Here is a 72,089-nt window from a genome sequence, read left to right as displayed (position 1 = left end):
GTGTTCTTAGGTGATTTACCTTTGACACAATGGGCCTGATCACGACTTTGGCGGTAATGCCGGTGGTATTTCTGCCGGCAGTATTAGCCCTACCGCCGAACTTCCCTGGTGCTAATAGTGCCGGATCACGAGTTCGGCGGTAATGTTAATCCCCATTCCCCATTGAGCCCATTCGGGAATGCCCCATTCTCCATTGGGCTCAATGGGGAATTTTCGTGCTCTTACCGCCGGCGGGAGCACACATTTTCAGCGGATTTCCCCCAGCTCAGAGCTGGGGCGAAATCCGCCAAAGTCCTGATTTGGCGGACCCTTAAATCCGGCGGTAATAGCGCTACCGCCGGATTTAAGGGTTACCGCCAAAGTCGTGATCACGCCCTATGTCTGACTGAAGACATGAAGTTGTTTACTTGAACTGTTGCTGAAACTGGTCTAGGGAAACTAAAGCAGCATTTGGTGTAGTATTTCCCTTTTTTTTATATTTGCGATGACAATATTTCCCACATTTGTGTCTTTGAAATTATAAAATTTGTGCAAGAAGGTCACTATGTGTTTGCGAAGTGATTTATCAAGTGACATATTTTTGGATCAACTGCAAAACAGTAGCATCATTGTCCTGACCAAATTTAGGAGCATCTTTAATCCATAATAGCATGTCGATGTGTGGTGCTCCTCTGGCTTGGTATTCTTTTCTCCAAAAGAAGTGTTGAAGTCCGAGGGGAGGAACAGTCTTATTACAAATAAAGTATAGCATGGCAATAAAGCGATGATGGAAATATCTTGATATATTGACAGGATTTAGAGAGCAGAGTTCTCAAGGTGTTTTTATATCTGTTTGTTTTGTTTTTGTTTGTTATGCATAGGAAATAGTGTAAATCTTGCCATGCATATTCTGCACAACTTAATGTAACAAACCAAATGGGTGGGCCAAGGTTTCTTATCATACAGCGTACATCTCTGTGACGCCAGAACCAGTATTCTTTTGTACCACGCATGTTTGCTAAAAGATTTGTAATACTTGATTGTAAAACGTCATCTTTTTCCTGCACTTTTTGTAATAATTGCGTAGCTGACATATTTTGAAAATGGGTACCTGATTTTGATGTGTGTGCAACTCATTAGCAAAGAGTTGCTAGTTCACTTTCAAAGAGAAGGTGGAATATCTATTTCACGTTTTTTGTCTGAATCTGGGGCCGTCAGAATACATTCGTAGAGAGTGATATTCTGATGCTGCTATTTGTGTGGGTCTATCATGGTACCTTCCTCCTTTTCCAGTAGGAAAGATTAGAGGAAAGGTCTGTGCTTCTATACTTTTTTCCCATATGCTGATTGGAGATCCTTTGGCTTGTCGCATTTGGTACATTTCCAGTTCATCATCTGTAGTGTCTTTAGAGTGTAAAGGATGAATTGTATAATGGTCTAAAATATTGGATTCTATAGCAGGATGTAGAAGTTCAAATTGACCAGTTTCTGGTGACTCTTCAAAGGTTTCTCTCAGGTGTTCTTTAATATTAATTTATTTGTTGTATTCATTGTATTTTTTTAGATATTGCAGGGCTTGTCTAACTCTATGTAAGTCTATGAGTTGATGCCAATTAATTTTGTCTTTTGTAGGTATGCCATTTACTAAGACTGATCTATTGGCCGTTGGACTCCTAGAGTGTACATTTTTCTTTGAGATCTAATGGTAAATAGAGTATTTTTCCACAAATGACTTTCACTAATTCAGAGGGAGGTAATTTTGCTGTTTTTGGTTGGAGCCTTATTATTGCTTGAAATGGGTACACTGTTTGAATTATGATGCTCTCATATAGATTTAGTTGTTGCAGGGGTTTTGGTAGTGGGAATAATTTCAAGTTATTTGTGATAGCATGTGAAGGTGTTTGGTTGTTGTCAAGTTTTGCAATGCAGTAATTGCAAAGTATTAAGGGGTCAGTAATGTCGTATTTGTTTTCTGCTATAAGGTAGAGAGCTAATTGGAACCATTTGGAATCTTCATTGTCTTCTATTTTGTACGTTATGTCTACAGTTTTTGTGGTACTTTTATAAGAAGTCCTGCGGCAACACTCACACACACACATGGTTTGGTACTTCAGCGGAGGTACTTTTAAACTTTAGTATTTCTTTTTTGCATGTGTTTAATAGAAGGTTGCTATTTGTACAGTAGTTGCTAGTTTGTTGTACATCTATTGCATTTTGTAAGTGGCTTTCAATTCCAAAATATTTTCTCTGGATATGCTCTATTATTTTGAGTAGTTGTTTTGCTGTACCATGTAGAAGATTGTTATTTAAATTGGCTAGTGCTAAAGCAGGACTTTTAGCATAGTAGAGTTTTTGGAACAGATTTCTTATAGTTAAATGATGTGTTGATATCATTTTGATATGATGGGAGGTGTTTTTGCAAATGGGTCCTGAAATGCAGGCTAATGAATGTCCTTGTCATCCTGTGTATTTGCGCACTGGACAGGCATCCATATTTTGTAGTAGTTTCATTTTAGTTTGTCTTTGCTTTTTACATACGGATTGAGGAACTGGCATAAAGATTTGAAATATTTTGTGGCAATGTTACAAATTGATGTGCACGGCCATTTGTAGACTTGATGTTTTGGTTCAGTAGAATGGGGAGGTGATACTGAGTTTTCTGGGGATATTTTGTGAGTAGCGTTTCTTGTTCCATAACGGTGTTATTAAGTTTTTCATAATCTCGTCCACTGCTATGTATGGCAATTGGGTTTGTTTGCTTTGTTTATATGCTTCTTCATTAAAATATTAAAATATGGTTCTGTGGTCGTGGTGTGACTCCATTCACCTCCACAGATGTTTAAGAAGCTATTCTTGTTGATATTCCATTTATTGAGAAGTCTTTTTTGTAGTTTAGTAGTTAGTTTTGTTAGTGGTTTCATTCTGTTTAAAACTAAAATAAATAACTTCCATTTGAGGAGGATTGCACCGTCTATGAGAGCTACTAGGATTAATTTTCTATGGTAGGTTTTAAGTGTTGTGCATGATTTCTCTCCTTTTTTAAAAGGTTTGTGAAAGACTCTGTGGCGGAACATTTTTCGAAATATTTTTTTTTGGTATGCTTACTTGCCACTACATCAAGATTTATAGGTGCAGCGTTAGCAGTAGTGGTAGCTGAAGTCTTGTTAATTACTTTCTGTTTCGTTTTACATTTTGATAGAGGAGGGAAAGTTTCTTTACTGGAAGCTTGTTTTGTTTCGCTTAATGACTGTATTAGGTGTTTTGTTTGAACTTTTTGTACAAAATCTTCTAGATTTGCTCTACTTATGCGTTCTTTTCCATGGAGTTGCTTTTAGGTAGGCATTCTTTGCGGTCTCTTGAAGAAAAAAAAGAAAGTGTGCGTTAGGTTTTTGTGCAGTGTATGCGTGCTTTTAGCATGAGTGTCTGAGTATGATGGTAAGGATGATTGTGGAGGTGTGTGATTGTGCAATGGGCAGCTTCATCAAGTTGGTAATACTATTCTTGTATTTGTGTGTTACTATACTGGGCTTCAGATGACAATATAAAGTATGGAACTGGGAAGGGGAAGCACTAATACTGCATCTAATGGTAACGCGGCGGGGCAAGGGCGCGGTGTTTGGCGCCGTTCTGGTCCCGGAGGGACTTTCTGTTGTGGCCACGCCCCCTGGACATATCCCGCTGCCGCCAGCCCCGCAGCGATGAAGCCCGCGGCGAGGGCAAGGGCGCAGTGTTTGGCGCCGCAGGTGTTCGGCGGCCTCGGAGAGAGGCACTCTCTGTGAGGGCTGAGTGGGCTGTCGGTCGGGGCACCAAGAAAAGTAAGTGTCGGCAAGTGTTACACACCCTTTTGACTGTCTGTGATTGTCTCCTACATGGTGTAGAGCTCGAGAAGTTTGCTGGGGTCCACACTGAGCTAATCAGCCCAGCTTCCTCAGGACAGTTGCGGGGGGCCTCCGCTATGTCCCTTTTAAAATCCTTGAGGTCCTTTAAGGGCCGTGCCGTACCAAGGAAACCGGCCAGGAAACCAGACAGCTTTTTGCCATCCACCCCGCCCCCACCCCTGAACTGTTCCGAGTCCGAGTGCGAGTCCGCCACCAACCCTTCCAAACATACTCCAGCGCGAAAGTTCCTGGCTGTCAAAAGAAGATGTCAACAGGGAGTAACAGCCAAAGCAAAGACCCTCACATCTTCATGCCCTGACATTGACCTGGCCCACCGAGGGCCCATCCACACCGCGGAAGGTATGAAAGCATCCACCCCAGGATCACAATGTGGGGGGGGGGCTGCAGCAATCTTGCTAGCCTCCCAGCACTGAGCTGAAATGTCAGCCCCCCCAAGTCTGGAATACAAAACCATTGCCTGCAAGGATACTTTGCTTGCCGAAACTGGGAATCCAGATGCTTTGCTGCTGGCTAATGCTCCTGGGACTTGTATAGAGGGGGCTCATGATGTGTTAGTTCTTCCACCAGCATCCCTGGCACTTGTTGTACCAGTTATCACTGCAACGCTCACCTGATTCCCGTAGAGGCGCCGGTCTTGACTGGGCGTATACTGTATCTTCAAAGGTGATGTGTAACACACGGCTGGCTCTTTGGGTTGGACCTCTGTGCACTGTATGTCTGGCTCGAAGGGTAAGATGTCTGCAGATAGAAAATGTGGGATTAATGAACTGGGTTATTGAATGTCTCTCTCTTCTTCCCTTTCTCTTCTCCTGTAGAACCCCAAAGGTTAACGCTCTCACCTTAGGTAAGTGAACGCTGTGCTCTCCATCTGCCTCGAGGCAGGGTGCTGTAACCAGTTTCTTCACTGGATAAGGGGAGCAGGCCTCTTGACTTCAGAGGACTGCTGTCCGTCGTTTACTGCACGAACAGTAAGTTTCGAGTAATTCTAATGTCTTTAAAGTCTTTAGTAATGATGTCTCTTGTTTTGCAGGGTTCCGGCGATGGCGGATGGCGGGCTGAAGTGAGTTGAAGATGGAGCCCGTGTGATGAATAGAAGCGCCTGGAAGCACGTAAGTAAGCGCTTGTTGCCTGCTTCACGATGCGCTCTAACTGTCTTTTTATTTTGCAGGGACAAGTCCGGGGCGGCTGCAGGGTGCCGGAATACCCACTGGGTTAGATGTGGAAAGGAGTAATGGCACGTGAGTATTAAAGTTCCCCAATGTCTTTAAACGCACCTTGTTTTGTCTTTCAGATGCGGGATGCAGCGCCGAAGGCCTCCGGAGCGCACAAAGAGTTGGTAAGCTTTTGTCTTTCAGATGCCGGAATGCAGCGCGAGGCGTTGGTGACAGCCGATGGACCAGGTAAGTGAAGAGCGGTCACTGAAGACCGTAATGCTAACCTGTTCTTTCTTGTCTTTATAGGTGTTGCTGAAAACTGGATTCGGAATGGTAAGCCTTTTTCCTTAGGCCCAGGATCAGATGCAGAAGACACGATGAGCGTTCTGCTGCTGAGGATGCAGAATAACGCAAAGCAAGATTCATCCATCGGGTGTGGTTTAAATAGCCTCCTGTAGTGCTTAGGTGTCTCCTTCCACAGCCACGCCTAGGTAAGAAAAGAGTTCCTGCTTTCCAGAAGAGTTCCAGTGTTCTGAATCTAGGGAGTGGCTCCTGCCCCACCCAACAGGAAAAGTAGTTCCAAACAGAAGAGGATCAGAGACTCAACTGGCAGGCAAGTAAGCAGCATGGTCTGCTGCAGGTAAGTCCACCCAAGCATTATGAGCCCGGCGCTTCCAGCGCTGGGACTGGGCATATTTATGAGCCTGGTGCCACTGGCGCCAGGACTGGGTCCAAAAGGTCCCAATTGGGACTGGTTGGCACTCGGAACCTGGGTTATGGATCTGCTTCCAAGGGAGTTGGGAAAACCCTGACCTTTTGGAAGCAGAGATCATGACAATCACCCCGCACCCTGCAAGTCCACGCTTTCCCCTTGATCTCCCGTCCATCTTGGGATCTATTCTTGACTGTCCCCCCCGAATCACTGTTGCTGCTACCCTGGATCCAATGAACATAGAAACTGTCAGAGCAACCGAAGATAATCACCCTCCCAGTTCCATCTGCAGCTCCTGGAGTGAGAACCAACCTGCATTGACCCTAGGGTCCAGTTCCTCTCTTAATTTACCACCATTTGGAGCGCTCAAGTCCATCACCCACGGCAGTCATCCCTCCTATGCCCCAACACCCAAGGAGTTGCATACTGTCGGAAGTTGCCCTTGCGCACAGATGCTCTCCGAACTAGCTGTCATTAAAAATCTACTTTTGGTACTGATCGATGCCCAGGGGAGGAGTGGGGAGAGGAACGGTGGAGTGGTCTCGCTGGGGGAGTCTTCCAGCATGCCTCTTGCTGGTAAGGGACACAACCCTCCACAGCAACCTCTGAACACTGTATCCTGCGAAGGGTCTGTTCTTGCTCTAACGAGCCTCATTCCGGATGTGCAGTTGACGCACTCTAATGCTGCTTGAGGTCACCCCCCTGGGTGTACCAGGCCAAGTTTGCCAGTGGAGGATCCCCCTAGCTCCTTGAGAACAAATCCCTTTGGGGAGGGAGATACAGGAGCTCATGGAATCTGTTCAAGGGTGCGCAGCCCCAAGAGTCATGTATCTGGGGGGAAAAGAACTGCTACTGTTTTTCTGCATGGGGTACCTAAACTGCTTTTGGGCAGGAGAGAACCAAGGGATGCCCTCTCTAACAAATGCCTGCATTGGCTTCATACAGCTGGGAATTGTCCCTTTGTGGTCAGGGAAGCTATGGTGGGGTGTGTTAGATTGGTTGGCGAGGGTATGAACTCGTCCGACTCTGTTAAACTGGTCTTTAGGAATGTTCAAATGGCCAGGGAAGTTTTGAGAAGCTCTGAGGGCTATGTGCTATCCGGGAGCAGCTGCTTCACCTGGAACTATCACCCATAGTAATGTCCTGTCCGGAGCAAACTGTACACCTCTGGTAAAAAGGCCCGCAGGGGGATGTAAGCGAGTGCCTTGAGTGGGCAATTAGTCTTGTGTCTCTTTGGACTAGTAAAGGGACATTATGGGATGTAAGGGGGGCCTATGGTTGACCCTTTTCTCCCTCCTAGAACCTCTGATTTAACACATTTGTATATGGAGCACAGATGGTAATTTTTATGTGTTGTGATTTTGTATTTCTTGTGTTTGATGGATTTTCTTGGAAATCCGAATAAACTTGTTTGACTTGGTAACGGGTTAATACACTTGTTTGTTCTACAATACTAAAATGCTAGTGTGTTTGAGTAACAGAACATTATGTTAGTATTGTACTTACTTTTTTGTATGGAAAGAGTAGGGTTCTTCTAAGTCCTTGTTCATACTTCAGGTGCTGCTGCTTTTCAGGAGAGTGGTCTTCACTGCAATTGTCAAAGAAAGAAGTTAGTGAATATGTGTGTTTATAGCACTTTTGTTAATGTAGACATTGAGCCTCATTACGAGTCACCCGGTATGGAAATAATGGTGGCGTTAACCCCGCCACCACCGTTGTTTCCATACCAGGTGATCTCGAGTCCTGCAGGCAAAGGTGTCATTCCCACCAGGTCTGACCTGGCGGGTTTAACACCACCCGCCTGCAGGCGGACATGGAAACACCGGAGCCATCACGATATGGTGCCAGTGTTTCCACTTCCCCATTCCCATTGAGTATGGGACTCAATGGGAATAGGGATTTACTGAATTCTGCCTCCGGAATTCCCAGGTCACCGGGGTCGTAATGCCTCGGTAATTCCGGGAATCATGGAGGCGGAATGGTAATACGAATCCGGCTGTAACCTGCCGGAATTACAGGAACGGTTACCGCCGGACTTGTAATGAGGCCCATTGTTATTTTTGTTTTCATAATTATACTGTTATTTCTCCCATCTTATAATATGAAATAATACTTTTTAGATAGGTGCGTATGTGTAAACACAAATTTGGAGAGCAGAAAGGTTTGCAATTGATACTTCATCGTAGCAGATGGGAGAAATGACAGTAAGTTCATTTTACAGTTTTTACAGGGTAAGTGGCAGTTACTCTGTTTATATTTTTATTTATTTTATTTTACATTTTTAAAGTGCTCACCGAGCCCGCGGGCATCGAGGCGCTGTTACAGGAATTGTTTGTTTTTTAGTTGCATAATTATTTTATCTTAGTTGCGTATTTATAACGCGCTTAAACACCCAGAGGTTTCTATGTGAAGACCCGAGGATCGAACCTGTGTTGCTTTGTGTCGTCTTGCTTCCAAGGTGCGCACCTTGCCGCTGAGCTATGCTCCCGGGATGTATTGTATTCCTAGAAGAGCTGTACATGTACTGTGTAGAAAATATTCATACCTGTAGTCTGTGTTCATGCATGTGCATGAATCTGGAAATAGAAGTCTTGGGGAGTTTTATTGTAGTTGTTGCTGTAGGTCCTTTGCAGTCACAGCCAAATTGTACTGAGAGTGATCAATCTTACATCTAAAGTGCTGATCTGTGATGATAGAGGTAGATTTACAGTTCTTGGATGTAATTGGTGGGTGATTGTGTGACTGCTTAACAATAGCCAATGAGGGAATGGTGCAGAGAGTGAAGTGGAAAGGGTAGAAGGGCTGCCTTAGTGTTACGCACTCTGCGGTCGACTCAGTTGTCCGTGGACCTGGCGTGCCACATCCGCAGTTTCTCAGCAAATCCAGCAAGGAAAAGGGACTGTAGGGATCAGCCAATCAGATGTTGAGGTTGTGGTTTGTGTTGAATGAGGCTGTGCGTAGTGAAGATGACAGAGGTGGAGAAAGTCAGGGTGTTGGTGCTTGGAGATATGTTTGTTGATAGTTAGGAGCAGTACGCTAAATGTAGGAATTTGGCAAAGAATTTTGATGTAAAAGGAGTGGAGGTGGTGTGGAGTACTGTGCCTGGTTTTCATTTGCAAGCAATTTTGGAAGTTTGTCAGGATATGGCTAGGTTCAATAGTCCAGATGTAGTTGTCCTGCACTGTGGTGCTGTGCATTTGGGCTATGTCAGTGCCCCTAGTTTGTTGCAAGATCTGCAAAACTTGGTTCAGGCAATCATGAAAGTCCTTCCATATGCCAAGGTTATTTTTTCTGTTTTGTACGTAGGGCAGTATGGACAATAGTTTTGTTTTTTGTCCTCAGCAAAATATTGATAGGTGTGCAATCAACTGAGGCATGTTTGCTTTCATGCTTAGAGCTGATATGTTCTTTTGTAATAATGAGAACATTGATTTTGATAATGTTGTTTATTTTAAAGAAGATGGCATTTCTTTATCTTTTATGGGAAATGCCTGGTGTTTTGGAACATAAGGGTTGCTTTGGAGATGCTAATGTGAAGATTTTTGGAGGAAAATAAGAAAAAAACAAATAAAAATACAAAATAGAAGGTATTTTTGAAGCATCTGCAAAAAAAACAAAAAAAGAGGTTCTTTTCAGAGCCAACATCAAAGGGGAAATGGGGACACTATTTAAATTTTCATTCCGCATGTTCAGATTTTCGATCTGTCCGCGGACACTGCGGTTGTCCACAGACAGCGCGTATTACATACAGGGATTTTGGGGTTGAGAGGCATGCAAATGAGAATGAACAGAGCAAGGGATTGGTTAAGAAGGTTTACTGGGTGTGTTCTTGTCATGACCGCAGCCTCCAAGGAGTCAGGTTTAGCCCAACTGCCTCGGAAGCTGGGTCACAACTTCATTTCCAGGCACCCATCGGCTCCCATAGGGGCCTTATGGACCTTGTCCTGGCGCCAGCGGCGCCAGGCTCATAAGGGGACCCAGTCCCGGCACAGGACGTGCCGGGCTCATGATGTAAGGAATGGTGCTTGGGTGGACCTACCTGCTGCAGACCATGCTGCTCACTCACCTGCAGGATGAAATCCTCATCCATCCATGGCTGGAACTACTTTACCTTCTGGGTGTGGCCAGCACCACTCCCTGGGACTGGATACTGGAACTATTCTGGAAGCTGGGACTTCTTACCTGGGCGAGGCTGCTGTGGAAGGAGACACCTAAGCACTCCAGTAAGCTATTTAAACCACGCCCGATCAGAGCAATGTGCTTCGCGTTATTCTGCAATAGCAGCAGGACGCTCACCGTGTCAGCTCCAGAGAATCTTCAACTTCTGCATCTGGGGAAGAGAAATCCGCAATCTTAACTTCCGAAATACCATCTTCGTCTCCAGCAGCATCTGAAAAGGGAAAAGAACACCAGGTTAGCACGAGATAAAAACCAGCGCAGCACTTACCCAGTCCATCGGTGCATCTCAAGCCACGGGCTGCAGCTTTCCATTGTTCCGGCACCCTGTGGAAGCAAAGACATTGGTTAGTAAACCTCCGTGAAACTTTCCTTACCTGCGCTGCATTCTTCTCGCCTCCGCCGACGCTGCTACTCGCATCTGCAAAACAAAAGGACATCATTAAGAAATACAAAACTCCATCTATACGCACGTGTTTTGGGCAGCGCTCACCTTTCTCACTCCTCGGTGCATTCCTCGACATCCATTTTTCTACCCAGCTGCTTCTGCGACCTGAAAAAGGAAAAGAGACATTAAGAAGTGCTTTTAACTTTGAATTGACATTTTCTACTTACTTGCCTGCAATACCTTCGCCATTCCATCGCTCTCCGGATCTCCATATTCAAGCAACCGCCGTTCGTGCTGCTAACAACGGCCTAGCTCCAAATCTTCATCCTCTGCAACCAAGAGGCTGGAAAATTAACCAGTGAAGTAACTGGCTTCGGCGCCCCTGCACAGACGCAGGATGGAGAGCTACGCTTTCACCTACATAAGGTGAGCACATTTAGCCTACGAACTACTTGGGAGTACCAGGAAGGGGAGGCAGCTTACCCAGTCAGGCTCATATATCCATATTAACCCCTTGCTCTCATAATTGCAGACACCTCACCCTTCAGATCAAGATCTCAGTGAGGAAAGGGCCTTTCCAGGGTGGCATTCGAGGCCTGCGCGTGACCCTAGAAGACTCCGAGAACCCCCAGCCCAGACCTGCGCCTCCGAGGGATTCAGGTGAAGCCTACCGCGAAGCCTACCGCAATTTTCCCACCCAGGCGCAATGGAAACCTCGGACACAGATCAACTGGCTCAATTGCTTGGGGAACTAAGGGCAGAAGTACACGCATCTCGCCAAGAAACAAACGCTTTACGAAGGGAGTTGATCATTGCCAAGGAACGGACGGATGATCTGGCCAGACAGTTGCTACAGGCTCAAGCGGGACAGACGCCACTGCCTCCCTATGGAGGGGGCGGCACTGCTACAACCTAAAGTAATCCGGTGCAAATTAATCTGCCAGGGAATGTGCCTCTGGCCCCGCCCGAACGTTTTTCCGGTGATCCAAAGCGATATGCAGTATTCATCAATCAATGCCGCTTGCACTTTCTGTGTAGACCCGCCGCATTCCCAACGGACCAAGCCAAGGTAGCGTTTGTACTTTCCTATCTTAGCGGTAGTGCTGCAGATTGGTCCATTCCTCTCGTGACACAGGATGACACGCTCCTCTATAACTTTCAAGACTTTCAGACCAGTATGGAAAAGTTGTTCGCAAGACATTCACAGGGGCAGGCCTTGGACAATGAACTCCTGTCACTCAGACAAGGTAATCAGGATCTCCTGGCTTACATAGCGTCCTTTAATAGACTGGTGGTTGAGACCAGGTGGCCTGAAGATAAGAGAATCACGCTCTTCTACAGAGGTCTACGTGGGGAACTTAAAGATGTTTTAGCACAGGTGGTTAATCCGCCGCAAGACTGTTCAGATTATATCGACCTAGTAGTCCAATTAGATCATTGGCTACCGAACAGGAAGACCGATCGATCCAGATTTGAAACCCGGGTACTTTCAAGACCTCAGAGCTCCGCTAAAGGGAATGACTCCGTGGAACCAATGCAAATAGGAGTAGTAAAAGGACCATTAACTCAGAAAGAACCGGAAAGAAGAAGGCAATTACAGCTGTGCCTATACTGTGGGAATTCTGGACATTTCCTTCGTGATTGCTCAGTGAAACCGGTCAAGAAGACCGTAGGAGTTTCTGATAAAAATGCTGAGAAACTGGAATCGGGAAACGACCTCGCCCGACAAGCGTAGAAGTCCGCTTGCCGAGCGTTAAAACCAGTTCCTTGACCTCGCATTTGGTAATGCCTATGGTCCTCATAAGTCCCAATAGACCAGATCGCATGCATGCTATCAAGGTATACATTGATAGTGGAGCAATTGTTAATTATGTGGACCAAGACTTGGCTATCAGGATGGATCTTCCCCTACGTCCCAAGATGGTAAAGGACGTAATCACTACAGTGGATGGTACTGAAATAGCTTCCGGACCAGTTTCTCATACCACCATGGAGGTAACGTTGTTATGTCAAGACGGACATCGGGAGAAGATCGTGTTTGATGTAATCAAGGCCCCGCAGTTTCAGGTGATTCTGGGAATGCCTTGGTTGGAAAAGCACAATCCTCAGATAGACTGGCGAGCCAAGGTAATTCGGTTTCCAGAATGTGCTTCAACCTGTTATCGTCAGCCCGAAATCAAGCTAGCAGCCATCACTTCCGAGGACCCCCGATTACCTCTGGAATACCAAGAGTTCAGCGACGTCTTTCAGAAAGATCAAGCCAACACCCTGCCTCCGCATCGGTCATACGACTGCCAGATAGACCTAATACCTGGGTCCACCCCTCCGTGCAGTAGAATATATGCCCTCACTGAACCAGAAAACCTCCATCTCAGGCAATACTTGGACCAGTACTTGGCTAACGGATTCATCCACCCCTCGAAATCCCCGGCTTCCTCAGCTTTGTTCTTCGTCCCGAAAAAGGAAGGTGACCTAAGAACTTGTATCGATTATCGCGCCCTGAACCAGATTACAGTCAAAAACCGATACCCGTTGCCCTTGATTCCTGAATTATTGGACCAGGTAAAAGGCGCCTGCATATACACAAAGTTAGACCTCAGAGGAGCTTACCATTTGGTACGCATTAAGGAGGGCGACGAATGGAAGATGGCCTTTCGCACTAAATATGGATTATTTGAGTATCAAGTAATGCCCTTCGGACTATGTAACGCACCGGCCGCTTTCCAGTTTTTCATGAATGATGACCTCAGAAAACTTATTGATGTGTGCGTAGTCGTTTATATTGACGACATCCTGGTATACTCAGCCTCAGAAACTGATCATCGTAGACACGTCACAGCGGTTTTACAGAGACTTCGCCAACACCGCTTGTTTGCTAAACTGGAGAAGTGCACCTTTCACGCAAAGGAAGTGGAATTTTTAGGGTTCATCTTGTCACCCAACGGAGTTCACATAGCATCCACTTTTCTTGAGTCCATCACCAAATGGCCTTCCCCAACTTCCGTGAAAGGTGTACAGAGCATGCTGGGCTTCGCTAATTTTTACCGAAGGTTCATTCCTGAATTCTCTCGGGTAGTCCAACCTATCACGGTTCTTCTGAAAAAGAATAAAAAATTCGAGTGGACTCCAGAAGCCGAACAAGCCTTCCAAGAATTAAAAGCCAAATTTATCTCTGCTCCAGTCTTAAGGCATCCCCGTCCAGAACTTCCCTACATCGTCGAGACAGACGCTTCCAGTCTTGCAATGGGGGCGGTGCTGTCACAAAGAGACCCCGAAATGCACCAGTTACACCCTGTAGCCTTTTGGTCTCGCAAATTTTCGGCTCCTGAGATCAATTACACAATTACGGACAAAGAACTCTTGGCAATTAAGTCCGCCTTTAAGGCCTGGCGGCATTATCTTTTGGGAGCCCGGCACACAGTAACTGTAATCACGGATCACCGTAACCTCCAGTACCTGAAGTCAGCTAAAGCTCAATCTTCGAGGCAACTACGCTGGGCTTTATTCTTCGCAGAATTCAATTTTGTAATCACATATCGACCAGGCGTTAGGAACGGAAAAGCAGACGCCCTTTCCCGGATAGGGGTAGACTAATTTACAGCTAATCCGGAGCCGGTGCCAATAATTCCTGAACAAAAGATACTAGGAGCAATCAACACACTATCCTTCGAAGAGATTAAAGCAAGGGCCAATCAACTCATAACTCCCGAAGATTCATCGAATTGGCAATTGAAAGGAAAGGATTTTACAATAGATCAGAACCTATTGTATTTCCAAGGAAGACTATTCTTACCCTGCGTTGACTTACAAAAACAGGTCATCACCTGCTACCATGATTCTCTAATGGAAGGACATCCTGGAGTTGCCAAAACCTCAGAGAAAATTAAAAGGCATTTTTGGTGGCCATCTTGGAGGAAAGATGTTAAAAAGTTTGTGGCTTCTTGTGGTATCTGCGCACAAAACAAGAGTCAGAAGGAAAAACCAGCAGGATTACTACGTCCAATAGACATTCCACCAGGCCCTTGGCACACGCTCTCGATGGATTTTATCACGGATTTACCCCCTTGCTCCGGATACAACACAATTCTAGTGATCGTGGACCTTTTTTCAAAAATGGCTCATTTTATCCCACTGAAGGGTTTACCTACATCTTCCATTCTAGCCCGAGAATTTCTTGAAAACATTGTCCGGTTGCACGGTTTCCCTTCAGTACTAATCTCTGACCGAGGGAGCCAATTTATTTCCCATTTTTGGCGGAGTTGTTGTCGTTTAGCACAAATTGATGTACGACTTTCCACCAGCCATCACCCTCAAACCGACGGGCAGACTGAGAGAACTAACCAAACTTTAGAACAATATCTGCGCTGCATGTTGCATCAATCCGAGGGTACTTGGAAGGATGTCCTTTGGATTGCTGAATACGCTTACAATAATTCAATCCATTCTGGGACGGGAAAAACCCCTTTTTTCCTGCTGTATGGAAGTCATCCTCGAACCTCAAATCTGGACCCACCTCAAGCTCTTGGAACACCTGCTGTTGACCATCTGCATTCGACGATAACTCAAGCATTTAAAGAAGCCACAGCTCATCTTCAACGAGCTAAAGAATCATACAAAAAAGGAGCAGACCAACATCGAAAAGAGGCTCCTCAATATCAAAAAGGAGATCAAGTCTGGCTGTCCACTAAACATTTATCTTTAAAAGGGCCACGCACCTTCAACCCAAGATATTTAGGACCCTACTCGATCACGGCCGTGATTAACTCAGTGGCTGTCAAACTAGAATTACCTACTCGAATGAAGATACATCCTGTCTTCCATGTTTCTCTCCTGAAATCTATGCAACCCGGAACCCGTTTGACTAAACCTCCTGAGCCAATCCAAGTTGACGGAGAATCCGAATTTGAAATTCGAGACATCTTGGACTCCAAAATTTCCAAATCAAAACTATACTACTTGATTGATTGGAAGGGGTATGGACCCCAGGAGAGATCTTGGGAACCCTCAGAATATGTACATGCACCTCGTCTAGTCCAAAAATGTCATGGGCTTTTCCCAACAAGCCAAAACCTCCGGAAAAGACCAGCTTGGGAGGGGCCTTGAGGGGCGGTGCTGTCATGACCGCAGCCTCCAAGGAGTCAGGTTTAGCCCAACTGCCTCGGAAGCTGGGTCACAACTTAATTTCCAGGCACCCATCGGCTCCCATAAGGGCCTTATGGACCTTGTCCTGGCGCCAGTGGCGCCAGGCTCATAAGGGGACCCAGTCCCGGCACAGGACGTGCCGGGCTCATGATGTAAGGAATGGTGCTTGGGTGGACCTACCTGCTGCAGACCATGCTGCTCACTCACCTGCAGGATGAAATCCTCATCCATCCATGGCTGGAACTACTTTACCTTCTGGGTGTGGCCAGCACCACTCCCTGGGACTGGATACTGGAACTATTCTGGAAGCTGGGACTTCTTACCTGGGCGAGGCTGCTGTGGAAGGAGACACCTAAGCACTGCAGTAAGCTATTTAAACCACGCCCGATCAGAGCAACGTGCTTCGCGTTATTCTGCAATAGCAGCAGGACGCTCACCGTGTCAGCTCCAGAGAATCTTCAACTTCTGCATCTGGGGAAGAGAAATCCGCAATCTTACATCTATACGCACGTGTTTTGGGCAGCGCTCATCTTTCTCACTCCTCGGTGCATTCCTCGACATCCATTTTTCTACCCAGCTGCTTCTGCGACCTGAAAAAGGAAAAGAGACATTAAGAAGTGCTTTTAACTTCGAATTGACATTTTCTACTTACTTGCCTGCAATACCTTCGCCATTCCATCGCTCACCGGATCTCCATATTCAAGCAACCGCCGTTCGTGCTGCTAACAACGGCCTAGCTCCAAATCTTCATCCTCTGCAACCAAGAGGCTGGACAATTAACCAGTGAAGTAACTGGCTTCGGCGCCCCTGCACAGACGCAGGATGGAGAGCTCCGCTTTCACCTACATAAGGTGAGCACATTTAGCCTACGAACTACTTGGGAGTACCAGGAAGGGGAGGCACTTACCCAGTCAGGCTTATATATCCATATTAACCCCTTGCTCTCATAATTGCAGACACCTCACCCTTCAGATCAAGATCTCAGTGAGGAAAGGGCCTTTCCAGGGTGGCATTCGAGGCCTGCGCGTGACCCTAGAAGACTCCGAGAACCCCCAGCCCAGACCTACGCCTCCGAGGGATTCAGGTGAGCGTTACAGTTCTGTAAGGAGAATGTTTGTCAGTAGGTATTTTTCCTGAGAGAAGAGCAGATAGCTATGGCTGTGTGTTTTAGAAAGCAGATTGTCTGGATTTTGGGAGATTCTTGGATAAATTGGTTGGCGGTGCATACAGATCACTGTGGTGTGGCTGCACATCTTGGATTCTCTCATGTTGAAGTGCACTGGCATGGTGTGCGTAGAATGAAGTGGCTGGATTTGGTACCTCTCAGTGCTTCTTTGGTGACACAGCGTCATCCAGACATAATTATTATTCATCGTGGAGGGAAGAGTTTAGGACATGTCTGGAATCTCTTTGCAATGAAAGAAGGACTTGTGAAAGTCATGGACACGTATCCAAACTCCAGAGTAATTTGTTCCCGTATTGTGCAGAGACAAATGTGGTTGCGTTCTTTTTCATTTGGTCCACAAATGGAGAAAGCAAGGCCTAATTTTAACAAGTCTGTTTGTGCCTTTTTGAGAGATGTTGGTTACGTCCTCTTCTCAGAATGAAAACATTGTTTTGTTGCAGACACATTTTTCGCAGAGATGGAGTACATCTTACTTATGCCAGCAATCAGATTTTTCTACGAAATATACAAAATGCATTGTGTTTTTGGGAATTACAGCAATCCATTTTGCAGTAGGTGTTGACCATTTGAAGTTTTTGAAACACAAGAAAACACCACAAAAAGGCTCTTTTCAGAGCCACCACTCCCCCCTATAGAAAGGTGCAATGGTTCTGATAGGGCAGCACTCCCAAAAAATACATGTCCGCGGACTTCTAAAAAATTCAAAGGGCGATGCTGTATTTATTTGTCACTTTTATTTTTAAACTGTGAAAGGCGGCTCTGAAAAGAGCCTTTGTTTTTTGTTGTTTTATATTTTTTTAAACATGACACACAAGGAAAGGATGGGAAAGGAGGGTAAGAAAGGGACACCAACCACGGGGATAAGAAAAGACAGGTGGAGAGAGGAAGCTGTAGGGTGGGCCTTATTGAGGTAGGTCGCAGACCTTCTGATGTTCCTTGACCGCAGTCTCGAAAGCACTCCGAAGGTTCACCCCCCCTGCAGAGTGCTGCATCGCAGTACATACACAATATTGTGACCTTTGAAAGGTAAGGGTCAACAGCATCATGGATGGCCTGTGAGGCAGCTGGAGGGATGCGCTGTCCCACAGGAGTGTCTTTTGTGGTGACAGGAGTGGAAACAGAGGATGCTGCAGAGGAACTCAACCTACTACGTTTATCACAAGCGAATAGCCCCATTGTGGAACGACTTTAGGTGTCGCTTCATTGATGTAGTACCATAGCTATACAAACCAGGCTTGCCACGACTGAGCACCATGCGGCACTGAGTGCAGATCACCTTGCTCGCATCAGCTTTTGACTTTCCATCAACGGTGGTAAATAACCGCCACACACAAGACTCACGATGAGTGCTAGTAGTAGAGACTTCCACTACCTCATCTTCTTCATCCCTCTCCTCTGCATCCTCACGGCTGTTCCCCTCTGCAAGCCATTGGGGACATGGTGGAGGGGGTGGGGGTGCTGATGCCGAGGCAGTAGCAGCAGAAGCAATTTGGGATGCCATCTGGAAGGTTAATAACCAGGAACCAAGAATAAGAACCTGCACAATTGTCCTGTTGTAAATCTAAAAGCAGAATGATGATCGGCTCTGGGGTGTGGCCTTTCATAGGGGTGCTGGGGCATGCTTCGTGGACACCCACACCATCCCTGAACACTTAGAACACCAAGAAAGGGCTCCAAAAGTTCCAAAAAGTATGTAGATCGGCTGGGACATTGTCTGGGACATGTGCAATGGTGACCTTTTACTGTAGAATACTTTGGAGTGCCCAAAAAAGCAGTTTTTAAATGTTCGGGGGCCCGGACAGTGTCTGCAAATCAGGACACACGCTCAGCGTGGGTGCTGTCACATGATGACGTTGCGGACATGTTCATGAATGGGACGGCTGTCTGCAGGACACCAAATGCGAAGGTACAGTTGTGCGCTTGGGTGCGGGTGTTCTACAGACAGTGTTCGGGTCCCCGAACTAAATAAAAATGCAACACACATGTGGCAGACAGTTACGGACATGCGCAATGTTAGTCAGACCCAAGGGTGTGGTGCGCATGTGCACAGGTGTTCTATGAACAGTGTTGAAGTCCCTGAATATAATAAATGTGAGTCAAAACTTTGCGGACAGGCGGATGGGATATGTGCTCTACGGATATATTCATTCTGGTTGCGGACATTAGGAACAGGGGGGTTGTTCTTAGAACACCCCCATTTTGGGTGATTGCAAACAGGCAGACATCTTGTGTGTTCTAAGGACACCTCCATTTTAATTACGGACAGTACAAACAGGTATATTGTCCATAGGACACCCCCATTTTGGTTAATTGCGGACAGGCAGAAATCTTGTGTGTTGTAAGGACATCTCCATTTTAATTACGAACAGAACAAACAGGTATAGTGTCCTTAGGACACCCCCATTTTGGTTAAGTGCAGACATAACAGACACCTGTGCTGTCCATGAACACCCTAACTGCCTTTAAAAAATAAATAAGACACAGGCATATACTAAGAACACACTTAAAATGTTATTATTGTTTAACAGTATAAAAATTACGAAAGAGAGGGGGAAGCAGAAACTGAAACAAATACAGGGGAATTAGGGGTATGGACATGATGTATGGAAGGGGAAGAAGGGATGGAAGTCTCATTGTAACGTTTTTCTTGCTGGGTAGGGTTTGGGGATAGTTGGCAGGGACATGGAGAGGGGGAACAGGTACATGTGGGACAGTGATATTTAATCTTTTCTTTAATGTGGTCCTCAACAAGCTGTTTTAGAAGATTTAAACTTTTCATTAACATATCCATTTTTAGTTCCATTCGTTTCAGAGGATCTTCTAATGTCTCTCTTGGTATATTACAATTGTCTGTATGATCTGTTACAAAAAATATATATGTCAACTACACATAAAGTAATGGTTACTAATTGGCTTATATAGAGAAATGTTGTGTCTACCATTAGTATCACTGTCTTTACTCATTTCATCTCATGGGAAATTTTCTTCCAGCCATTCCAAAGTACTGGACATTTCTGTGTAAAAAAAAAAAAAAAAAAGTATATATTAGTTTTAGTGTACGTAATATTGAAAATGTATAAATATATGGAATAAATATTGTGTACTTACTAGTTTCTTACAAACTTTTGTTGTTACTGCTGTGTAGGTATGCTCTTGCTTTTTGCTGCACAGTTTCTGTGAGGTAATCCTGTTGGCGGCATATCTATTTTGTTTTGGTATATTCCATTATATTGGAAACACTATTTCAGTGGATGGTTGGTGTCTTACATATACAGTTTCCACTTCTTTTTTATTATTAAATGTAATGTATTTATGTGGTGCTTTTTGGACATGTTTGGTGTTTTTATTGTATGATACCATAATGTAAGATACCCCCTGAGTTTTTGGATAGTGTTGATGGTGACCGCATCCGTCCGCGGACATGCGTATGGTCCATGGACATCAAAATCAGTAGTGGGGCAGGGGGTTCAGTATTTTTCTATGTTATATGTATGTAAGCTAAGGGAGTCTTAGTAAACATTTATAACATTTACATTATCTATATCTTTTTTTTTTTTTATTTGTTTTTGGTTTATGAAAAAACCTTTACAAAAGAAGAGTATTAAAAATTCAGATTTCGTACAAGAAGCAGTTTTTCCTGCATATTTAAGAATACAGAAAGTGAAAGAATAAAACAAAAGGGTGAAATAACAAGGTAAAATAAAGGCTCAGAAACCAGGGATTTAACTAAGCAGACTGATCCCCTTAACTGGAGGGTTCAATAACTTGGCTAGTCTGTTGATGGTTCCTTAAGATAGTTAGCTTCTCCAAGATTTTTACAATCTCAGCAGTTAGCATGACTTCTTGGCCAGAGATCAGTCTGTCCCAAAATGCATCCTGAACTAGGCTCTCCTCTCTGGTTACAAATCTCCCCAGTGATGATACCTTGTTCGCCCATGTGCCTTCGCACTCCAGCAGCAGGTGTTTGAGGGATTGTAATTTCGGAGAGGCACAGATCTTGCAAAGGCTTATTGCCTTCTCGCCCTGGTTTCTTTGGTCCAGTATTTCACCCGTGTGGGCTATATTCAGTCTGAGCCTGAGAAAGTTGTTTCTGATTCTTTGGTCCGGGAATTTTTCCAGGTAGTGCGGGATGGTGCCAAGCTTTCTGTCCGCTGTCAGGAATAGGTTTGGAGGGTTAAGCATTCTGATTCCCTTGATCGTTTTGTTCCAGTCCTCCGTTTCTAATGTTTTTTTAACTTTCTTACGATTTTGTATGAGAGTTTCTCTTGTTAATTCCAGCCTATATAAAATGCAGCCAATCTTTTCTTCCAAGCCGAGGAGTTTTTGTGATTTAGACCTTTTTAGATGTTGGTTTACATCGAAGAAAAGAGTGGATACACTGGCTGTAATTATGTTACGATAGAGGGACAGTAACGTCCACTCTGTGCGGCACCTCAAAGAGGTCAGACCCAACTCAAATCTCAGACTAGCGAGAGGAGTGCACAAAGGGAGATGAAGAGAAGATTTCCACAAAGAGCCCTCAATTTTACTCCAGTCGTAGTTCCACAAAAGAGGCTTTGCCTCAAGGCCATAAAGAAGGACCGGGACAACTTTACCTATATAGAACTTCTTGAGTGGAATTATAGAGAATTTGCAGAATCTGCCATTCAGATTTTTCATTTGTGCAATAATTTTTGATTTCTTCCCAAGAATGGAGTGTATCACCTTGTTTGAGGTTGGATGAGCAAGGATTTCATATCCCAGGTATGTTAACTCGTCCACCCGTGGAATTGCTTTACTGTCCAAAACCCAGTTTCTTGAGGTCAACTTTTTTTTTTGCATGTTTGAAAATGAGGACCTTAGATTTAGATGGGTTAATTATGAGGCCGTTCTGTTTAGCATAATCATTAAGTTTGGATAAGAGTTGTTGCAACCCTATCGCTGAGCCATCCAGTAGCACCAGGTCATCCGCATAGGCTAACCAATGGAGTGTTCTTCCATTGATTCTCGGGCAGATTAATGATGCAGAGGCTAAGAAATCTCCAATGTCTGAAAGAAACAGATTTAAAGAATAATGGTGCACCCAAGCAACCTTGTCGTACTCCCTTCAGAACTTGGTTTGTTTCAGATAGATTGCCTGGTTCATCCAATCTCACTCTGATGGTAATATTCTTGTCAAATTCTATGAGCATTGCAAGAAGGGGTGCCGGAATCCCCCAATTATTTAGTTTCTGCCAAAGGAGGGATCTGTCTACGAGGTCGAACGCTTTTGATAAATCGACCCATGCCCCGTATAGTGGAGAACCTTCTTTCTCATTTGCACTTTCGCTCAACAGGTTCAGGACAAGTCCATTAAGACTGGTAGAAAGGCCTTTCCTGAAACCTGTCTGCTGAGGGGGAAGGATGCGTCTAGAGTCCACCCATAAAGTAAGTTCTTTCAATATTAATCTCATAAAGATTTTGCTATCTATGTCCAAAAGGGAAATGGGTCGATAACACGCTGGGTTTCGCCTGTCACCCCCTTAAAAAATGGAATAATAAGTGCGCTCTTCCATGATGGTGGGAAGACTTTATTCTTTAAAATTTCTTGAAATAAATGGAAGAGTAATTTAGCCCATAACTTTGGTTGGTTTTTAAGCATTATCTATATCTATATTCAGTGAAAAAAACGTTGTTAAAGGGATGTTATGGTTAAGTTGCGCTACTACAAACCTATGAAATTCAATGAAAAAAACTTTGTTAAAGAGACGTTATGGTTAAGTTGCGCTACTAAAAACCTATGAAATTCGGTGAAAAAATGTTGTTAAAGGGACGTTATGGTTAAGTTGCACTACTAAAAATCTATGAAATTCAGTAATTAAACTTTGTTAAAGGGACGTTATGGTTCCAAGTAGAACCGAAAAACCCCAGATATTCGCCAGTTATGGTAAGCTAAGCAACCATAACTCACGCCACCACCGTGCACTGCTAAGACTAACACCCAGGCCATCAAAGATGACATCACAAATATCATTGATGACATCACTGATGACATCACATGTGTATTTACTTTTCATGAAAGGTCTGTACAAGGGGTTCTTATTGTAATGTTGATATAAAAGTGTCAAGGGTCATTGGAATAAATATGAGGTACGTAATGCATTAAGCAATGCAGTGTTACAAATAGCATTCTATTATGAAGTTCTTTAGTATACTAAGATACTGTATTGCTCGCCCAGAGTGCATGGACAGTCAGTAATCACCAATGCAATTGCAGAGCCAATAATTTAAATGTATGTAGACGACGCAACGACTTACAACCACAAGCACGCTTAGAAAATAATGAGCACTTATATGGCTATTTATTCAAAGCTTGGAAGCAACAAGTGATAACACAGAAATAAATCACAGAAAAAACAGAGAATTCAAAAGAAAATACATCACCGTGGGCGTAACTGAATCCCTCATCTCGCCAGAAGCGGCTGGAAGACCTCGATCACAGCCAGGCCAAGAGCACAACAGCCCACATGTATGCCAGACGGAAGCGCCCACCCTCCGACTGAGGTCTTTGTACTTGTCCAGTCTGACCGTTGAGGGGTTCCGCATATATGCACTCCTCAAAAAGGGGTGGTCATTTCTCGAACCTTCTGGCAAATGCACTTGTGCATTGATGGGCAACCGTTGGTTGCCAGCTGGGTAAACCGACAGTAACCTCAAGGAGCAAAGCGCTTCCCTCCTCTAAAAACAAGCGCCACGGAAAACAGTCCCATATCTCGTAACAAAACATAACAAAGCCAGCTTTCCCAGCAGAAGGTCCTTGACTGCATACCAGGTTTGGAAAGCATGTTTTCTTCAGCAAAGTAAATCCAGCTCTCAGCAAAATGAGTACAGCATTTCACTGCGGCATGAAGTAAATATCCATCATGGCTCTGAGTGCTCCCAGAATACACTGCGCACCAGCGCCATGTTTTAGCTCAAGCATAACAGATACTCATGTAGAACATAGGCACTGTGTGGAGCATACATGATGGAGGTGCAATATTAATAATCTTGCCATGTTGAATAGTAAAATGATAAATGCTTTCTTATTAGAGCTTTGCATACTGTGAAACATTCAATAAGTAGCTAATAAAACCCAGTTACTAAATAATTGCAATATTGCAAACAAAACAGAAACAGAACACAACACATAGCAATATGGGCATATACAGGGAAAGTGAAGTAACCAAAAAAACAGCAGTATTACCCGACAATCTTCATAACCTAACTGATTACCTTCATGCACAGAAATGATTGCTCTGCTTCAAAGCTACTACTTCCCTATGTATAACTGTCACATTTTGTGACAGGCCCTAAGGAAAGTAGTCTAAGTGCAATGTGTACAAATATGAGCATATGCAGGGAAAGTACAGTAATAAAAAAACAGCAGACCTATAAAAAAAAGTGTTGATAACCTTACTAATCATCTTCATACATAGAAAGCATTGCTGCCTTCCAAGTCTGTTTTCCCCCTTGTATATGTTTCATATGCTGTGAGTAGACCCTAAGTGAATTACTGTAAGAACATATTTGAAGCATAGGTCTACAAATATAGTACTTTTTGAATGTTTAGTTGCTGACTGTTACTGGCCTAGATAGATCAGTAAAGCAAAAAAAGAGTGAGCCAGACATGTGATGTCCTCAGTGATGTCATCAATGATGTCCTGGGTGTTAGTCTTAGCAGTGCACGGTGGTGGCGCGAGTTATGGTTGCTTAGCTTACCATAACTGGCAAATTTTCTGGGGTTTTTCAGTTTTACTTGGAACCATAACGTCCATTTAACAAGGTTTTTTTAACTGAATTTCAAAGGTTTTTAGTAATGCAACTTAACCATAACGTCCCTTTAACAAAGTTTTTGTTCACTGAATATATATATAGTTGCATATTACATGGGATTCTGGACCCAGTAATGAGTGATCATTTTCTTTGTGAACAATCTTTGGCAGCTGCTGCATCCGCCATCGATAAGGCTGCAAGCATAGTGATGGATGCTCCATGGCGTTGTTTGTTGAGCATGCATTGTTTGCAATCTTGGAGAAACTGAAAGGAACGTTGTCTTCTCAAAGGGCTTCTGCCTATGAGGTAGTCATATCAAATACGGCAATTAAAATAGTTTGGTGCAAATTAGTGAATCCTGCCATGTTTGTAGCTGAACCACTGGCAGAGGATGATTATGCGCATGATTGTTCGAACTATGAAGAGTTCTATGATGAAATCCCTAGGATAAGAGAAAATGCTTTGGCAGGGGGAGAAATTGTTTTTATTGACGGTTCTTCAAGGATTGATCAAAATTATGGGCAGAGATATACAGGTGCCGCTGTGGTAAAACACACAGCCAATGGGGAGTTTCAAACATTGGTAAGTGCACAACTGCCATCTCACTATTCAGCTCCGGCTGCAGAGTTAGTGGCACTGATAGTCACACTCAAGAATCATGCAGACCAGGAAGTAATGGTCTACAGTGACTCTGCCTATGTGACGTTGACTGTACACACAGGATTAACATGTTGGAAAAGGAGGGGCTACCTCCGAGCGGATGGCACTCCAGTACAGCATGCTGCTTTGTTAGACAGGCTTATCAAGGCACTACAACTCCCAGTAGCCATCGCAGTCGTTAAATGCACAGCTCACACTAAAAAGACAGAATTTATCTCACGTGGAAATCAAGCAGCAGATGATGAAGCCAAACACGCTGCATGTTCAGAAAATATCATGTTATTTGATACAATAATGTAAATGAAATATTGGTGGTGATGATGAGTGTGTCTGAATCCTAATAGAGGTTGAGTGAGAAGCACCTCAAGATGAGAAGGATCTATGGACGCAAAGAGGGTGTTCTTTAAACCCCTCTGAAGCATTGTGGTGGCAAGGCAGTACTGGTAAACCAGTAATGCCCGTAGCCTTATTAAAGGTGGTGCTGGAACAGCTACACTACCCTGCGCACACAACTAGGAAAAACCTTGCTGTAACTCTTGCAGAAGATTGGTTTGTACCAAATTTGTTAGAACACGTTGCATTCTATTTAGTGAATTGAATCGTTTGTCAAAAATTCACTGCTGGGCACACACTGCACACAGTTAGAGGAGTTATCCCGAGACCTAATGGCCCCTTTCAGCATTTGCATATCGACTATGTTGATATGCTGCAAGTATGTAATGGGTATAGATAAATGATTGTAGTAGTCTGTCCCTTTTCACAATGGATTGAAGCTGGTCCATATACACACCCATATTCCACCTGTGCAGCAAAATTCTTAGTGCAAGAAGTATTTCCTTGATGGGGAATATGTGAAGTATTAAGATCATATAAGGGTCCTTATTTTATTAATCACATTTTTGAACAGATTAGCTTGTTGCTTGGTATAAAGCACATGTTTTCTTTGGCTTATCATCCACAAGGAAATGGAATCTGTGAGAGGCTCAACGGCTTGCTTAAATAAAGAATAGCCAGGTTGAAGCTTACCTTGAAGAAAGGGTGGTTGCATTGCCTACCACTGGCATTATTTGTATTGACGAACCAACCGGGTTCGGACCACCATCTTACCCCCCATGAAATAGTGACGGGAAGGTGAATGAGGACACCCCTCACACCTCCATCCAGAGTTAGAAGTGATGCCCATTCAATGTCAGAACTGTTAGGAATGGGGCCACGTGACTATCTTACTTGTATGACCTCAAGTATATCTGTCATTTCAGATCAGCATACGCGGAAAGGGTGTGGGTCAGTACAGAACGCAGAAGGAGATGCTTCAACCAGTGGATTTCAAGAAATATGTGTTCCTAAAGTGTTCCCTGGAGATGCAATCCTAATCCGCAACCATATGAGAAAGAAGTGGGACGAGCCCCACTTCAACAGTCCTTATATCGTGGAAGACGTCATGCGGCTGCAGTGAGAGTGCAGGGCAGACGTGCTTGAACTTTTCTGGGAGACGTAAAGATCGATGCTGGAGAGACCCCTTCACCCCAGCACCCTTTGGAAGCAAGCATCAGGGAAGAACCTCAGAGCAGACTAGGTCTATGACGAGGAAGAAGGACGCAGAAGCTATTAAGTAAAGACAAAGGGCCTAATTACGAGGTGGGCGGTAAGGGATTACCGGCACAGGTAAGGGTACCGGTAATCCCTTACCGCCCTACTACGAGTTCCCTTTGCGAGTCCTTCCTTAACGCCTGGTTTTACCAGGAGTTAAGGACGGGACCCGAAAAGGGATACCAGGGTGAATAACGGTACCGCAATTTGCAGTACCGTTATTGCTGCCTTCCCCCTTCCCATTGAGCCCTATGGGGGCTCAAATGGGAATGGCTCTGGTGAATGGGGAATTACCGGTCCCGTCGACCTCGGAATGGACTGGTAATTGCTCCATCCACCAGACCGTAGTCGGAACAATTTTGGAGGCAGCCATGGCGCTAATAGCACCATGGCTACCTCTAACCTTGTAATGAGGCCCAAAGAGTTCATTGGACTGTGGCGTATTTTAAACACTCTTTTCAGTCATTTGGGAACGAGTCAAGGGAAGATATATATTCTTGAGCCACAGGAATTTGTGACATTGGACTGAGGCATGCTTAAGCCTTGATAAGAAGAAAAATATGCCAGATCGTGATTTTGTTTTTGACAATTGGAAAAGGGTACAGTACCCTGATTAATTTCTCACTGAGTTCCTATTTGGATTTGCTCATGGTGGTACCCAATGAAAACCTTTCACGAACATATTTGAAGTTTTTCTTTGTGTTACGTGCATATCCTGCAATTGTGGGGAAAACTACTAGCGTTCACGTTTTCCTGCAAAATCCTAAGAATTATCCAATCGTAAGGAGATTGCACACAGTGATTATTGGGCAAGTTCTGCAGCTTCCTGAGTACAGTGGGGAAAGTGCAAATGCCCCTATCAGCTGAAAACACACACAGACTGGTCAGTCTAGTTTTTTACTGGGTGTTGAAAGGTGAACCTACACAGTTAATGCATGCAAATACATCTAGTCCACTGACAAGTGTTTCTGTGATTGGTCCAGTTAGAAGAAACTATGCTGACATACTTTATGAAATATTGGTGGAAGGTCACAAGAGAAAAATAAGATCTAAGAGAGATACTAGGGAGAATGACTGAGTTAAATGATTACCTGGATAGTACAGCTAATCGTAAACAATTCCTACAGTATGTTTTGTTTAGATTTAAATGTTCAGTCGTTTTTGTCATGTTTGCATATACAAGGGGGAATCCCTTTGCAAATATTGTGTACTCTCCATTACCCTTTTAGGAAATATTAGAGAGTGTTTGCCTGCCTTATATTGCGTTTAGTGTCTTCATGAACCTCCTCAACCTTCGGGGCCATGGATCTCAGGAAGAGCGTGAAATTCCAGAGGGAGCCTGGCATAGAAGCAATTCCAGTAGTCCAGCTGGGATCATTTGTAGGCGTTTCCGATGAAGTAAGACGAACAACATGGTGAGTGACATGTGGCTTAAAAGTCACCACCAAAAAAACCTCATAGATCAGAGACCACAGGTTTGGGTATGGGTCCATTCCTAAGTCAGATAAGTTTGTGAATTGTAAAAACTCCACTTGTTGATTTATGTTGGCAACGGGTATCAGTCCGTTTATTTTATATGTAATGCAAGAAAAAAGCCAAAAAGAGCATACCGAGCTGAAAAATCTAACCCTTGAGTGAATACTGCAATCCTATTTTATAGTTTCTAAATAGACTAATAAACACGGAATAGTTTATTGCATGATTATGATTGGTTATTTATAAACACGTTGACCCTGTGCAGCAGCAAGAATGTCTAGCCTCACAACCTTGCACTTCTTTCTTATCAGGGCAGAGAACAGTCCCCCCACTTACACATTCTCGCTTATTTCGGTCACTTGTACCATCCTTAGCTTACACATCCTGGGTCTATCTAGTCATATGCTGTAGAGGATTGTGTACGCTGCATCTTGGTGATGTCTTATGAGCACCATTGCTTTCAAATTGCAATGTCTTATAGGCCCTCCACTTTCCAGTGTAAACAAAGGTGGCTACCCTTGCATTGAGATAGAAATGGCTGTTCATATGACATTCTGCCTCCACACATTGGACACATCCCTATACACCTAAGGGGATGTCTGGCGACGATGTGAGAAGTGCTACCTGAAGGATGTAATTGGGGGGATACCCCAGAGACCATCCTCATACACCAGTTCTTTGTGCTTTAAGTCACCCAGGGAAAACGCTGCTAAAACCCACAAACCTAGCCAGACACCACCGAAGGAAAGTGAGCCCTTTTCCCAAAACCCTCGTCATATTTCTACCACTGGAATTTATCGTATGCACAATTTCTTTACTTTCAGAAACCTGCTATGAAACTGATGCTGTTGCCCCACTCTTCAGCATTTCCAAACACAAGCCAAGTACTCTTCTCAGTGCCCAGTTCATGGTGCGGGAACACGTGCGCACACATTACTATAGAACCAGTGTCTCCAGTTCAAGGTCCTCGGGAGACACAGCACTACGCACCAGATCTGTAATGCTGCTACTTGATTTCCACATGGTGGTTGGGCCCTTTAAGCTTTCAGGCAGCCACTGCTTCAGCAACAATTAGGCCTAATTACCAGCAATGGTATAATGAACCGCCGAGGCTCACAATACTTAGTGGAAGAGAGAACATATGTGAACAAACAAAGCTGTTCAATCAATCCAAACAACTAAGGAGTAAGGCGAGACGAACCAATGAAAACGTTTAATAGTAATTCAAATTACTCAAGAGTACTGTACAAACTTCATGGTTTCAGCAGTGTGAAGAGACCTGTCTACAGATTCAGAGCCAGACCACGGAGAGTAGGAGCATAATTTGAATATCCGACTCACGGGGAGACGGGGAGTGTTGTTACTAGGCTTATCCAATACAGATCCATATGCCACTTATGCCTGTGGCTGCAAGAAAAATGTGGGTAAAGCCAGGGAGCATAAGAAGAAACTACAAATATGAGAAGGGGAAAAAAAGGTCGAGAAGGCCAACACCCAGCTGGATGATGTTAAATTCTCAGCTTGGTAAAATCCCAAGGACGTGGGAGAAAATACTTGCTGGTAGGAGCATGATGAAAGCTATTGGTTTTGGCCCAGGGGTGTGTAAGGTGGCTAGATGGCAAGAACGTCTATGCTTGACAAATACCTAAAGAAAGGGGAAAGAATTAATTAGAGGATAGAGAGCTTCAGGAAGCGAACAGGTCCGTGTCTCCCTAGTACTTAATGGGCAAGAAATCAGCATGGTGCTATATCTTTCGAACTGAATGGCCACAAAGTGAGGGGAGCACTTTAACCCTAGAACTGAGGATTGCCAGAAGGGGGCACAATGCTACCTTCCTAGGCCTGAATGGCCAATACGGGAGCAGGGAATGTTAAGGATGGCTAGTTAGGGAAACCTAGGTGAAGACACATATCCCAATAGCTAGAAAATAGAGGCTTCAAAGACTGTCGAGTCTTGTTGGCACTAGTACGTAGAGAATCTTGAGATCCTGTGTCTGAAAGACAGAGCAATGATGTGAACTGGTTCCATAAAAGACATCAGAGAGAAAGCACGTGACTTAAGCCCTCCATTCCTCTTTTGAAAGCACTGTTTCAGATCTTAATAGAACTTTTACAAGACTGCACGGTTTGTTGAGCGCAGAACGCCACCTTCTTGACAATTTATAGCACATCGAGAGTAGGGGACTAGGGAGTTTGAATGTAGATGCAGTAAGTGGATGATGGTTACTGATTCCCCAATAAGATCTAAATGTGGTGAGGTGAGGGAAGTTAATGTGGAAACATTACATGTTTCAGAAAGTTGCTCTATTTGCAGCTAATTGGCAAGAGGTGTTGTTCACCCTTGGACATATTACACAGATACATCTTCTGAAACCAGAGTTGCTTGAAGCATCATAAGAGGATTCTCACAGTCCTCATTGGCCTAATCTCTTCAGCTTTGTTCACAACCTCAGAAAGTCAACGTCACACCTTAGGTGAAGTGGGACGGTGTGCCACAGAGAAGAACCTTGCATGCAGATGGATGTACTACCAAACATTCTTTGGATGATCTAACAGGTAATACTATTTAGTCATACAGTTCTCACTGGGAATACTGGGGCTGCTGCGCTAGCTGATCATAACCGAATCTGGTGTTACTGTGCTACCTTGGCATAATGGCATATGGCATAATGCTATCTGGACACATTGTGGCCACTGGTCATAATGAATTCAGACACCACTGCTCTAATTGGTCAAAATGGAAACGGGCCTAAGTATACAAATAGAAATAATTGAATCTAGCACTTCTGTGCTAATTCAAATGAAATTAATTTTTCAATGGTGTACTAACTAAACATAATAAATCTAGCATGTCTGTAACATTTGGGCATTTTGGAACCCATTATTAATTGTAAGGGTGTGGAAGGAGGATATTGACACACAGGTGGCATGCTTTTGGATAAAAACATTTATGTATCACCAAAAAGAAGAAATTCTACTTATTCCTAACTCTAATAGGGGTTTCCCTGCCTCAACTAAATAATAAGGAACTGTCAGAGTGTCCGTAACTAAAAAGTCCACTGTCCTGTGTCAAACCCTACTTCTATCCCTTACACATATAACCAAACTAAACTGGACTCATCCCTTCTCGAAGAATGATTCCTTTCTACTGGATGGGTATAGTTCCCAAAGTAGGTGAATATCTCCATTCCCTGGGCCTTTCTCTGGCTTTTCTTGTCAGTTCAACAAAGGTGTGGGAATGTCTCTCTTCATCTCGTCTTTCTCAAACCTTTCTTGGCAGTTCAACAAAGGTCGGGGAATGTCTCCCTTCCCCTGGCCTTTTTTGGCAGAACCCTTTCAGTGATTCGGCAGGCAGTCCTGGTATACTCCCCTGCCATGTACTGCTTACAGTCCCAGACCCCTTCACTTTGGTTTCTCACATTTGAGTCCAAGACCCCTGTAAAATAGTTTCTCTTGCTTGTGTCCCAGACCCCTTAAATGCAGTTTCTCGTGCTTGAGTCCCATATGCTTTCAATATGGTTTATCGTACTTGGGTCCCAGACCCCTTCAATATGGTTTCTCATGCTTGGGTCACAGGCCCCTTCATGGCCCAAGGAAGCCCCTGTACCTTGTTCTCAGGCTCCTGGTCCGTGGCGTCGTCTCTGGCTTCTCCGAGTCTTCCAACAGGTTTTCTTCACCTCCTTCTATGTCCATGCTGCCTCCGCCACACTTTCTTGGAGCCGGGCTGCGTGTCTCTGCTGGTCAGCGTCACATGGCATTCTCCCACATGTGGACTTCCTTCTCCTGCTTGCCTCGGTCTGCTGTTCCTCAGCAGAGCAGATAGGGATGCCGGGTCACCACCGTCCGCGTCCCACTCAGCAGCCTCTCTCCCAGCCTCACTGTCGGCGGTGCTGGGAGTTCGTACACTGTGCCTCTGGGGTGGGACTGACCCTTTGGTTAGTCCCTCTTCTATCTTTAGGCTCTATTTCAGACGAGAACTGGATTGTTCAGTGAGGTTCTCTTGAGGGTTCTTCATGGCTCCCAGTCTCTTCCTTGTCTCAGTATCTCGAGCTTGTGGTTCAGTGGATTGGACTCTATTCTTCCTCGTCCGAGTACTAGTAGTACAATTGGTGTGGAATAAGTGCATGGAAGAACTGAGGTGGTAAGAGGGAGGTAAGGAAGGCAAGGAAGATGGGTGAGAGTTGACGATACTGTGTTGGCCAATGATGTCCTTCCTGTATCCCAGAGGTGGAAATCCCTTCTTATGACACCCTCCCAGTGAGTACCACCCCGAGGGTGACTATCAGGTAGTGGTCTCCTCTCTGCTGGTGTTATGGAAAGGGTTTCCCCTTCGAGGAGAAAGGACGACATCACAGGATTTGTCACATAATATACAAATTAGGTATAATTGAATCGGGTCGTCCAGTGTTAACTGGAACACATTTCATCAAGCACTGCTGTACTAAAAGAATATAATGACCTTTGGCAATGTTGATCTACTGAGTAGACTGAAATGTAGAAGAAAAAGATGGTCTCACAAGTTTGGGAGACAGCTACAGGGCACTCTTAAAGCTGTCAATGCAATGTTATTTCATTGTCCAAAATGATTAATTTCTTCAACAGGAATTATTTAATTAATTAACGATGATCAGTGCAAAGTAACTAGGCAAGTAATACATAAACATTGCATACAATTGCTTGAATTAGTACAGTTCATGTATTATCATAATGCTTTGTCCCAAAGTAATCAAAAAAATCTATCCACCATGCGCTTCCTATGACTTACCACGACTAAGCGGTACATTTAATCAATTTAGCAATTATAAACTTAACAAAAGATGGTCCAGGCATGGAATCCAGTGCTATTTGACATTGACTGGTCCCGTGCCTGGCCATCCATCCATTGTACTTTATAAAAATACATGTTGTGACCCATTTATTTGTAGATTATATCCTCCTTCAGAACCCAGATGACCTAGGCTCGAATTACTCCGCATTGATGAGTGACACTACTTATAAAGTCTTTCCCTTTCTGGTACAGAAAACCGAACATTCAGGTCAGATGAACTTTGATTTTTTGAATTTACATTTAAATAAACACATATTTTAGGGATGTTACTTAGTTTTTATTTACTTACTTTACAGATACTGACTTTACCATTCACACCTGATGAAGGGCTCCGCCCGAAACGCGTAGTGTATAGACACAGGAGCAATACTGGACTATACTGTTTTTTCCAGTAGCACAAGCTCCTTGAATGAAATAGTAGTTCTCCACATGAATGGACCAATGAACAATGCATTTATTGTGAATTATCCTGTATTATGTAAAACACTTGTTTTTTTAAAATTTGTATTACTTTGGGACAAAAAATTATGTTTATAACATGAACTGTACTAATTCAAGCAATTGTATGTAATGATTATGTATGACTTGCCTATTTACTGTGCACAGATCATTGGCAATTAATTCAATAATTCATGTTGAAGAAATTAATCATTTTGGACTTTGAATTAACATTCAGTTGTCAGCTTTAAGAGTGCCCTGTAGCTGTCTCCCAAACTTGTGAGACCGTCTTTCTCTTTGCCATTTGTCAATGATCTTGTAGCCAAGATCCGCTCAGCAGCACCTGAAATATACTTTGATCTTTAAACTAAATCTTTAATTCTAGCGAAAAGCTAAAACACATTTTGAAAAACACTTTCATTTTGAGTGCGCCTCTACGCCATCTGTATCATTTGTAGACTGAAATGTAGCACTGTTGTGCTAACTGGGCATAATTCAATATGGTGCAATGCTATTGTGACCACATCCTCCATATTAATAGTACACAGTGGGCTTCATTACGAGTTTGGAGGTAGCCATGCCGTTTTTAGCGGCATGGCTACCCCCAAACTCGGGTCCGGGTACTGCAAAATGGGAATTACCGGGCCATTCCGATCTTTGCGGGCCCTGTAATTCCCATTCGCGGGACCCGGACCCGGACCCAGTAGGTCCCCATTCCCATTTGAGCCCCCTTAGGGCTCAATGGGAATGTGGAGGATGTTAACAATGGACCCGTTAATGACGGGTTCGTGTTAGCATCCTGTTCTGCTAGTGGGTTCTGGTCTGACCAGGCGTACAGAGCAGGACCCGCTGAAGAACTCGTAATGTAGCGGCCCGGTATGAACGGTGCCGGTCCCTTACCAGCACCGTTCATACCGTGGCCGCCACAGTTGTAATGAGGCCCACTGTCTATTGACATTTTTTCCACAAATTCAATATGTTCCTCAAAGCCCAAATTGTCAAACTATAGAAAAATACCACAAGTCTTGCTAATTAGACACATCAGAACATGGCACTGCAACGCTGACAGCACATTTCCTTGCAAATGGTATGAGTGGTATGGTGTAGTACTTTATTTTAAAGAGCACACAATTGCTCAAGGGGCATCATGGCACTTGATGGAAAATGTACAAAAGTTAAATAATAGAAATAAAGAAAACAAATATGAATTACAAATTGGAATCCAAAATGCCCATCAAAGTCAAAAGTGGCAGTGTAACAGAAAAGTCCATTAAAGACCCAGTAGAAATGTTGGGACGACCATCAGACATCCTAGGGGCCGAAGTGACCTACGTTTAATGGCCTTAGGCCGCCATCAGAAGAAAGCACTGTTGGGCTAAAGGGAGAGAGAACTTCTCACCAGTGCGGAGACCTCCAATGGGGAGGGACAGTCACTATGTCCTGCTCCTGCTCCATTATAGGCATATTGTTGAGAGATGGAAGTTCATGAAAACCAGTCTTCCTGATCATGCCCAGATTAGACTGCACGTCTCAAAATGACCTTAATGTGAGGGGAGGAGGAGGGCAGGACGAGGGAATGAAAAAGACTAAAGGTCTCTCATGCCTACTCATTTTCCCCAGCAGATCATAAGCCAAAGGTCCCTCCACACATACATCGTCTCAGAGCACATCTCTTGACACGTGGGCATTGTCCACTAGTGACACTTGCTCCAACAATTCCTGTGATGTCTGCATGAGTGTAGTCCCGGCTCTAGCTACCCGGTTACCTCCTGGGCTGGACTGGCCTATAGGGAACTCTGGAGATTTCCCGGTAGGCCTCCGCAAATCGGGCTTCTTTTGTGCGGTAACCTATTTTCATTTCCAAATGTTCTCATCAGAAAAAGGATTGGGCTTGCTGAAAATGTGTATTATGGGGCCACTTTGAAAATTCATTGCAGGACCTATTTTGATTCCCACTCCAGCCCTGGTTCCCTTTCCGACTCCAGCTTTAGGCACAAGCTCCCGCACCTGCGTGGCACAGACCATTTCCTCCACAGAGCATGGAGTGATGCTGGCAGCAAGACTCTTCACACCCACCATCGAAAAACAGCTGCAAGAAAGTGGCAGCAAACGGGAGAGAGTGAGCATGGCTTCACAACTCTCCTTCTCTGCTCTCTGAAACAGCTGCCACCAGCAGCCCCCATTCAGTGTGACACCTCCCTGGGTATAACATGGCAACAACGCGAGTATCTGGCGTTTAAATAGTGATCTACCTAAATGTTGTGATAAACATTCCACGTTTTGCTATCAAAAGCCCAGTTTAAGTTCCTCGGATTTGCACGCCACTGGCTAGACTATGGTTGTAATGTTCTCCCTAGGCATATGACAACAGCTGGAAAGGTTGTGAGAACGTGTGCATACATATACGAGTACATTCTCCCAGAACAAGCATATACTTGATATGGAATACATTTGGATGATTTATTTTAATATTTTCAATTTTATGATAATAAAAACATGTTTTTTAAACTTGAGCCGTACCTTTATAAACAAAGTTAATATGACGTTGGATCACCAATCATGCGCTGACATGTATCAATAAAGAACAGTATGCAAATATATCTACTGATTTCAAACTATTTCATGGTGATAGTTAATGCAATTAATGCAGTTTACTTCAGAATAATTAATACATGCGCACCAATTCAACCAAAAAGGAGCGCAATTAAAGTGACCAACACTATTAACCAGTTTGATAACCACACATATGTTTAATATGTTTACTATTGCTCCTTTTTGTTTGAATTGGTGCACATGTATTAATTATTCTGACGTCTGCCTTGAAAAAGACCTGATGGGTCGAAACACGTGTTGGAACCACTGCACAATTTAGGCCCAACTGTCTATCTATTAACTATCACCATTAAATAGTTTAAAATCAGAAGATCTGTTTCCATACTGCTCTTTGTTGATACATGTCAGCGCATGATTGGTGATCCAACTTCATCTTAACTTTCATTAATTGTGCTAGGCTGGGGTAATCTAGGGATTCACCTTCTGCAGCAGAGACGGATACCGTGCATGTTCATTGATCTAACAGATACGTCGCCCAAAAACCTGCTAACCCCAACACTTGCAGTACCTTTATAAAAGCGCGACAACTGTAAATGGCTAACATTGTCCTAGATTACCAAGAATAATCCCATGTCTCTTTTCAGCAGATTTAATGGCAGACAACAACAATTACAAGACATTATATTAACACGCGTATTTGCCAGCGTTCTCATTTTGCAACGAAGACTATTAACAGATGGCAGGAAGAACGCCTCTGCCTGGGATGAGGAAGGATGTGGCTAAACGATGACATATAAGAAGTTTCCAAGTGCATTTAAAAGTTCAGAGAAAATATGTATGAAAGAGGAGTCGTCTTCAGTCAAAACATGTGTTGGTAAATGGAACAGTGAGTGTCTCATTGATATCTCACTAGCATAGTGTATTGACTTGTAGTGATACTCCGGAGCCTCTGCAGCAAGGATTAATGCTGCAGAGATACATAGGCGAGTCGTCAATCTTGCTTGAGAACTTTGGCTTGCAATTAAGAGCGTGGCACCATCATCGAGAGTGTGCTCTGCGTGGCTCTCAGAGGATATTCCCACTTGAGAGCTCTGAAGTTACAAGGTTTATTTAGCTTTAAAGTTTCCCACGGCCATGTGTGAGAAGGCCATACAGATCTGTCTTTTAGTTTGGACTATTAGGTGACCTATAAGCTAAAACTATTGTATTAGAGTACAGATAGGGAGAATTAGCATAAGAGGAGGGACACAAAACTTGTAGGTGTTGCTTGAGAAATGTGCCCACCCACTGACTTCCCATGTCCATGCTAATCCCTGTGGCCATTCCCACCCAGTTCCAGCCCCTCCTGCCGAAAACACCTCCTCTTGCGAACTCTTTGAGACATCTCTTTAATCAAACCTTACCACCCAAACCTCTACTCGATGTGCCTCCCAGTGTTTTCCAAAGCACTCTTTTGAGAACTAATGACTTAATTGGAGTTGTAAACATGCTTTGGGTGTAATAAAAATGTCTTTACAAGGTCTGCCTTCCGATTTATAAGCACTATGCTGTCATTCACTGAAGTCCTGTTAAAAACAAGAACTGGCAATGCCAACAGTTTTGGATGCTCAGGTACATACACCATTTTGCACCTGCTACATCAATGGCACAGTTAATACCACTATGGCAGTGCCTGGCAAGTGCCAGTCCCATGCCTACGCAAGAGTCCCAAACTGTTGGCATTGAAAATGGTTGTTTTTCTTTGGATTCTGGGACTTGTATTTTTTTCTTTCCATTTGAATACTACAAATCCCTGCATTCCAAACAGGTCTGGATGGCCACGGGAAACTTAAGAACTCTGATAACTGGCATTAAAATAGTATTAAACGGACCTCTGCTCTAGTCATCATTTCTCCCCATCTGTGGCTTTATCCCTTAACTTTGTAGTGTGATTGCACACAAGACCCTTTTATTTATAATCAATGTCCTGCTCATTTCTAATGTGTCACCACACCTCTTACAGTCACTTCAGGGCTCACAGTTGTCATGCTTTGCGTCCATCCAGACTTGGGGTATTGTGGAGAGTGTCACTGTGCTGTTGGCCAAATGATTTGTGAAGTAGGCCCGTCACTCCTGCGAACACCTAGAAGTTGTACACCCTCCTTCATGTAAGTACTTAGAGTCCGTTCAGTGTTTTCAAGTAAGTGCTGAGCAAGGAGCTAAATTACATTTTTAAGTTTGTAATTTTTATTTTTCAATTTTAATTCATAAATAAATCAAAAATGTCCTCTGGTTAACATGTGTTTCGGCCCCAGGCCCTTATCAAAACCGGACACTGAATATCACAATCCAAGTGTCAGCAAGTCTGCTGTTTGGTTTGGCGAGAAATTGTGTCTGAAGCCTCCGGACTTTAGTCTACTGTCTCACAGTTGCCTTTGTGATCAAGAGTGTAAGGAGAAGAAGGGCTGCGTGTGGCGGTGAGGCGAAGCGCAGTTCCAGGACTTTTGGCAACAGTCAGGACTTCAGAGCCTAGAATCCAGTGTGTGACTAAACCACACCCCCATACAACATGCAGCCCTATTTAACATTGAGTGCACGTGCATCCAGCGCACGCATCCAAGTGTCAGCAAGTGTGCTGTTTGGTTTGGCGAGAAATTGTGTCTGGAGCCTCTGGACTTTAGTCTACTGTCTCACAGTTGACTTTGTGATCAAGAGTGTAAGGAGAAGAAGAAGATGTTTCTCTGTCTATTGATCCTATTGTTGCCGCTCCTTTGACCACCCCACCTAGTACCTCGGACCCTCCATCACCCACTAGCCCACCCGTCCCCATGCCTCCCTCTACCTACACGCTAAGCTGCGCCCTGCTCAATGCCCGCTCCGTACCAGCTCACGCCCTCGACATCAACGACCTGCTCATAAACGACGAGCTCGACCGCCTCATCCTTACTGAAACCTGGCTGAATGAAAGTTCAGGCCCGGCCCTATCACTGGCCATCCCACCTGGATATTCCATCTTTAGGAAAGACTGCACCTCTCAGAGAGGTGGAGGCGTGGCCCTCATCGCCAGGGACATCCTTACCATCAGAGAAGTTGAAGGTATCCTTGACAGCAACAGTGACTACCTCCCTCTAAAAATCAATGTCTCACCCAACTGCACCATATCCATGCACATTGTTTACAGACCCCCAGGCCAGTGTAATGACTTCCGTGACACCCTTATCACTGCACTGTCTTACAACATCAAAAAGATCTCACAGGTTCTACTCCTCGGTGACCTCAACCTAGGGCTGAACGACCCCAAAGACTCCCCTGCGACCCACCTCAAGAAGGCACTCTCCAACCTTGGCTTTGCGCACTCCATTTCTCACCCCACGCACATCAAAGGACGGACCCTTGATTGGATCAGCCATCACAACTGCTCCCTTCTCATCATGGCCAACACCCCTATCCCTTGGTCCGACCATCACTACATCCAATTCAACCTCGGAACCAAAAAAGTGTCTCTCTCTCCGCCATCACCATGCCTTGCCATCTACGCCAGGAGCTCACGCCTTCTCACAGTCGAGAACCCTCCTCGAATAACCCCGATACCTTAGCTGACACCTTCAAGGATGTCATCACGTCAGCCATGGACGCCATTGCTCCCCTGACTCTCAAAAAAGCGAAAAAAGCCAAACATGCCAATTCATGGTTCTCCAAAGAACTCCTTGACCAACGCGCGCAAAAGAGGATTGCACTATCCACCTGGAACTCAAACCCCTCTGAAGCCACTAAACAGAAGTTCAAAGCCATTTCCATATCATACAAGACTAACATCACTCTGGCAAAGGCTGCTTCCTTTAACGCCAGGATCGCTGACGCCAAGTCAGGATCTAAGGAACTATTCACCATCTTTAGGGAACTTGAAAAACCATCTGCCCCCCCTCCTCAGTCATCAAAGATGACAAGTGGTGTAACGGCATTCAATCTGCCATGCTAGAGAAGCTCAACACCCTCCAAACAAAATTTGTGGCCACCAAAAAGCCCTCTCCCACATTATAGTGAACATGCATGCCAAGCCACCCACCAAGACCACGTTGAATTCAAAAACATCACTGAGCAAGAGGTCATCACCCTGCTCAACTCTATTAAACCTTCCAATTGCAAAGGTGATGCCTGCCCAGCCAGCCTCATAAAAGACACTGCACCTACCCTAGCCCCCTTCCTTACAGCCTTTATCAACTCCTCCTTCCAATCAGGCCATGCCCCATCAGGACTTAAGGAAGCGGGGGTACGCTCACTCCTCAAGAAACCTTCAACCGACCCAACCGTCCCGGGGAATTACAGGCCCATCACGACTGTACCATTCCTGCTCAAAATTTTGGACAAAGCAGCCTACCTGCAAGTCCAAAAGTTCCTAGAGGACAACCGTCTCCTCGGCCTGCAGCAATCTGGGTTCCGCCCCCGACATGGCACTGAAACGGCCCTCCTAGACCTAAAGAACCAAATGGATGATTTCAGAGATGCAGGCAAACCTGCCCTCCTACTGCTCCTTGACCTTTCCGCAGCGTTCGAGCTGGTTGACCACAATACCATGTGTCACCACCTAGCCACCCAAGCCAACTTCTCCCCTAAAGCCTGCCAGTGGATCACTTCCTTTCTCCAAGAAAGGGCCATGAAAGTCTTTTCTGAAGTTGCCGCTGCCACCCCTAGCTTCCTCACTTGCGGTGTCCCTCAGGGATCCTGTATCACACCCACACTCTACAACCTCTTTACTAGGCCGCTGTTTAGCATCCTGGACTCCCTTGGTATCTCATATACCAACTATGCGGACGATACGCAGGTACTCATCCCACTCACAGGTGACTACCTAGCAGACACCAACACCCTCACCTCCATCTACTCTACCATCCAATCCTGGATTGCTGAGAACTGGCTCTGCCTCAATAGGGAAAAGATCGAATTCCTCCTCATTGGGTCACCCTTCACTCTCGGTAACCTCGGAGAGCAGTACGCCTCCTTCACTATTGATAACATTACAATCAAGGTCTCGACCCATGTTAAGACACTCGGAGTCTACCTTGACTCCGACCTGTCGATGGATAGACAGGTCAATGCTATCGCTGCATCCTCAGCCTACTATTCCAAAGTCCTCAACGCAGCCAGGCCCTTTTTGACCCCTCAAAGTTGCCTCACGATTGCCAGGGCAATCATCGGGTCAAGACTAGACTACTGTAATGCCCTTCTCGTGGGGACATCCAACAAAAACCTGGCCAAACTCCAGCTAGCCCAAAATAATGCACTAAGGGCAGCCACCGGCACCGCAAGAAGAAACCATATCTCCGAAATCAGAAGGCAAGTACACTGGCTCCCTGTCAAAGAGAAAATTGTCTTTAAAACTCTTGCTCTGACCCACAAATGCCTTCACGAAACTGCCCCCCCCCCCACCTGACTAACAGAATTACCAGGCACACCGCCACGGGACCTCTCAGATCCATTTATGCCAACTCAATTGTTACGCCTACTACATGTAAAGTGCGCGCTGGTGGCTCCAGCTTCCCCACCCAAGCAGCCACGCACTGGAACGCTTTGCCACCTCACCTAAGACTCATTGAGTCCCACCTAGCCTTTCGTAAGGCTATCAAAACTAGACTCTTTGTCTAAATTGAAACTGTATCATACACTGCATATATGCCTGCCAATCTGTAACTAAGAGCCCTCCTGGCACCTGTCTGTAATCTTAAATCTGCGTATCCTCTGTAAAAAGCGCCTCGATGCCTTTTGGGCTGCAAGTGCGCTTAACAAATGCAAATAAATAAGGGCTGTGTGTGGCGGTGAGGCGAAACACAGTTCCAGGACTTTTGGCAACAGTCAGGACTTCAGAGCCCAGAGTAAATAACTTGTTGACTTTCTTTCTTGACTAATGCGAGTAATGAGGGGTTGGGCTAAACAGCGTGGACTGTGTGGGTGGGACTGTGTGGGAGGGACTCGGCGGGCCGGGCTGCTGAAACTGAGCTGTATTAATTTCTAGTCCCAACTGCTGTGAACGTAACTTACGTTTCTTTTTCCATTGTCTCATAGATCCAGTGTGTGACTAAACCACACCCCCATACAACTTGTAGCCCTATTTAACAGAGAGTGCACGCGCATCCAGCGTGCACATCCAAATGTCAGCAAGTGTGCTATTTGGCAGTTCGCAGCATCACAGCAAGCACCCAACTAAATATTTATTTTGGGCGCAGTATGCTATAAATTGGATTGGGTAGTGAAACACGCGCGGCAAATCCAATTCCTTTATCCGCGATTATTGAGCATGTAGAAAGTATAGTTAATTTTTAAATGTTTTGTTTATTCACTACGGACTATACACGTTGAAAACGGGTCTGCCATCCCACATGGTAGTTTCCGTGCGTGTGTCATGTTGAAGTCGATGCCGGTCAGTCCATCTCCCATTATAGCAAATCGAAAGAAGCTCACAGGTTTGAATTCTTATGCATTGGACAAAAAACGTATGGCCGATGATATACGAGACATCGTGACTTCTATCGGCCTCGTGTCTCTACTTCAGGCGTTGCATTAGTGACAGAAAATGGCAGACACCCCCGGCCTGCGGACAACCAAGATCCACAGGTAGAAATAATTAGTAATTCTCTTACTGATAAACAGTTAATCTCGGGGCGGTTGTTCCTCTAGTCAGGGGTGAACCAATGCCTTCTATTGTTGACTTAACAAGCCAACCTATTTAAGTTAGTGAAATAGCCAATGGGTGAGAAAAATGTAAATAGCAGCAGTATTGTTATGGAAGAGTGTTTTGATGGTGTTGTGCTCAGCGTAACTGATGCCGAGCTGATTTATAATGCTGGCAGTGCGGCAAGGCACTCGTCGATTGGAGTGCCAGAATGCTTTTCACAATCAAATTGTTGCGCCAAAGCAAGAAAACATTCTCTAAACCAGTCACAAAGTTTATTCGAACCTGCAAAACAAACAGCCATTAACCTTTCCTTGTCCTTCATTAATCCAACTCCGAGATGCCCTCAGCAAGTCTCTTCTCCCTTAATAAATTCACATGAGCTAGCTAAGGTAACCACAGATTTATCACTGATGCTGCAAATTACTCTTAACACCATAAATACATCTGTTTCTTCTTTATTAAAGCTTTTTGAAAACTTAGAATGTAAGATCAGCCGACAATCGAAACAGATTGACGGCTTGATGTTATGGAGGAGGAGTATTGATACTAAAATACGGGAACAACAAGAACAAAGGGAAAAAAACACGAAATGCTGATAAGTGCAACATACCCAATATGTCCTCTTCCGATTTACCTCAGTACATAGGGAGTGTTTTACTGAGTTTTCCCTCTATAATTAGGCCAGTTTGTATATCAGAGGGGCCGAATAATGACAAACTTTATCCTCAACCACCTTTACAAAATATGACTTTAGCTGAAAGTGAAGTAACATGGTGGCAGATATTGCAATGAAGCTGCTTAATACTGTGCCATGCCTTGATCAGTGAAACATCAAAGGCAAGCTAGTCGCGCCAACTTGCAACATGTTCCACACTAAGTCTTCAAGAAAGTAAAATGCAGGTTGAATAGGGCTAAAAAAAAAAAAAGCAAAAGAACATTACTCTGCACTCTGAAACAAGTGTAAAACATTTACGCGCAAGGAGACTCTGAAGCTCTCCAACCTGTGCCTAAAATATCCTGTAAAATGGTTAAAAGAAAGAATAGAGAGACAACGGTTTTGAAGAGTAGCCCAGCTGATTATGCCCCGCTTAATGCGCTGATTGCGGCATTTGCAAGAGGGGGCCAGCAACAAAAATCCACACATGCTGAAGCCAATCCATTTTTGGGTTTCGTGCCATTAGTTGGCAGCAAACAGAAAAAGCAAGTGATCACCTCCAGTGTTCCAATAGTAAAGGATGTGCCTGTTCTAAAATGTGACAACACATGCAAATCTCAGGTTGCAGAAATAAAAACACAGATACCTATTCAAGAGCATGACATGGCAAGTAGTCTGTTCCCACAAATTAGAGATATGATACAGTCTACTTTTAAAGAACGTGTAGCATCCCAAATCCAGATCATCCACAGGGACAAAGAATTTGAAAAAATAAACAAATTCACCGAAAGCGATCACGGCAGCCAAAATAATAAGCATAAATCAGACAATGATGCCTTAAACAAAATCACAAACATTAAATCAAATAATGCTGGTGATCAAGATATATACTTGTGAGGAAAGCTCATCGAGCTGATCATTGTTTTATCTTGAAGTGTCGCGCTGCAACATTCCCTGCATATGATCTGAACAGAAAGTCAGTTTTGGCGATCTTTGAGGAAATACACAGCCTATAAGATATAAATACCACCGACATATCTCAGGTTGAATTTCTTAATGATTCGGATTTATCAATAGTGAGGATATGGTTGCCTTCTAGTGTAGTGAGAAATGTTATCTGGAAGGCCAAATTGGAATTGTTTGCCTTGGGTTTTGTTTTGGCACAGGATGCATCAGCCACCAAGAGATTGACGGAGGGCGAGCCTCTTGGGAGACAAGATGCAGGGATAGGTGATGGAAGACCACAAAGTCAAGATTATAAATTATGTGGAGAAACCCAGGATCTGTCATTTTATCAATCCTGCTTAAACCTGTAACTAACTAACCAAAAATGTATCAAAACAATTGCCCTTGCTAGTTGGAACACTTTTGGTGGTTCACATTTAGCTGATATGAGTGTTAACATCTTGTCTTCATTCCAGATTCTTGCATTTCAAGAGACCTGGTTGACTGTTTCTCCAGTATGGAATGGGTATGACATTAGTTTACATCCAGCAAAATCAAATAGCAAGGGCCGAGCTTCCTCAGGACTCATGGTTGCAGTGGCTAACAGGGATGGTCTAGAACTATTTCCCTGGGCAACTCCCAACCATCACATTCAATTTGTCAGAATTACATATCGCAAACATACAATTGCATTATTTAATATTTATCGTAACCCAGCAGCAATATCTGATAGTGTATTCTTCAGTGATCTAGAGTTGCTTCTAGTCATGGTGGTCCAAGTACCAGACATCACAAATGTAATTCTTGTTGGTGACCTTATCTTCAATGTTTTGAACAGAAGTTTCCAATATCAAAAAGAAAAATCTTATTGCAGAAAGGTGGTTAACTCTGATGGACGATCGCCAGTTGGTGATGTTAAATGGAGCCTTTCCTAAGGATATCCCCTCTAAGAGCACTTGGTGAAGGAATAAAAGTGAGTCAATTATTGACTACATCTTTATGGACAAATCAACATTTAATCAAACCTATGACTTTGAGATAGTTTCACAAGTTTATAATGATCACAATCTATTGGTGGCTAAATGGTCCATGGATTTTAATGAACTAAGTCAAACTTATATAAACACATAATTAACATCAATAACGCTGGAAATCATTTTAAGTGCAATGAATTAGCCTGACACTCCCTACTCCAGAATGGCGGAGAGAGGAACAATACACTGATACTCTCCAAGTATATCAGAGACACACTTGTAAGCCTCATCATAAGGTAGTCAAAACAAAACATGTTTTTGATTTGGAGGTACAGGCACGTAAGGTGTAATTACGTAAAGAGCTCAAATTGTCACTTCTTGCACCACTTTCCTCGCAACAAAAAATAATATGGTCACTTAAATGTAAATACAAGAATTGGATGCGCATGTATAGTAGCACATTGTACCAACGTGATGGTGAAGACATGTTAAAAGCAATCCAATGCAAAAACATATCAGACACATGGACTTTGTTAAATGAAGCCACACAGCCAAGACAAGTGACTGTACAGGTAAATGGGATGACACAGCATCAATGGACTGTATACTTCTTAAAAATGTATGAACAACCTGAAGCATATGTTGAGTGTGAGAATAACCCCCATCACAGTTATGCAAACCTGCAGATTACTAAAGAAGACATCTTATTCTTTATAAACAAATCCAGCATTTCAAGGGCTCCAGGTCCAGATGGGCTAAGCAATTGGATCTTTACGCAACCTGCACAAATATGGGCTCTGATCCTTTATAATCTCTTCCATCAGATTGTCAAGAATAATTGTCTTCCTGAGTCATGGAGAAGCTCTGTTGTTGTGCCTATCTTCAAGAGGGGCGATCGATCAAGTCCAACAAATTATAGACTGATCGCTCTTCTTGATGGGCCGGGCAAACTCTTTTCAGGGTTTGTTTTGAGGGAGTTCAGCGAATGGACCGCGAAGCATGCTAAACGTGATGTGTTTCAAACTGGGTTTATATTGGGGAAGGGGATGGCTATTCATTTGCTCACTATTAAGACCATCATTTCCCACCATCACCCCTTGAATCAGTCACTATATCTGATCTTTTTAGATCTGAAAGCAGCATTCGATTCTGTGTTCAGGGAACTTCTTATTGAGAAACTGAACAGAGCAGAATGTCCTTCACATTTGGTACAACTCATAAGAGATCTGCACAATAACACCAGAATGCAAGTGAGACTCGATCTACAGGGCTCCTTGACTCCAAATATCGATACACGAAGGGGGCTGAGGCAGGGATGTATCCTTGCCTTGGCCTTATTCATCTTCTTTATATCGGACATTCAGGACTCCTTTGAAGACATTCTGGCTGACCTGCCCAAGATAGCATCTAGACTTGCTTCTGCCATTTTGTAAGCTGATCACCTTGTTTTAATTTCAAAGTCACCAGAGGGTTTGCAGGGATTACTGGATGAGCTCTCTCTATATGTACAGGAGAACCTTCTTTCTATCAGCTTGACGAAAACCAAAGTTTTGACGTGTCATAAAAACAATCACAAACCCAAGAGAAATTATAAGTGGCTACTTCTGGGAGAAGTGCTAGAGCAGGTACATCACTATACATATCTGGGCGTAACCTTGTCTGATCAAGCGGGTGACAAGGCTCACTTTCAGTGCTTGGAATCTAAACTAAGCAAATCTATCTCACAGGCCCCTAACATTGATGGCAAATATCGGAAGTTCTCGCTTTTATCAACATTGACGTTCTTCTTACAGAAGACAGCTCCTATTGTTTTGTATGGTGCTGAAACCAAAAATCTGATGAGTGAAGTAATGTGAACAAGCTAGAATTTAAAATCTGGAAACGTCTCCCCAGGTTGCTACGATGTGTACCCGGGGAAATGTTCAGATACGGACTAGGGATAACTTCATTGTATGCGTGATACATCTGGCAGTCTATTGTACTTTTTAGAAAGTGCCTCAGGGCTATTGAATCAACAATGCTTATTGGTATTCTACCAGGACACATGTTTCAGTCACATGACTTGTTTGTTAGGAGAAGGAGATTGACAGCTACTCGTCCTTTAACCGATGCAAACATATCCCTAGATGTATTCATCGCCAACCCAACTAAGGCGTAAACCTTACTATTCCAACTAGATTGGATTCAGAATCGGGAAAAAAATGTTTGAAGAACCAAGATTTTCATAACTAACCCTTGGGCCTCAAAAAAATGTAGTCAACCAGAAAGGTATCTGAAACAATCTCCATCCCCGCAACATAGAGCTGATTTCATGCGGGTACATTTTAATCGTTGGCCAACTAGAGAAATACAAAGCAGGCAGAATTTAACTGCAATAAAAGATTCAATTTGCCGTTTCTGTGGGGCATTTATTGAGAAAGAAACTTTGAAACATTTATTGACAACGTGTAAGAAATTAATTAATTTGCATACACAGTTTTTGAAAAGCATTTACTCGTGTACAAAGAAGTGTCTCTGGAATATTTGTGGCAAATGATATTCTCGGTATTCCTGGTAACCCTTAGGATTGGTACAATACACTTCCTGCGGGCGTTGAAACTTCAAGACTTAAACTCAGGCAGTGAAATGAGGTATGATAGCTTAATTGGTCTGTGATAACATCTGGTTGTTTGTCTCTTCCCAGTGTGCAAAATTATATTACATAATGTGTGCAAAATCATATTGGTATAAATGTTGTTTATCTATAGGAAAGACATTTAAGTTAGTAAGATTTTATGATGTGATCATTTTTCTCTTTTCTATTAATATGTTTTAATATTATGTTTATTGATTGTCTTGAACTTTTCATTCGTTTAAAATTGAAATTGTAAAAGTTGATTATATCAGCTGAAAACAATTTTTAAAAAATCACTATTTTACAAAGATAACGTGTGTATTTATGATGTTCACAGACAGAAGGGGATTTGTAAAGGGTAGGATTCTAAGGAAATTGATAAATGAAAATCTAATAAATGGTTAGTAAACTAAGAGTACCATACTGCATCAATACCATGTCAGATCCTAATCACAAACTTTATTATAAGTATTCAACTCACCCCTTTGGCTTTCTAGCATAATTTATCGTATTCGAAATCTCTTCTCATCATTTTCAGTCACGGGTTAATCCCTGATTATTCTGTATTAAGAACATCATTGTCTAAATGAGTGCCATGAGTAATAGTTCAGAATGTTGTCTCCCTTTCTTTTCCCTTTCGGCGCAATCACTGCCCCGTTATTACGTGTGGTTTAACATGTGTCATCTAAAATTGAATTGTTTGCATCACAGTAGCCTCAGCCATGCTTCCCTATATTTGGTCACTCCGTCTCACTTAACAAAGTCAAAACCACCGCCAAATATAAAACATGCACGTCATTGTGTTTCACATCATTTTAACTCAATGTGTAAAATGTATGAGATGCTAATCACGCATCTATATTAGCACTCTCCCTGTTATAAGCTTGCACATCTCTGCTCCTATGTTAACAAAAAAGAAACAACATAAAAAAAAAGAACAACTCCTGGTCACATAGCTTTAAATTGCAATATCACTGCTACCTGTTCAAAAACTCGCCTCCAGGGTCGGACTGGGACAAGAAATAGGACCAGACGCCCAAATGAAAGTGGCCCGCACCTCGCCTCAAAAAAGTGGCTCACCCCTCGCCTCAAAAAAAGTGGCCCTCAAACCATTATTCGTGAATCGTGTCACTTCAGAACTTTACAGAAAATACTACTCATGGAGGGTTCATGTGTCTGTCACATTACAACACAACTCATAAAATAACATTACTTTGCATACAGTCCCGTGACAGAGTCCGGGGACAGGTGACAGGAAAGGGACTATAATAATGGTAAAAGACGCTATATAAGTGACTACAATACAATATCGATCTGATATCAACACGGGACACTGGTTTTGGTGCATTACTTGTGCTTCACGGGAGAGGGCCTGGATTATCCTGGTACTAGATGCCACCTAAAGGGTGGGACAAGAAATATTCACACGGAATGCCCACAGTGCCTCCACCTGCCTACATATGGGACAGATCTGGGAGAGCCAATTGTAGACATAGGCTAAAGACAAAGCTACTTCAATGACACCTTAAACCAGAAAACAGTGATAAGCCCTGTTCCATGAATGCCAATCATGCCTTACAAGGAAATTGCTTATGTTTGTACTATTCCTCTCTGACTTGCACCAAACTCCTATCACACGCTCTCCTACTTCCTCCACATTTCTGTTTCTCGAACTACAACTCTCAGAATGAACCTGACTAAAAATCCTGTGCTACAATAGTCTCAAAATTCCATAAAAACATGCAACGTGAAAAAAATGAGCGAAATTCAGCTTGCACAACACCTTTTTGCTCAGCACCTCTTAGAGCCACAGTGGTCCTAGCTGGGGAGCTGGAAAGTGCTGTACACAGGGACTCCCTCAGGTAGTTACAAGTAACTACCTCCCTACCTCCCAAGAAGAGCCGGGGTAACACAGGAGCTGGGGTGGATAGAAAGTGCGGTAAAGGGGGATAATTGGGGTTGAGTGGAGCTATCAGAGCATGGCACAGGGCCAGCTCCTGTTTGGAAAACATATTCTCAAATGTGCACACTTTTCAGTTTCCATGTACCTTCTTAGAGCGGCTGGTGCATTCCATGGGACAACAAAGCCCAATATCCTTCTATCCCAAACATTCACCCACCGCCCCCCAGCACTCCCCACCTGCGCCGGGCCAGTCCAAGTCCCTGGTGGGGATATGACCTCGTCATTCACTGTTTGGATGGGAGCTATGAAGTGAGAAAGCAGGCAATAGTAAACTGAACCCGTCACTCTGCCAGCCTCTCAGCATGGCAGTCGAAGCTACTGATCAGCAGGCAACACTACTGAGCCAAAATCAAGGAAAACCACGTGCGCTTCTCTGAAAAGAAAATGCGTAACTCATACTTTTCCCCCTCCACCGGCTCCAGCCTCCACGAAATATGGCTAGAGAGCACACTGTGCACACATCCACTGGGGAACATAATTTGCTTTAATCTGGGACAACACTTACCATTACTTATTTGTTATGAATTAAAACACCTTATACGAATAAGCTTCAACCAGACCTGCCCAGCATCCGCAGGGGCCCACAGGCCCACAATTACTGCTCATGCTCATAATTGCCTCTCCAGAGAAGCCATTGCATCCATACCCGGATGCCAGCCAAACGCTCCGCTGCAGATGGCACCGCTCCCCCATCAGAACTGACCGCTCTCCATGGCTTTCGGTGCTGCTGGGGTGTGGCGTTGGTGCCAGTGCCCAATAGCCCAAGTCAAGAAGCAAGAATTTGGTGTGGCGGGGGAGGGCGGCTGGGTCAGGGTGCTGCCAGCACTACCGGTCCCAGTCAGTGTCTAGCTGCTGCCTGCTGGCTGTTGCACGGTGCCTGGCTGCCTGCACCTCCGCTCCGTGCACACACAGACTGCCTGCCTGTGTGCACGGCTGACTGTCTCTGAGTGAGTCTGTTGTGCAAAATCATGTACAGTCAGGCGGCAGCAACAAGCCCAGATAACCAACGTGATGCACTCACACAAAATTGACCGATCTTTCTGGTGCTGTGAAGTCTCTGTGTGCAGGCGTTGCCTGTATTTTCATTGGTTCTTCCTTCCCTTCCCCGTCAGCCGCAGCCCCAGGGCCCGGCTCAGGCACAAGTTGCTTTCAACTTTGCATGCAAGTGCAACAAATGTGTTGTTACTTCCTGCAAAGTTGAAAGCAACTTAATGGAGAAGTACTTTATGCCTGGCCTCAGCCCAGCCCAGCAGTCAGCCCGCCCCGGCATGCACAATTAAAAAAATGTAATAAAAAAAATGAAAGAAAACTCCTGCAAAAAACAGCCCAGGCATGGGCTTCAGGAACCACTCCCCAGGGCCTCGCCCGACTCAATTTGATTTCGGCCCAGCTACGGGCCAAATGGCCGACGGGCCAATCTGACCCCTGCTCATCGCCCAATTCTCACATGTCCCGCAATCAAATCTATGGTATTTAGCATATTCCTTTCATTGACACGATAATCCCCATTCACTGATCAGAAAAATGTATCAGATTCATGGAGATAATCACCCTCACAATAGTGAATACAGCATTCTAAGCACATCAGCCATTTTGTCTCACCATATATATACACATGATGCACATGGCACCGCCTATTACCTAAGTTACTAGTTAGGTATCAGAAGTAATCCAAGATTCCTTTATCTTTTACACATTTACAATTGACAATGTAGCCTTATTCATATATCGGTATCATGAGAAAAAGGATGTAAAAAATATATATCTCTGTTCCCCCAATTCGTTAGAAATTGCCATCCAGTCTAGCACACATCTATAGTGATTGAGTCCCCTTGATTATGGGTCCATGCTCAGTGCTTACTTGGAAACACTGAACAGACTCTAAGTACTTAAATGAAGGAGGGGTTACAACTTCTAGGTGTTCCCAAGAGCGATGGGCCTACATCACAAATCATTTGTCCAACGGTGCAGTGATACTCTGCCCAATAGCCCAAGTTTGCATAAACTTTTTGAATCAGGAGGGATGCACTGCAGACAAGGTACAACCGAAGGTAGCAGCAATGGCTGAATATCTACTTACGAAAGAATAGGATACTATAAGTCTCTTTGCACCCAGAGGGAGCATGGAGCATGCATTCAGACCATCATTCAATATTTGAGAGGATTTACGCTCAAAATGTATCAAGCTTGAAAGAGTGTCTATAATTGAGATAAATAAATATTGGGAAATGACATCATTTAAAAACTACTTAAAAATGGAAGAAATACCAAAAGGTCTTAGAATTCTGATCTTCCCGGACTCCTCCAATGAGGATGACATAGACTGGGAGGAAAATGTAAACACAGTTCTAAGAAGATGCTCAAACTTCTTAACAAGCACGCATCCAGGGAACACCCCATGGTACTGGGACAGATTGAGAGTATAAAGAAAGAGATAACGGAAATGAAGTCATCAGAAATTACTAAAGAGAAGAACTTTAAAAAATTGCACACTAGCTTGAAGGAATATCAGGATGAAATCAAACTATGCAAAATTAAGAAATTTTTCCGCAGTGAACATGAATATAGAGAGGCCAGAATCTACACTTTTCAAACAAAATATGATCAAAAACTGATTTATGGTTCAAGGGGCAGTACACCGAATACTTCAACAGGAAGTTCTGACAAAGAGTCTGAAAAGGAAGGTCAGATTTCTGAAGGTGGAGCCTTATGAAAGCAAATAGAGAATAAATGAATAAAATTCGTAGATTTAAAAAAGGAATAGGAACACTACAATAAAACAGGTCCATTTTCAATTGACACAGCCTGTAACTATGACAATCCCAACAGCAGGAGGAGAGGAAGGAGGGGGTGTGGACTAATCAGCAGATCGAGACACCATTCAAGATCGAAGCAAAAGACTGACTAGGACCAGCACCAAAGTAGTGACCAACAAGCACACTTTAATAACTTCGTGATCAACTTATCTAACAGAAATCTAACTGTAGAGGAACTTAATGTGCTGAACAGAGGATTATCTTTTGCACCATTCATAGTCTTTGATCTGATTGACCTTCAAATAGACCTGTTTAAATTTACCCGGAAATTGAAGTTAAAAAATGTTTTTGTTACGCAAGTGGGTAAAGTCAAAGAAAGAATGCTGACAGAAAAAAGCAAACTTACCATAACTGATATTGACACCTTTCTTCTAGGATCAGTAAATGAAACACAGGATTTTGAGAAGAGAAACCTCATACAAGAGTTTCAGATTGTCTCAGTGAATTACCATTCGCATGAATTCAAACCTCAATCCATTTTCACACCACAAATGTCACAGGACAATGTCATTGATACATTCCAACAAGCAGTTACTAATGATATCAACAAAGGTCAGTACAACTCAAGAGAAAAATGAATAAAATACAATAACCAATCGAATCTAACGAGACAACAAAGAACCACACTTTACAATTTGAGAAAAGACGAATCAATAGTCATTAAGGATGCTGACAAGGGGGGCAATATTGTTATATTGGACAGAAGCAATTACATTGACATGGCAATGAATCATTTGAACCCTCTGGATGCTACGTCACAATGAAAGATAATCTGACCAAGATGGTCGTAGAACAATTGAAGGAATTGATTGAAAAATGTCATAGGAAAGGACTTATTACTGATGAAGAGCAAACATTCTTAAGAGTCAAGGAACCAAAACTTCCAACAATGTATTTTCTCCCAAAAATACATAAAGATTTCGAAAGGATACCAGAAGCTAGACCCATCCTTAGATGTTAGTGGCCCTTCCCATTCCACTATCTGTATACATTGATGTTATGATAAGGCCTTTTGCAGACCAACTGCCTTCATATCTCAAGGATTCTACTAGTTTATTTAACATTTTGAAAACAATAAGTAGGGAAAATGACTGCTTATTGGTCACACTAGACATCCAGCCCTATACACATCCATCAGACATGAGCTAGCACCCAAGACAATAGAATACATATTTAGAGATGTCTCGGCATCTCATTTCCAGAAACGCAATATGCTTATGGAAATGTTGGAGGCAACACTATGAAGGCGCTCACTCCCCACATCACAAATAAAACTCAGAGTAATGGACACATCCCAGTAGAGAATGAGACCAAGAGATAGGTTGTGAGAGGCAACAAAGTTTTACATAAGATTCAGCATCCAGAGAACTCTGCTGCTTTAAGTGCGCTCTGGCAAACAATACAAAGACAATACATTTTAAAGGGTTACAGCGTCATCAATGACAATTTCTATACAGGCTACAGGTTACATTTTGATTGGCTAGCGCATGGGTTTGAGTGTAGTGCTGTAGGTGCCGGCTCCACGAGATTGGCTGGTGGCTTGGCGGGATATTGGACATCACATGGTTCATCTGGGCCGGTCTGTGCGAGGTGAAGGTCAGGTTGGGTCTGGGCGAGGCAGCTGGTACTGGCTAAATAATGTATGCACTATCACAAGACATGCAGTAAATAATGTTCATTGTTACACCTTTGATATTAGGAGAGGCGTATACATTGTGTGTGTGTATTTACATTATCTTGTTTCAGATCATTGACCAGGTGGAGAGTGTGGGGGTCGTACCCTCCAGGTGACACGTGTGGGGCGGTATTGATAGCTGTCGGGTCTCAGGTCTGGCACATCAGAGCGAGAGGGGATGGAGCAACACATGTTAGTTTCAGACAGAATATACTGTGACACGAGTGTGGTTTTATTGGGGACACTCTTGGGTGGTCAGCAAGAAAGGGTCACACTCCTGCTACATCAAAAGAATAGCTTTGGAGGGGCACAGAGTTGAACAGGCAGTCATTTTCCAACAGTGGGGGTGAGAGTTGCAAGAGCGGGTTTGTTGAGATAGATGGGCCGCAAGTCATGATTCGGCCCGGTCACACACAGGACAGTGATCTCAGAGGAAGGATGAAAAGAATACACTGTTTGCTCGCAACAATTTGCGCTAGAGCATCCGTGAGAAATGGTCTTGGGAGGCACAGGCATGGGAGGAAAAAGGTGGGGGCTGTCAGTGCTCGCTGTACGCTGCGCTGCTGAGGGAAGAGAAGGCTTCATAGGTGTCAGAAAGCGGCCTAGTCCAAAGATGGAGTTGGGGGTACACAAAATGGAGTCCAAATGTGTCTTGCAATAGCCCCACCTCTGTATGTGCCTGGGACTTATCCACGGAGGCTACAGAAAGGCAAGGAAGGCGTCCCTCCACTAGTGCAAGGCCAGGTGGTCCCTTTCGCATGGAATGTATGGGGGGGGCAAAATCGACGCCCTCCTTCCTTACATTCCCCCTTTCTTTATATTTAAAGTAACAAATCACTGCTTAGTATTATTAGCATTCATGTAGTGCTCCGCCTCCATCACCGCCTCATCCCAAGCAGGTGTTCCTTTTATTGGTATCCACACCCTACAAACACCTCGTAAGCTTTGACCCCTTCTAGCATATTCATCGTGTATATACCCCATCACCATCCAAGTCCACCCACACCTCCTTATACCATTGCAGCTCTTGGGGTTCTTTGATTGTGGTATGATAGAAGCATCCACCCTGTCCCCGGGGTAACGGTATACTGCTGTCATATGATATTTGGGGTTGCTATGCTCCCCGGTCTGTTTTTGTGCATCCTTCATAGTTTTTACCTTTGTCGTTTTGCCCATTGTCACCATCATCATTGCAGAACTAGGAATTGAATTTGCACAGCATCGAACCCCTACCTGGCACACACAAATAATCAGTAACAAGAAAACTATAACTGGGACAAGTATCTTCATCACAGCCCTGAACCAGGAAGGGACCCAGTCAAAAATGTCGTCAAACCAGTTGCTCGGTACGATCCCCGTTCCTTCTTCATACTTTCACAAAGGTTGTGCACTGCAGATATCACGTGTGATAAAGTTCCGTTGTCAGCATCGGCAGAAGGTACAAATGTACAACATGCACTCCCGATTTTTAGGCAAACACTGCCATCCATTGCTGTGAGTAGGTCCAGTACATACCAGTTTTGCATGGTCATCAACCGCATTGCTCGAAGTTCCACTTTGATCACGTTGAATCCCACTTCTGTGTCGTTGGCCAGCTGTATTAGCTCCCAGCAGATGATTTGAAGCTATTTGGCATTTGCTCGCCCCTGGATACCTGGCGCAAGAGAGGCAAAGAAGGTTTCTGCAGAGTTAAAGAGTCTGTATTCGTCAGGAATTTCTGCCAGGAGGTCTGAGGATTTGCTGGAGATAAAGTTTGACGATCCCCTCTTGCGGGACACTCTTTCTTGCAATTTATCTTCTGTCAGGATGTTGTATGTGGAGGGCTCTTCAGTTGCTTGCTGGGGTGCCGAAGATGTTGCAGTTGGCACCCTTGCCCATTCGACATGGCTTTCCGGATCACCATCAGGGCCGAATGCAACGTGACCATGGCGCAAGTATCTCTCCATGACGGTGGGAGGTGTAGATATGCTTGCTTGCCACACACCCAATAAGTGTCCATTAATGCTGCTGTACCTTTCTACATGTCTGGGAGGATGAGCGTTTTGTTACAGTTTGTGTTTGAGCCCATGAAAACTTTCCCTTCTCCATGAAAACAAAGTTTGTGCTGTATTTCACGTTGTATCTTGATGGGTTTTTCAAGGGCTGTAACCCAGGTCAGTTTGGCAATGCGTTGGCACCATGTTGGAGTGCATGTTTGTTCGAGCCATTGAAATTGTTCTTCTGACAGTCCTCTCAACGCTTCTGCTTTACACGTTATTGTCCCTTCTTGCCATTTGTTTTCAGCGAACATTGTTCATTTAATGATAAAAAATGGTTCCTTCACGCAGAGTACTCCTTGAGGTTTGCTATTACATGTTTTCTTGTTCTGCAGCATTTGTACTGTTACGGTGTGTGCCTGGAAGGCACTCCGAATCCTACAAAGGGCTAGATGAACAAGACACTGGGCATCCGACAAAGGCGTTTCTTGGGGTATGAGAACTTTGGGCGTTCCAGAGGCATGGGGTATCAAAGAGGAGACGTGACAACTTTCGTTGGTTGCCTGTTTAGCCATGCACTCATATCTGAATACCATTTATTGGATTGGTCAGGGCGGCATGGGTCTTCTACAGCATCTAATCCCAAGCCATGGTACGCATCATACCTCTTGCGTTCCGCCCCCCTTTTCCGTCTTTTATTCCCCTCTAAACCGTTATATACCTTTTTCACCCTTTGATAATGTATAGAAAAAATGTCTGTCCATGGCCCTCTTTACAACTCAGGCGTTAAGGGTTTAACGGCGCCATCGCTAACCCTTAACGCCTGATTACAAGTGTCCCTTTGCGGGTTGGTGTTTAACAACTGCTTTTAGCAGGCGTTAAGAATCCAACCCGCAAAGGGACTTTGGAGCTAATTACGGCACCGTAATTTACGATGCCGTAATTAGCGCCTTCCCCATTCCCATTATGCCCTATGGGGGCAAAAATGGGAATGGGGAAGGGCAAATGGTGAATGGGGAATTACCGCCCCACTCACCTTGGAATGGGGCGGTAATTCCGCCATCCACCATGGCGGAATCGTAACCTTGGCGGCATGGACCATGGTGCTAATAGCACCGTGGTCCTCCGCCAAGGTTGTAATGAGGGCCCATGTTTCATCATTGTGTTCACTATCACTCTGCCAAGACTGTGAGGTTGTATACGTTTGTGGGGTTGAGACACAGGGTTTAAAGTGCATATTCTCACCATCTGAGGTAGATACCCTGGTTGTGTGCATATGTGCATATGGTGATACAATTACATCAAACGTTGGAGTGTCAACATTATAGTAATTCGATACTTCATCAACATCATAACCCATAGCAGCATATGTAAAAGTTGGGGTTTTGACAATTCGGTTACTACAATACAATAACTTCATCTTCAATGATACGTACTATGGACAACTGCAAGGGGTAGCAATGGGCACCAAATGCGCACCAGCATTGGCAAATCTCTTCATGAGCCTCTTTGAGGAGACCGCTGTTTACACCAACCAATGAGCCCTTTCTGAACGGAGCACTGCTATTGGCAAGGTACATAGGTGATATATTACTTATTTGGAAGGGAACCATGGCACAACTGCAACAATTTATCAATGAGCTCAACATGAATGACTTTGGAATTACATTTACGGCAATGCAAGATGACAAAGAGATAGACTTTCCTGATTTAAAGATATATGTATCAAGTGGTATACTATTGATGCAGACTTTCAGGAAACGTACAGAAGTAAATTCAACCTTATATGCCATTGGGCAAATTCATCGGAGCCAGGGGAAAATGTGAGGAACAGATGGTATTTAACAATGAATGTGACCTACTGTCAGATAGACTTGGGGGGAAAAAGCTACCAACATAGCATAAGTCAAGATTTAATAACAAAGGAGCGATCAATTGTAAGACAGGTAACTTTGGTACAGAAACAGAAGAACAAAAAACCACCAGGTGATAAAGTCAAATGTATCACAAGGTATTGTCAGAATCAACATGAGATTCGAAATATTTTGAAGAAGCATTGGCATCTACTACTTCTAGATAAGGATCTAAAGGGATGTCATGATGAGGAACCAACGGTCATCTTCAAGAGAGCAGATACACTGAAAAATAAACGTAGTCCATCTTTTCTAGCCAGCAGAACTAAAGAACAAGCAATAACTTGGCTAAATCCGACAAGACAGGGGTTCAGCAGATGTGGTATATGCAGAATGTGTAAATTTGCTCATCCAGATACAGAGCAATTCTACGACTCCAGTGGGAAAAAATTAAGGATCAAGGAATTTATTAATTGCAAAACGCTGTTTGTTGTATATGCACTGATATGTATCTGTAACAAAATATACATAGATAGCTCCATACGGCCAGTGAGAATAAGGGAACACATTTCCTCCATTAACAGCCAGGACCCACGTTTGCCCTTGGCTGCACATTGGCAGAAAGAACACCAAATGGATGACAAATTAGGGATCAGATTTGCAGGTCTTAAAAGAGTTGCACTAAAAAAGAGAGGGGGTGATAAGGAACATCATCTCAGGTAAACAGAGGCAAGAACTATCTGTTATTATTGCAGTAGCTACATTGGTCTTAATTCAGACAATGAAATTAGTTATTTTCTATGAATGAGGTACAGGAACACACATATTAAGTATTATCACAGCATTTAAAGTGCTGTGGTAAATTTAAGTGTCTTGCACTAAAGTACAACATATAATGACAATCTTTGATAAATGAGGGAGACTAATGTTTGTAATTGTTGAATATCCATACATGCTTTACATTAACACGAGAGAAGAAGTTTGACTTAGCACATAGTTACGGCAATACATTAAATAATGTTCTTTAGAGTTCTTTATTGTTTTAACAAGGAGCATTTCGCTAATATCGCTAATTGGGAATAAACCCGTAATCAAGAGGACTCAATCTCTATAGATGCGTGCTAGACCAGATGGCAATTTCTTAGGAATTGGGGGAACATAAATATATATTTTGTACATCCTTTTTCTTACATCTTCAATTGCAAACGTGAACAATAGAAAGGAATCGTGGATTACTTCTGATACCTAGTTAGTAATTTAGGTAATAGGTGGGGCCATGCGCACCATGTGAGTATATATGGTGAGACAAAATGGCAGATGCGCTTTGAACGCTGGATGCACTATCGTGAGGGGGATTATCTCCATGAATCTGATACATTTTTCTGATCAGTGAATGGGGATTATTGTGTCAATGAAAGGAATATGCTAAATACTGTTGGCATGATTGCGGGACATGTGAGAAGTGGGAGGCGAGTTCTTAAACAGGTAGCGTTGATATTGCAATTTAAAGCTATGTGACCAGGAGTTATTTTATTTTGTTTCATTTTGTTTTGAACATAGGAGCAAAGATGTGCAAGCTTACAACAGGGAGAGTGCTAATATAGATATGTGATTAGCATCTTATACATTTTACACATTGAGGTAAAATGATGTGAAACACAATGACGTACACGTTTTATATTTGGCGGTGGTTTTGACTTTGTTAAGTGAGACAGAGCGACCAAATATAGGGAAGCACGGCTGAGGCTACTGTGCTGCAAACAATTCAATTTTAGATGACACATGTGAAACCATAAGTAAAAGGGAAATGAAAGGGAGACAACCTTCTGAACTATTACCCATGACAGTAATTTAAACAATGATGTTCTTAATACAGAATAATCAGGGATTAACCCGTGACTGAAAATGATAAGAAGAGATTTATGATGAATTATTCTAGGAAGCCAAAGGTGAGTTGAAAACATATAATAAAGCTTTGTGATTAGGATCTGATGTGGTATTGATGAAGAATGCTTTGAGTCCATGGCCAAGTCCCAATGAACCAGGCTTCACTAAAAGGCACTTTTTTAAGTTACATTATTCTTTCAAATGCACAAGTCCACTTTTTCTAGAGAGATTTGTGCAAAGCTAGTACGAAGGACATCTTAATGCGTGCGTCTATGACGCACATATTGTGATCACATTTGTGAAATTGGAGCACATGTGTTTGCCACAAGTGATGGTTACTTCCTGCTTCCACCCCCTCCTTTCTGATTCCCAGTTTTCTACGTATCTCTTCACTTTGACCAATAAGCAGCATTGCCTTTCCGGATGCACAATTAGAAAAAAACGTGTGAGGCAACACACAGACTTAAGGGGAAAGTTTAGCTGTCCTCTATGTTGGCCCCTGGGACAGGCAGAAAAGCACAATTAATTTGAACCAGATGAGCTAACAGCAATTTCAACCAGATGCGCTCTAAGCTGCAGGCCATATAGCTAACATGTTGATGAACGTCTTGCAATGGTAACCCATTTTCCTGCGCTGTCTGGAAAATAACAAAAAAGATAAGAACAGAAATCGGATGTCTGCCCAAAAGTGACAATGGAAATATGACTAGTCTGCTTTCTGTTTTGATTTTTACTGCTGTAGAGTTCACAATTTTATTTCTCATACAACTTTATCGGTTGAGATTGGCTTGCATTTCTGTTGAAAGCAGTATTGCACATTGATCTTATATAAAGTAATAGACCTGGGCTCTCAAACCATCATCTGTGAATCACGTCAGTTCACAATTACAGAAAATGCTACTTATGGAGCCAATGCTTGTTTTTAACAGAACTTCAGTGAAGTGCACGCATAGTGTTTATAAATCAAGTGGCTGAAGGCAGACCTTGTTAAGACATTTCTTATTGCAGTAGCTCATTTACAACTCAAATTAAGTCATTAACTCTCAGGATACTGCGTTCAAAAAACTGGCAGGCACTTTGGGTATAAACCTTGATGGTAAAGCTTGAGAAAGCTAGCTCAATGAGATCCCAGGAGGATGTGTTTTGGGTGGGCGAGGGGCAGGAAGTGGGTCAGATTGGTCATAAGGATTAGCATGGCCATGGGCAGTCATTGGATGGGTATTTGGTAAAATAATCAAGCAACACCTACATGCTTTATGTTCCTCCTCACATGCCATTTCTCCCTACCTGTATTTGAATGCCATAGTTTCGGGATATTGGTCGTGCCTTAGTGCCACCTAATAGATTTAAAAAGGGAGGTCTGGAGAGTTGGCCAGAGCTTTGACAGTGTTTTTTGATTCACTGAAAACCTTTCAGTCATCAGTCTTCAGTCATGTACTGGATTATGAAAGACATGCCAAACTTCACTCTGTGTGTAATGCAGAGAGGTCAAATACGCCTGCATGGCAAGTCTGCCTGATTGTCTTATAACCTCCCTGATCCGGACATTATACACACATTGTTCTGACTATAGCACCCAAATCACCTCGATAAGTTAGCAATTGGTAGCGAGCTGCTGACGTTCTGTTAATCAGCAATTCTGATTGTGTGAGACAACTATTTCAAAATCCGGTTCATGGGGAGTAGTATGCTCACTGCCACCTTTGGAATTTTCATTGAGACAGCATTTTTTGTGTTATCTTTCTGCCAAAAAGAAATGGGGAGCAGAAGTATACTTTAAACAAAGGGTTCTAAGAGATTTTTAAAAATGTTTTAAACTGATATTGATCCTTTGTAACTGGGCAATATTTACATATGGTCTGCAATCTCAGCAGGTGTTTTACAGATTCCACGCCACCTGCTATACTGTACGCCTATCTGTACGTTTGCTTTCTTTTCAGTGGGTGCTCTACATGTGGTACTCAAGATCTTTTAACACACATATAATATTTGACATCTCCTGTGCCAGTTCATTGAGCACTATTCTTCCTACGAGCGTGAGGCTTCTAGTTAAATAGGTTTATTGTTCCTTAAGTTTGCAAATAAATCTGCAGTAGTGGACCCTCTAAAACTTAATTGTGCCAGCTGAGCACACCCACTGCAGTGCATCAATATACAAAGAAGGGTCACACAGTGGTGCTCACACGTAACTGGAGAAAGTAAAATTCACAATGTACACAGTCTCGGTTTCCACTCACCAAAAGTCACCTTCCCTCCCCCTTAGAGCCACCTAACTGCACCATGCACTTGCACTGTAACGTGCACTGCAGTGCATAGGATTTTAGAGGTCCAGGTAGTGGTAAATGTGCTTGAGTTCCAAATTCAGGCGAATCAATTAGAGATCCACTGCTAGTTTTCCTGCTGCTGAACTGTGCTGACGCAATCGCCAGTCCTTGTATCGGCACCTAAGCAGCTCCTCGAATAGCCTTGATGGGTCATCTGTTGTCTCCAGCCGGCCTGCTGCTGCTCACACACTCACAGTGCTGGCTGCTCTTCTCCCTCGTCGTCAACACCCGAGTTCAGCATGTGCTGGGGTAGGGTGGGCGCACCCAGCACAGGCTGCACAGAACACCCAATGTGCATGACAGGTTGGCCCTGACGTTGGGTCAACGGGAGCTGGACACGTCATGATTGGATGCCGGGCTGGCGCTGCTACATTAGCAACAAGGCCTTGGTCCCTCGAGGAGACAGGCAGGCAGCAGCCCCGGGCCAGTCCCGCTCTCCACCCTAGACAGGCAGGAGGACTGCAATTTAGCAAGCGCTTGCAACTTGCAAAAGCAAATGCATAGTACAAGAAGCACAGACTGAGACACGACACATGAGCAAGCTCAGCTCACACATCCTGGCCAGCCCAGCCCCACCATTTGATTTGTTGATTTTCATTGTTGTTGTTTCTTGACTTTACTTGACACACACAGTCGAGAGAGAGAGTGTGTGCGCGGCCCGAGGCCCGAGCAGGGCTGCCTCCTGGCTGGCGGTGCCACGCCAGCAGATGGCTGGGCCTGGGGGCACTCATGTTTTTGTGATGCCTCATTAATCAGCGCAAATCTAACACTTGAATGTGCACAGAGCACCTGAATTTATTAGAAAATCGATTGACATGCCGCACGGCAGCAGAAGGGCAAAATAAAAACCGTCCGCTAGCCTTTGGATTATTGTTGATAATATTAATTTGCTTATGCTAAAACCGGCCCCCGGGGTGTTTCATAAACCTGGCACAGACCATTCCCAAGGAGGGTTTCAATCAGTCGGGGGCCGAACGCCAATAAGCCATAGGCTGAGTAGTGTGGGCTCCCTTTGCTCCCTCTCCCAACACCCTGAGTACGTAATGATAGCCAGACTAGTTGTATTTGTGGAAATATCATAGGCCGTAGGCATTTTTATTTTCTTACAGAAAATATCTTACATAAGAAAACAATACATAGTTATCAGCTTTTGGGCACACTGTGTCCAGTTCCAGATTTGCCCAAGGCTTGTTCCGAGTTCTTGTCCTCCTTGGGCCTCCGTCCCTGGGCACATGCCGCCTACGACTTGCTTTGGACCGTGTACGAAGAAAGCACTCGGTGTTCCGTCTTCTTTTTCCTTTCCTTCTTTTCCGTTACTTTTCCTTTGGACCGTGTACGAAGAAAGTACTCAGTGTTCCTTCTTCCTTTCCTTTCCTTCTTTTCCGTTATCTTTTTGCAGGGTGCGATGGGTGGCTAAAAGCTTCCTTCTGCCCAGGTCCTGTAGGAGCTTACCCGCAGAGGTAGGCTCCTTACCTGGTTTGTGTTTGGCCTCTATTTCCTACCCCCTCTTATACCCCATAGCCCCTTTGTCTTTCCCCTGGGGGCCGGGCTTTCCCTGGCCCCCTGCTGCTCACTTTCGCACCTTTCCCAGGTGCCGTTTCCTCCCATCCTGGTGCCTTTTGTTTCTGTGGTGCCGACACGCTGCCCCTCCCTATGGCTTTTGCGCCATTTGCACCCCCACCCCGCGCCTAAACTCCCAGGCCCTCCAACGGGTCGCATTTCATGCGTTCCGGGGCCTTGGTCATAGGCTGAGTAGTGTGGGCTCCCTTTGCTCCCTCTCCCAACACCCTGAGTAAGTAATGATTGCCAGACTAGTTGTATTTGTGGAAATATCATAGGCCGTAGGCATTTTTATTTTCTTACAGAAAATATCTTACATAAGAAAACAATGCACAGTTATCAGCTTTTGGGCACACTGTGTCCAGTTCCGGATTTGCCCAAGGCTTGTTCCGAGTTCTTGTCCTCCTTGGGCCTCTGTCCCTGGGCACATGCCGCCACACCTGTGGGGATGTTCCCACCACCCCCTCAGACCCCCCCAAAAGCCCTCTACCTACAGCCCCGATCCTTGAGGGCCCTAAAAATGTTCCCTGTAAACACGCCCATTCCTTCTGCTGACAGGTGCACCCCATCCTGATGAAACATGTTGGGATTGTTCTGGTATAACCCATGCCTTAATAAATGGAGCCCTGTGCTCTTGCAATATTTTTCTATGGATTTGTTCAGTTTTTTCCTGCCTATTTCAATGGCGTGTCTTCTCTGTGCCCCATGCCAGACTCTCCTTGGTATTACTTCCAACATAAAAATTTCAGTCTTCCACCAACAGTGGGCTATGCTGTTCAGGGAACTGCAGATTTTCCTCTGCAATTCTCCCCTGTTTGTGCTCACCAAGTCATTTCCTCCGAGGTGTATAATCAGGTACTCTGGGGGGGTCCCTGAAACCTATTAGGTCCGACAGCCTGTCGTGGATGTCTTCCCAATGCATCCCCGGGGTGCCCCACCATGCTGTGATTGTGTTTTTGAAATGTAGTCCTTGTACTGCTTCCTCCAGCCACCTGCCTGCCCAGGTCACGAAACAGTGCCCCACTATCCATGCTGATTTGTATGGGCCCGCCTCTGTGGAAATGGGGAGAGAAATGCTCATATCAGTTCCTCCCTTTATGTATCTTTTAAAACATTGTGATTTCCACCCCCGATCTTCTTCACCCCTTCTGCTCCCAGGCCCCCTGCCCATGCTGACGTGGCTGCCCTTATCCTGAATGAGTGGGTTCCGAAATTGGCTGGGTCCCAACCTGCTTTGGCCACTGCCTGTTTTAATACTGCCTGGAATTGGTACCTGCTGAGTGCCCTGCCGTCTCTGTGTATCAGCAGCTGCCCTTCCGCCTTTGGTCTAATGGTTAGGAATTCTTGGGTTATGCATCTGGGACAGTGGTCTTTTTCTTTGATGCAGTTTAGGTCTATTCTTCTCCCCTTACCCGCCTGCTCCGTTTTTGATTTTCTTAACAATAAAGAAATGCCCTTGCTTCCAATGCTAATATCCCTTAGTGCCAGGCTATTACCTGCCCCCGTGTTACTGGCCACCAGTTCCCCTACCCTAGACGCCCCATAGTATGCAAGTACAAATGCTGCCCTGAACAAAGCTGTTTCATATGCGCTAGAGCACGTCTTTTCTAATATTTTCAGCAATATTACCAATTTCCCGAAATTTACCGGCCTTCTGCTGTCTGCTTTTTTCCCCTCTAATTTCGCCCAACCTTTCAACTGATATTTTATTCTAGGGCTGTTTGTTGGATCCCCCATGCCTGCAGCTTTCGTGGTGTATGCCACTGCGGCCAAATGTGCTGCCGCCCAGCTTTTCTTTTTACCTTTCTCAAATGCCTCCTCCAAAAATTCACACATTTTTTCAGTTGATATATCCCCCACATTTCTTGCACCTGTTTCCATTAATACCTCTTTCACATGCCTTTCATATTGCTTACCCGTCTTGTATGTTAGGGCGTTCCTGGTCCATTTGTCGATGACCCGTTCCGTTCCCTGTGGTGCTTTGTTTTTTTCTGAGTCAACCTTTTGGCCAACCGTGTGTTCCTTTTTAGTTTCTTTTGAGTCAACCTTTTGGCCAACCGTGCTTTCTTTTCCATTTCTTCCAGTGGGACCCATGCCTTGGTTGGCGTGGGCGTTTTCTCCTGGTCGGCGTCGGGTCTCAGCTCCCTGAATTTTTTCCACTGAAAACGAGACAAGGCATCAGCCACCACATTCACCTCTCCAGATATGTGTCTCGCCCTTATGTTTGTATTCCTATGCAGACATTCCCCTGTGATGGCCCGCATTAATTGCAACACTATTGGGCAAGCTGCGCTTCCTTTATTCAATACGTGCACCACTGCCATATTGTCAGACCAGGCTGTTACTTCTTTGTCCCTGAGCTCTTCTCCCCATGCACATAATGCTACCCATATTGGAAAGAGCTCTAACAGCGTTATGTTTTTTGTCCATCCTGCCTCATGCCATGCCTCTGGCCATTCCTCTGCACACCATCCCTTCCCCAATATTGCCCCAAAACCCAGACCTCCCGCTGCATCTGTGAATAGTATCTTTTTTTCCTCATTGTTTATCGGTGTGCGCCAGATGATTGAACCGTTAAACTTGCTCAGGAAATCTGCCCAGACATCTAGGTCTTTTTTGATGCCACCGCCTATTCTCACCCTGTGGTGCCCCTCTGTGGCCCCCCTTGTCCTAAGCTCAATGCTTCTCTGGAAGACCCTCCCTTGTGGTATGACTTTCCCAGCAAAGTTTAACTTTCCTGCGAGTGCTTGCAATTCTCTCACTGTTGCCTTGTTCCTTCCTTTTAGCTCCATTAATGTTTTTAGCAGCTCTGTGACCTTGTCCTCTGGTATCCTGCATACCCCTTTGCTTCAGTCGATCTCTATCCCTAGGAATTGAATCACCTGTGTGGTGCCTGTTGTTTTTTCTTCTGCCAATGGGAAACCCCATTCGCTAGTTATTTCTACAAATTTGTCCAAGGTTGCCTTGCATTGTCCCGAACCCTTTGTCCCCACAAACCAAAAAAATCATCCAGGTAGTGTACTATACCGGCTTCCCCCATCTCTTTTGTGACTGCCCTTTGCAGAAATGAGCTTACCCTTTCGAAGTATGCGCAGGAAATGGCGCACCCCATTGGGAGGCATCTGTCTATAAAATACTCGCCCTCCCATTCCATTCCCAACCACCTCTGTGACTCGCTGTTAACTGGCAATAGTCTGAATGCTGATTTGATGTCTGCCTTCGCCATCCATGCCCCTTTTCTGCCTTCCTCACTAGTTCTACTGCTTCCTGAAAATCCAAGTAGGCCACTGTTGCATCACTTTGAGAAATATCCTTGTTCACCGATGCCCCTGGGGGGTATGATAGGTGGTGTATTAACCTGTATTCCCCCTTTTCTTTTTTTGGTACCAGACCCAATGGTGAACATATGAACTCTCTAAATGGCATTGTGGTAAAAGGTCCCCCTATCCTTCCCAGCTCCACTTCTTTTTGGATTTTTTTGGTCACCATTTCCCTGTTCTCCGTGGCTGATTTTAGATTTTTTGGAATGACCTACATTCCCTGGCCTCTAAAAGGTATGTGAAAGCCCTCTGCAAAACCCTGTTTGATAATGTTTGCTGCCTCTTGTTCCGGGCACCTTTTGGAGCCACCTTTCCATCCTGTCAATTTTTACCGGCGTAGCTCCCCTCACGTTCCAGCCCCTAATTCCTTTTCTCATTGCTCCTGCTGCCTGTTGCTGCTGGTCTTCTGCATTTGGAGCTGCTGTGGTCACCCTTACATCTCTCACACTTGTGGCTGAACTTGCACTTCCATCCCCAGCTGCATGGTACCCCCTTCTCAAAATTTCTGCATTTCCCCTGTTCTGTCCGTGCCGTCCCCGTGGTCCCATTGCCTCCCCCTTGTGTGGTTGGGGGCAAACTGCTCTGCCATCCCCTCTGTGACCCGTAATTCCTGCTCCGAAAATTCTGATCCCTTGTTCTGTCATAGCTGTAATCATACCTTCTATTGTTGTATCTGTAGTCTGCTCTATAATCGCTCTGCCATTACTGCCTCCTCTGCTGCCCTCCTGTGCTCCTTTCCTTGTTTCCCCATTTCTCTTTTAATACATTAAATATGTATAGGTTATAGTTCTCCTTGTCCCTGCCCATGTCTGGGAAACAGTCCATCTCCTTCCTAAATTCGTAATCATATTCCTGCCAAGCACCCCCCCCGAATGCTGCATGCACTTTTAACACTCTTTGTTGGTATGAGACCAGTGATGCTCCATACTCCGGGAATTTCTGAAGTATGATTGAGGACATCACGCTAAATGCCTCCATCCAATTATCAAAATTTCTTGTAAATGGCCCCTTCTTCAGTTGTCCTTTCTCATCCTCTTTTATATCCTCCGGAGGTACATTTATCCCTCTTTTCTGACAATCTAGCAATGCATAAATGTCAATCAATTCTTTCCTCCATATCTTTTCTTTCACTTTATCGCTAATATACCAAGCCATTGCCTTCATCGACCTGCCTTGTGCATCTTTGCCCATTGATGGCCTGCCATATTTTGTCATGGCTGGGCCCCCTCCTGTTGTCCCTACCGCCTGTGGTGGTACCCCCCCTTGTTGAGGATTCCCTGCCACTGGCACTGTTGGACCCCCCTGTGATGCTATTTGCTGTGGAGGGGTCCCTACTGTTGTCCCCCTGTGGTTTGGTACTGCTATCGCTAATCCCCCTTGTGGTGCTGGGACCGGAGCCTCAATTGGTTCACTTCTTGCCCCCCCAGCCTCTTTGCGCTTCCCCTTGCTCACGACCCCCCTCCACTTCACCCATGCCTTCAAATGATACTTTTCCTCATCATCGCTGCTTATTTCCTCTGATGAACTATCCTCTTGGTCCACTTTTCGACCCTTATTTCCCTTGCCCCTTCTGTCACTGGTTATGGGTGACTTACCCTTACCCGTGACACAAGTTTTCAACATTTCAACAATTTTCTCCCCCACTTTTTTGTTTACAGTACCTTTGTTTTTCTCCTTCTTCTCCTTCTTCCTTGGTGCCTCTGGTTGTGGCTGGGTTCTCCTTGGTTCTTCTCTCCTTCTTTTCTGCCCTTGAGGCACCTCCTCCTCCCCTTCACTGCTGCTGGGCTCTATAAACAGCAAAGGCGATATTGCCCTAGCCCTCTTTTCCTTTCCCATCACATCCAGCACCCACTGTGCTCCATACTCTTGTTCTGCTTTTCTTGCCCATTCGCTAAATTCCTGGGCCCTCCGTGCCCTTTCTTCTGCCATCCTCCTTGTTCCCTGCCTTATTTCTGCCAGGTTATCCTCTTCCCCCTCTTTGTTGTCTTATTTTGCAAATTTCGGTTATTGGGTGCTTCTTACTGGGGAGCTAAGCAAACCCCGGTGCCTGGGAGCTTGCTCTCCCATCTCCGGTGTGTCTGAAATCGGCTCTCTCAGACCTTCCCTAAGGGCAGAGAGTGATACTGCACATGGAGCGTGACCCCCGTAATGCGCTTACTCCACGCTTGCAACAATGCCCATTTAATACATATCAGGCTCTTGAATTTGCACTGTAGTTTGTATTGAATTTGTACGGTGGCATGTGGTGCCTTCTAAAATTCGAGGCTGATTGTGTTAAGTTAACATCCGCTGCCTGCCCCTTTAAGGGGCTTTGCTTCCTGGTTGCGATCGCTTGGCCATGCCCCCTTGTTGCTGCTTTTACCTTTGTTCGTTTTCCGGCGCCCTCTCTGCTCCCCGCAGCTCGCCTGACCGTTTTCCTCACTGTGATGCCTCCGTCCGGTGGTCACTGCGCACCTCTCCTGTTCCTGCCACGCCTCCCTGGATCGCGCTGGAACTGTATCCACGTCGTCCCGGCGCCGCGGCTCCGCTTCTCTGTCCGTCAGCTGGGCCTTCCTTCTCCGCTGACCTCCGGCTTCAGTCCTGCTTCCCCGCCGCCCACGAGGTAAGATTCACCCGCCGCAGCCTATAAATGATGACAGATTTCACTGGAGTAAGCTCGCAAGAGCCAACTTTCAATGTAGCAATGGTTATGAGCCCGCAAGAGCAAAAAACAAAAAGCTTCCTTCTGCCCAGGTCCTGTAGGAGCTTACCCGCAGAGGTAGGCTCCTTACCTGGTTTGTGTTTGGCCTCTATTTCCTACCCCCTCTTATACCCCATAGCCCCTTTGTCTTTCCCCTGGGGGCTGGACTTTCCCTGGCCCCCTGCTGCTCACTTTCGCACCTTTCGCAGGTGCTGTTTCCTCCCTTCCTGGTGCCTTTTGTTTCTGTGGCACCGGCACGCCGCCTCTCCCTATGGCTTTCATGCCAATTGCACCCCCACCCGGCGCCTAAACTCCCTGGCCTTCCAACGGGCCGCATTTCATGTGTCCCGGGGCCTGGGTCAGTCCCCCCCTGCATGCAAAGGCCTAGGGTTAAAATATGAGTAGCATGACCACTGCACTTGCACCAACAATGCTTGTAGAATAGCTCAGCTAGTAACTGGACGTATTAAAACCTTCATTCTTCTGATCGCAATCATTAAATTCGATTACAACAGCACCTAATATTCCAGCGCTGCAAATGGACACACATTGCCCAGTTGAGCTGTGTTGGATTTTATAATTCTGCATTGTCACAATAGTCTAATGTTACATTTTTGAATTACAGTGGAGGAATTCTTATGTCATATTGTAGAGTTCCTGGAGTGCAAGTGTTGCAAAAATAGTGACAAATTGTGCATTTTGAAGCAATGGGTCAGTGTCATTAGTGAAAACACCAAATACAGAGTGCACCGTGTCATGAAACTGTTCAGACTGGCCAATTTAGCGGACATACACTGGACTTTAGGGACCATCAGTGTGACAAACTGGATTCTGCTCTGCAGGAGTACAATAATGAGAATGGGTGAAATGGGTCACACAGCCCGTTTGCTTCAACAAACCAAAACACAATGCCATAATAAAGGTAGAACAGGGACCGTTAAGCGATATACCTCCTTTACCTTTTCTGGTAATGTGAGGCGAGGGAAGGCTATGCTCCTAAGAGGGGTGTGAAGAAGAACCAGTAGTGACCCAAACAGTACAGTATCACAGTACAAAATAAAGATAATGTCCAATCAATGTTCTATACAAATATAGACACTTTAATTAAACACACCATCTGCACATACAACAAATAGAAAATATTGCAGAAAAACCTATCCCAAAAGAAGAACAGAGAAGATGCAACAGACTGTAAAGTAGCACTCTGAGCATAGTTCCAGGGGTAGTAGGTAAAGTACTAGGCACAAAAAGGGTATATTGGTCAAAAAAGGAGTAATCGTGACCTAACCAGTCTCTAGGGCTCAAGTGGACTGAGGAGGCAGTTTAGAGTAAGGAGTATCTAGATTCAATTCTTGGTGGGCTGACGCAAACGTAGATGTAAGCTTATCAGGCTCCGTTTGGGGATCAGGATCGCAGAGGCCCCAACATCAAGCCGGTGTTGACTAGGGGCAAATGCAGGTTCTATGTGCGGAATAAGGGCGCCTCTGGGTGATGCAGGTCCGGGCAGTTCCTGGAACGCTTCGAAGTTGGCCAGGCCGATTCGGGCTTTAGCCACTAGGAGGGGTCGATGAGTGACGACCCAGTGGTTAGCCGAGATGGTCGCCGAAAGTGGTGATCTATGGTGCGTCAATGTGTGATCAAAGAGGCGGCTGTTCAAGGGCTAGCTGAGCCGAGCAGTGGTTGTGAACCCCAGTTAGAGTCAGGGTATGACTCTCAAGTGATTTGGTTTGGTTTGGATCCCGGTATTGAGAAGTCACTTCGGGCCTGCCAGGTGATGAACTATGGCTGGGACACGATGCAGTGTTGAGCTGGTCGATGGTGCAAGAAATGTTCGACGTGGTGGAGGAGCGCAGCAACCAGTGCCAGCAACTTCCCTCTTGTTCCAGGTGCAGTAAACATGGAGTGACATGTTTGGTGCAGTGAACATTGAGCTTTGGCTGGTCAGGTCCTCCGGTTGCTGTGAGGCCCTGTTAGGGGAACTCGCAGATAGGATGGATGCGTTCAGGGTCTGCCCTCCTAGCTCAGGAGATTCCAGTGCAGAATGGTAGGTCCTGATCCGTAGCAGAGTTTACTACCGATGTGCCCTGGGAGTGTTAGGGCACAGATGTTCCATCTGTCTTAGATTATTCCTTTTTCACCTCAGGTTGAGGGCTTTGGAGAGTGCAAATCTCCCAAATGAAGTCCGGTGAGATCTTCAGAATGAATCTGGGTCCTTAAAGGATCTGAGAGGATCTAAGTGAATCT

The sequence above is a fragment of the Ambystoma mexicanum genome, chromosome 8, assembly GCF_040938575.1.
Source record: "Ambystoma mexicanum isolate Mex_15411 chromosome 8, UKY_AmexF1_1, whole genome shotgun sequence".
In the NCBI taxonomy this organism is placed as follows: Eukaryota; Metazoa; Chordata; class Amphibia; order Caudata; family Ambystomatidae; genus Ambystoma; species Ambystoma mexicanum.
The sequence above is the reverse complement of the archived record's forward strand: the minus strand, read 5'-3'. Positions refer to the sequence as shown.